At 39.2% G+C, this 72,089-nt stretch overlaps 3 protein-coding genes across 3 annotated transcripts; 2 read left to right on the top strand and 1 right to left on the bottom strand.

Annotated features, from left to right (window-relative positions):
* The first annotated feature begins 34,166 nt into the window (after nucleotides 1-34,166).
* On the top strand, nucleotides 34,167-36,602 carry fitm1 (fat storage inducing transmembrane protein 1). Its single transcript, XM_077244047.1, has 2 exons — nucleotides 34,167-34,743; nucleotides 35,762-36,602. Exons 1-2 carry the CDS (start codon nucleotides 34,478-34,480, stop codon nucleotides 36,438-36,440), a joined length of 945 nt encoding a protein of 314 aa, XP_077100162.1. The 5' UTR covers nucleotides 34,167-34,477; the 3' UTR covers nucleotides 36,441-36,602.
* A 1,075-nt stretch (nucleotides 36,603-37,677) lies between these two features.
* Nucleotides 37,678-43,846, bottom strand: psme1 (proteasome activator subunit 1). Its single transcript, XM_077244412.1, has 11 exons — nucleotides 43,584-43,846; nucleotides 43,385-43,417; nucleotides 43,078-43,140; nucleotides 42,645-42,746; nucleotides 42,169-42,223; nucleotides 41,496-41,593; nucleotides 41,116-41,184; nucleotides 38,348-38,415; nucleotides 38,182-38,236; nucleotides 38,011-38,097; nucleotides 37,678-37,921 (listed from the first exon to the last, which is right to left on the bottom strand). The coding sequence occupies exons 1-11, from the start codon at nucleotides 43,620-43,622 to the stop codon at nucleotides 37,835-37,837; spliced, it is 756 nt and encodes a 251-aa protein (XP_077100527.1). The 5' UTR covers nucleotides 43,623-43,846; the 3' UTR covers nucleotides 37,678-37,834.
* Nucleotides 43,847-47,752: 3,906 nt separating this feature from the next.
* Nucleotides 47,753-59,444, top strand: pck2 (phosphoenolpyruvate carboxykinase 2 (mitochondrial)). Its single transcript, XM_077244411.1, has 10 exons — nucleotides 47,753-48,533; nucleotides 51,897-52,112; nucleotides 54,426-54,610; nucleotides 55,286-55,492; nucleotides 55,989-56,176; nucleotides 56,316-56,478; nucleotides 56,792-57,007; nucleotides 57,886-58,023; nucleotides 58,165-58,260; nucleotides 58,405-59,444. Exons 1-10 carry the CDS (start codon nucleotides 48,502-48,504, stop codon nucleotides 58,872-58,874), a joined length of 1,911 nt encoding a protein of 636 aa, XP_077100526.1. The 5' UTR covers nucleotides 47,753-48,501; the 3' UTR covers nucleotides 58,875-59,444.
* The last annotated feature ends 12,645 nt before the right edge of the window (nucleotides 59,445-72,089 follow it).

The raw sequence follows: 72,089 nt of genomic DNA, 5'->3' as shown, positions 1-72,089 counted from the left end.
TATTATACAATTATATTATCCGTTTTTCAATCAATACATTATAATAAAATAAATAATCATAGTTTAAAAAGCTCAAGCAGGTTTTTGGACAATATACATCGTTATGTTTCGGCTCCTCTGTCTTCGCTTCAGAGATCTCAAGCCGCTAAACTGCTGGAAAAATTTCAGGTCAAGGACACAGGAGATGTGCAACGATTTATTTTTGATATAGGCTATTTGCTGGCGATATCAGCCTTAACGTAGGCTATTTTTTTTTTTTTTAATTGTATAAAATCAGTATCGTGCTGCTGTTCGGGAAAGCACTTTATGCATCAGTTGGAAAGGCTAAAAATAATATAAATAATAAACAGCGCTAATTTTTGTATCCAATCATAAATTAATAATGCTTAGTCACTCTTTGTATTTGTATTGCAAGTTTTAATCCAACTAAACAGCGTAGGTCTCCCATCACTCAGACTCGTTTGGTCGATTAACGTCATAATGATCGCCGCATTCCTTAGAACGTTCGGTGAGTTTATTGAGTGCAGCGGCTTTGTGCAATTTTGTAGCGAGTCGGCGAGTGTGTGTGAGTACGCTTTTTACACAGGGTTTGGGGATTTGAATTTTAATATTTTCCTAACTCGTATAAGAATCTGTATTGTCTCGATTTACTGTACATTTAGGCTAGTCAAATAAATAGGCATCCTACACAGTGGCGAATTGAGTGGAAATGGGAGGCTGGGCTGACATGTAAATCAAGAATGATCAAACCATTTTTTTCTATATAATTGTTGATAATTTATATTTCACTGACCAACCAATAGCAGATTACACATTGAAGTGATCCTGAAAGCTGGTTGACCTTAAGCTGATTTGTGAAGTCGAAAATTTGCCTGTGGGACATAGGAAATTATAATATGCTTTTACATTATGTGCATCTGAGTTATGCACATTGGTAAAGAAATTGATTTAAAAAAAAAAACCAACCTTTTTCAGCTTCATTGATTTTTGGATACATTTTAATTACTCTCGTAGCCATCCTTGGCTCATCTGATGGACCGCCAATGGGCATACATTGTATAGGCAAATTTTTTTAATTAATTTTTTTAGAAAACTAAAGGCCCAGGTAAACTTTATTTTCTGCTTTCCGCTTCATCTCGCACCAAGCCGTGTCTCCACAGAAATTTAGCGATGGACAAGTTCGACAAATGTACAGCACAATTGCTTATTTATCTACAAGCAGCACTGAGTTGTGTCTGCATTCTTCATTCTTCGTATGCATTATTGTACATGCACTTCAGTGTGAACACAAAAATTGGGCTGCACACAGGTGTTCGTGGACCCTCAGATAACAAAAATTGCAGTGCAGACAACATTAGTATACGTTGGGCTTAAGAAAACAAGCTTTCAGGTTCTTTACTGTATGTTTACTCAACTCATCTCTTCCTTTTCTCTTTGTTTCATAGTGTTTCACAGATATAGATTGCAAAAAGTATTGTTCACTTCTAGATCATCTTTCATCAGCAAATTTATGTCTACCATGTCCACCATTTTTGAGAGTGCAGAGCAGTCCTCATCTGCTGAATACTCAGATGAGCTCAGTACGGCCCTTGCTGCGGGGCGGTGGTGGGCAATCATGGAAGTTTCAGACCCCATATCTGATGAGCCTGTGTGTGGGGACCTCATCTCTAGCGTGTGTTGGGGAACTGTGGAGGCAGGAGATACTTCATGCCCCACATCCCTGGTCTTCAGTGACGCATCTAAGAAGGCTCAGTCCCAGCAATCAGGCTTCTCAGATGTTACACTGAAGACCACACCACAGTGGAGGCAGAAGAGAGTGCAGGGAGCACCTTTTTCTGCCAGATCAAGTGAGGGAGCACCTGTGCCCTCCAGATCCACACAGGACGCACGTTTGCCCTCCAGATCCACACGGGGAGCACCTGTGCCCTCCAGATCCACACAGGACGCACGTGTGCTCTCCAGATCCACACAGGACGCACGTGTGCTCTCCAGATCCACACAGGACGCACGTGTGCTCTCCAGATCCACACAGGATGCAGGTGTGCTCTCCAGATCCACACAGGACGCACGTTTGATCTCCAGATCCACACAGGACACACGTTTGATCTCCAGATCCACACAGGACGCACGTGTGCTCTCCAGATCCACACAGGACGCACGTGTGCTCTCCAGATCCACACAGGATGCAGGTGTGCTCTCCAGATCCACACAGGACGCACGTTTGCTCTCAAGATCCACACAGGACGCACGTTTGCTCTCCGGATCCACACAGGACGCACGTGTGCTCTCCGGATCCACACAAGACACATGTTTGCTCTCCAGATCCACACAGGACGCACGTGTGCTCTCCAGATCCACACAGGACGCACGTGTGCTCTCCAGATCCACACAGGACGCACGTGTGCTCTCCAGATCCACACAGGACGCACGTTTGCTCTCCGGATCCACACAGGACGCACGTTTGCTCTCCGGATCCACACAGGACGCACGTTTGCTCTCCAGATCCACACAGGGAGCACCTGTGCCCTCCAGATCCACACAGGACGCACGTTTGCTCTCCAGATCCACACAGGACGCATGTTTGCTCTCGAGATCCACACAGGATGCACATGTGCTCTCTAGATCCACACAGGACGCACGTGTGCTCTCCAGATCCACACAGGGAGCACCTGTGCCCTCCAGATCCACACAGGACGCACGTTTGCTCTCCAGATCCACACAGGGAGCACCTGTGCCCCCCAGATCCACACAGGACGCACGTTTGCTCTCCAGATCCACACAGGGAGCACCTGTGCCCTCCAGATCCACACAGGACGCATGTTTGCTCTCCAGATCCACACAGGATGCACGTGTGCTCGCTAGATCCACACAGGACGCACGTGTGCTCTCCAGATCCACACAGGGAGCACCTGTGCCCTCCAGATCCACACAGGACGCACGTGTGCTCTCCAGATCCACACAGAACGCACGTGTGCCCTCCAGATCCACACATGATGCATCTCTGCCCTCCAGATCCACACAGGATGCACCTTTGTCCAACAGATCCACACAGGATGCATCTCTGCCCTCCAGATCCACACAGGACGCACATGTGCCCTCCACATCCACACAGGACATTTGCAAACATTTGCAAAAAGCCTCTTTTGAAATGACCAAGCCTGTCAAGTCTCTACAGAGGACACCTGTGGCTGCCTCAAAGGTGCTCGAATGTAAGGGAGCACCCATGCCCAGTCGGAGTAAGAGTGTGTGTCCATGGAGCATTGAAGCTTCTGTAAGTCCCTTCTATCTCTTGTTTTTACTTATTTTAAGATATATTCAAAAAAGAAAACATTGCCTTTAACTATGCTACTATGTTTTCTATGTCACAAAACGCTAAAAAGATTTAGACATCTTTAGATTTAGTCTAAGAAGCACTCATTAAACCTGCCCAGCATTGCACGATTATACATGTATCTGTTCCCTCAACAGGAAAATTTAGGTCTGTGTCAGTCACCTCCACAAAAACTATGTGTGGAAATTGACAAGGTGAAGAAGAATCTTAAACTGAAGAGGTACAACCGTCAAGCCCATCAGATGACCACTTCTCAACTGGACCAGAGAACTCAGAGGAGCCTTCAGCCCAAGTCTCAGCTGACCCGGAAAAGAGTATTGGTTAGACCCTCCGATCTCTCAGTTTTACTTACATTTAGAAATTATTAAACACTTTAGTAATTTAATCTTGGACAATATTCTTATCGTTTTCAATTCGGACCCCTCATATTGAAATGGCAGAAGCAGTTTGACTTTAGATTTTTTTTAAGAATCACTTATTAAGTCTGGTCAGCATTACATGATTATGTCTGTTCTTTCAACAGGACAATGCAGGTGTGGACCAGTCACCCCCACAAAAGAAGCAGCGTATGTCAATCAAAGTCAAGGACCAACAGCCGGATCCAGGCAGTTTAGAGCAAATTGACAATTTATGTAGCATATTCACTAGAATTTGTGTAATTTCAAATATTTAATATTTATATTGTGTTTGTACATGTGTTATATGAATGCATGTATAATAATAAAAAAACAAGTTAAAAATAAAAATATAACTGTGTATCTATTTATTTGTCAATGACAACACAAATTAATTAGCACTGGTGTTATATAAACAGATCATTTTCATCTGCTGTCACTGGACTGATTAAATTCACACACTAAGCCAAAGGTTAGCATAGTAACAACATATGTAATTCCTATTTTCCACAATATATGGGTATATAACTCAAATGATACACTGTTTCAGTATACATTGCCTTGCAACAATACCCTGCATCCAAAACATCATCAGATAAAGGTTTGTTTTAATTTTTTTAATGACAGATTAAAGTCCAAAGACTTTTCTTGTACTTTGCTTTTATCAGTGGACCTTATGAATGCAAAAACAAAAACAAAAACACCTGTACTTCTAGGCAGCTTCTTTGGTGCATTTATTTAGTGCATGTTTCACTGGATTTGTACAAAATGTGCTCAATGTACAGAATAACTTTGAATCTCTAAATATCAATTCATAAATATTTATTTCTATAACTTATGCCATATTATTTTGCCGTTTGTTATTAGTAGGTTTAAAGGTTAATATAAGTTATTATCACTGTTATCTGAAAATTTTTTGTGCTGTATGCAAATAGGTTTTTTTCAATGGTTTTTATTGTACAGACAAAAAAAGTTTACATTAAATCATTAAAGAGACAAGCATAGGACTTCCGGTAGCGCGCGAACACTGATGGCAGTGTGAGTGAATTGCTCTCCCGACAGATACTTGTAAAAGCCACCGAAATATTTAAATATTCAGTTAATTTTTATATAAAACAACAATGGAGTGTGGGGCAGGGATGGAAACAAGGGCGAAACAAAAGAAAGTTCCAGGACGCGAAGAAAAGACTGGAGAAGAAAAGGGAGAAAAAGAGCCGACAGCTCGCAGTAATGCTAACGCTGAGGGGGAAATTAACCTGGAAAAGATACTCGTTGAGTTAAGAGAATTCAGAAAGGAAAATAATGAAAAACTAGAGGATATCAAGGAGGATTTGAACACTACAAACAAGAGAATCGAAGACGCTGAGAATCGTATTGTGGAAGCCGAGGAACAAATTCAACACACGGGTGAGGTGCTGTCTGAACTGCTGAAACTCCAGGCTCAGCTCGAAGCGAAGTTAACTGACCAAGAAGGCAGGTCGAGGCGAGAAAACATTCGAATATACGGAATTCCAGACGGCAGCGAAAATGGCACATCGACGATCAAGTTTATTGAAGACTTGCTGAAGGATGGGTTGGGGCTTGACCCAACGACGGATCTCCATATTCAGAGGGCTCATAGAGCTTTAGCGCCAAAGCCAACTGACAATACGAGACCACGCTCCGTTATAGCTAAATTCCTGAGCTCCAAGACGAAAGAAGAGATCTTGGGACAGGTGTGGAAAAAAGGAGGGCTGAAATGGAACAATGCAAGAATTACATGTGACCACGATTACCCCCCTGATATCCTAAAGAAACGAAAAGAATATGCACAAGCAAAATCAGTGTTGAAGGAAAAAAAGATCAGGTTCCAAACTCCATATCCAGCGAAACTTCGGGTGTTCTACGAAGGCGAGACAGTGCTCTATAATTCTGCGGAAGAGGCAACAAAGGACATGAAGGACAGAGGCCTTCAGGTGGACATCATCCGACCACAACAGACGCCACTGGAACGCCTTCAGCGCCGAGCTTGGTCGACGAAAAGGGGGCGAGGAGGTAGTCAAGTGGAAACCTCTACAACACCGGACTACGTGGAGCGACTGAAAACTTTCAGACGAAAATAATTAGAAAGTGAGCTCGCACACTGACCTGTACCACGGATGTAACTTAAATGACAGGAAAATGACGGGACGGCATTAATGCAGGTCAGGGGATGTGTTTATTTGGAACTTTTTGGAATAAACCTTTGCAGAATAAGCTAACTATACGAGAAGATCAGTAGCCCTTTCCAAGTGCTAGTTATAGTTTAATGTTGGGAGACCTAAAATTGTATCACAAGGTGCCATTATATGACAATGTGCCATCGAGGGCCCTCACTTCAGCTCGCAGGTGTGAGGCTTTTCCCTCAGAGCCAAATTTTCATTCAGGCTCGAATAGGATCCATAGATTGGGGATCTCTTCTATGGAAGTCACTTTATATGATACATGTTCTTGTTCATGTTTTTGTGTCTTGTTTTACATTGTTCAAAGCCCTGAGGTTCTATTACAGGGTAAATGGAAGTACAGTTGCGTTTATGTGTATGAAGGTGCTAATAATAATTATACATAATACATGGTTGGCATAGAGCAAGTGTTTAAATTAGTAACATATAATATAAATGGAGTCCACAATCCTATTAAGAGAACTGGAATTTTATCAAAATTAAAAAAAGAAAAGGTTCAGGTAGCGTTTTTGCAAGAGACCCATTTAGATCAGGCAGAACACTCTAAATTGGCCAGAAATGGATTTAAATATGTATTTTCATCATCACATCCTTCTGGTAGAAGGAGGGGAGTGGCTATTTTAATATCAAACAAGCTTGGGTATGACCATCGGACTGAAGTTAAGGATAAAGAAGGACGCTATATTTTAATTAAAGGACAAATTGAATGGGCTCCAGTTACATTTATCAATGTTTATGTCCCCCCAGGTAGCAAATTTAAGTTCTATCAAAAAATCTTTGAGATGATCACAACTGAGTCACAAGGAACCTTAATTTGCGGTGGAGACTTTAATATAATTTTCAATTCGAAAATGGATACCTCTACAAAAGAGAAACCGATTACTTCTACAGCAAGGAAATTTAAAGCTCTATTAAGAGATGTAGGATTGATAGACCTTTGGAGGGATTTTTTTCCTAAAGGACGAGATTATACTCACTACTCGTTTGCAAACTCCAAATACTCGAGAATAGACTATCTATTTCTGTTCAGAAAAGATAGACATAAGATAAACAAATGTAGCATAGGAACAATGGACCTGTCTGACCATGCACCAGTATATGCCTCAGTGAGTCTAAATAAAATTAGTAGAAATACATTATGGAGACTAAACTCTAGTATTCTAAATAACGAGCAGTTCATAGAACGGATGAAAACTGAAATTAAATACTATCTAGAGGACAATGACAATGGAGAAGTTTCCCCAGCAGTACTGTGGGATGCCTGCAAAGCAGTCTTGAGAGGGAAAATAATTGTAGAAACAGCATTAGGTAAGAAATTAAGACAGGAGAAGCTCATTAAACTACAAGTACAACTAAAAGAGCTAGAAAGGGAACATAAAAGTACACAAGCGCATAGACCAGGCTTAATGCAAGAGATTGGAAAAGTAAAAGAAGAAATCACTGAGGTACATAATGCAGAAATAGAAAAGAATCTCACATTTCTGAAACAACGCTATTACGAGGCTGGAAGTAAATCATTAAAACTTCTAGCTAGTAAACTCCGAAAAAAACAAGCTGACAACACAATTTACAAAATTAGAGATCCTAAAATGAAAAAGGCTAAATTTAGATTAACAGAAATTCATGAACAATTTGAAAAGTTTTATAAAAAATTATATACAGAAAATATATCTAGCCAAGAAACGGGTATTAATGCATTTCTGAGTTCATTAAAATTACCCAAATTAACTGAAGAACAAAATGAAAGTTTAATAAAGGACATAACTTCACAAGAACTGTCAGCAGAGATCACTAAATTAAAACTAAATAAATCACCAGGCACAGATGGGTTTACGGCTGAATGGTACAAGAAATTCAGGGAACAACTTGTCCCTATCCTCCTTCCAGCCTGCAATGCTGCATTTCATGGAAGCGAGATTCCCATTTCATGGAATGAAGCGATTATCTCCCCTATTCCTAAGGAAGGAAAAGATAAATTAGAATGCGCTTCCTATAGGCCCATCTCAGTCTTGAATGTTGATTATAAGCTATATGCAGCAATATTGACGAGGAGGATAGAAAAATTACTTCCAGAACTGATCCACAATGATCAGACAGGATTCATTCAACAAAGACAAACACAGGACAATGTTAGACGCACCCTAAACATAATGAAACACATTCAAGAGAGTAACATCCCAGCAATGATAGTGAGTCTAGATGCCGAGAAAGCCTTTGATTATGTCAGATGGTTATACCTATATAGAACATTAGAAATATTTGGTTTTCATGAAAATATTATTAAAGCCATTCAATTAATATATTCGAGACCACGAGCCAGAATAAAAGTAAACGGGAGTCTATCTAATTTATTTAATCTGGAGAGAGGCACAAGACAGGGGTGCCCTCTCTCCCCCCTTCTTTTTGCCCTCTACATTGAACCCCTTAGTCAATGGATACGGCAAAATCATCATATTAGCGGGATAAAGATGGGTGAAGATGAACATAAAATATCGCTATTTGCAGACGATGTTATGATATACTTGAGAGACCCGGCAATATCATTTACAACCCTTATGTCAACACTAGATAAATTTAGCACTCAATCAGGATACAGACTAAATGTTAAAAAAACACAAGTCATTTGCTATAATTTTATTCCATCTGAAGAAATAAGGACCAAATTTACGATCAATTATAATGTAGATGTAATTAAATATTTGGGAATTTACCTGCCAAAAGATACTAACCTGCTAGATGTAAATTATAGACATTTAAATAGTAAGCTTCATGCAGATATCCAGAGGTGGAGTGTTATCCCTTTTTTTGAATTTGGTGGAGAGAGTGGATATTATTAAAATGAATATGCTCCTGAGCTTTTATATCTTTTTCAGACACTTCCAGTAAAGGTCTCAGAAGAGTAATTTAAACATTGGGATAAATGGATTATAAGGTTTATTTGGGAAGGAAAAAAATCTAGAATTCGTTATAAAACACTCCAGATACCTAAAGAAAGAGGTGGCTTAGCCCTCCCCTCCTTAAAAGACTATTACATAGCTGCCCAGTTAAGAGCCTTAGTTTGCTGGTGCAATCCAAGCTATAAAGCTAGATGGAAACAAATTGAACTTTCCTCTTTCTCTGAAGTACCAATCCAAGCAGTAATCGCAGATGACAAACTAATAAGAGCCCATATAAGTAAAGAATATCCATGGATTACTATCACACTAGAAATATGGGTCACAATAATAAAAAAATGTGAATTGAAAGACACTTTGAAAATAATTAGATGGTGTGCGTACGATACAGAATTTACCCCTAATACTTTAGATGAAGTTTTTAAGAAGTGGATTAAGAAAGGAGTTACGTCATATTATTCTATCACAAACAACAATATTTTCTTAACCTTTCAAGAATTTAAGAATAGGTTTGAAGTGAGTAATCCACTTCAGTGTACAAAAATTTGTACAGATACTTTCAAATAAGACACCACTTCAACATAACAGTAAATAAAACCGGGAATTGGAAAACAAAATGATTTTGTGAAGATACTCTTGTCTACATTTAAGGCTACTACAATTAGTAAGGTTATTTCTAAACTCTCCAACACCATAGACCAGAATCCACCTCATATATCAAAATTAAATGGGAGAAAGAAGTAAACATCACTATATCAGAAGAGGCTTGGTTAGAAACATGTAAATACCAATGGAAAACGTCTCGGTTACGTATGTAACCCTCGTTCCCTGAGTAGGGAACGGAGACGTTACGTCGGATGACGACGAATGGGGTTTCGCTTAGAACACCTATCGACTTCGGGTATTACAAAACGAGCCAATGGCAAAGAAATGCCATGGGTCTGCGGAATTTGCATAGCGTATCTCCGCCTTACCTCGTGGGTATAAAAGGAGGACGCCGGCAACAGGCAGATATGTTTCTTCGCTGAGGAGCCAAGACTGAGCTCAGGCGATCCCCGCGGTACAGCGGAAAGTGGCAGGAAGACGTAACGTCTCCGTTCCCTACTCAGGGAACGAGGGTTACATACGTAACCGAGACGTTCCCTTTCGTTGTCACTCCGAGTTACGTCGGATGACGACGAATGGGGTTACCAGTCTAATCACGCCACCTTCTCAGCTGTCTTCCAGTGCCCTGCGTAAATCTGAGATCCCTGTCGTGAGACTGGCACGGACGAAGGACTCCTATTTAGCACAGGAATACCAAGGTACACTGGGGAGCATATCCCAAAGTTTAGGGGAAATATGCAATTACTGCCAACCCAGAGGGGGGGACTTAGAGAATACACATATGACCCGAAGGAGACATATGGAGAACACTGGGGTGTCCAGCCGCAGGTGGAATATTTCAACCCCAGGGGTGGCAAGGTGGCTTGCCAAGGGAAAGACACATGCTCAAAGAGGCTTACAGTGGAAATACACATGTGGGGGTCGCTCAGAAGAGGGACCATGCACACGGGAGGCACCTAGCCGACACGCAGGCAATAGACACTGGCGCCGGCGTCAGGAGTGCTGGAGGAGCTCAGGGCTTTCGGGGAAGCTCACCTGAGGAGAATATCGCACGTATCCAGTCCGTGGAGTGGAATGGCGAGCAAGCGAAGACACCTGAGCGGGTCCGGTACTAGCTGGTTGAAGCGAGTACACGAGAGGACACTGGCTCCACTCGGAGATTATAGAATCTGGCGAATGTGTTAGGTGTCGCCCAGCCTGCAGCTCTGCAGATGTCTGTTAGCGAGGCGCCATGCGCTAGAGCCCAAGAGGATGCCACACTCCGGGTGGAGTGGGCAGTCACACCAAGGGGGCACGGTCGACCTTGCTGCTGGTATGCCAAAGCAATGGCGTCCACTATCCAGTGAGACAACCTTTGCTTTGAGAGAGCCTTTCCCTTCAGCTTCCCACCATAACAGACAAAGAGCTGGTCTGAGGTCCTGAAACACTGCGTCCTGTCTACATAGGCGCGGAGAGCGCGTACTGGACAGAGCAGTGCAAGGCTGGGTCTGCCTCCTCCAGGGGCAGCGCTTGCAGGTTCACCACCTGGTCCCGGAAGGGAGTGGTAGGAACCTTGGGCACGTATCCAGGCCGGGGTCTCAGGATCACGTGAGAGTAAGCCGGCCCGGACTCCAGGCACGCTTCGTCAACGGAGAATGCGTGCAGGTCCCCTACCCTCTTGATGGAGGCCAGTGCAACCAGGAGCGCTGTCTTCATAGACAGGAATTTAAGCCCGACTGATTGCAGGGGCTCAAATGGAGCACTCTTCAGGGCAGTTAGAACCACTGAGAGGTCCGAAGAGGGAACGAGAGGAGGGGGGCGGATTTAGTCTCCTCGCTCCTCTCAGGAACCTGATAACCAGGTCGTGCTTCACCACCGCTGGTGGTAGGGTACTCAAACCTGCCTCGTCCCATCGAGGAGCCACACGTGGAGGTTCCAGAGATCGGGACGAGGGTGCCATAGGTGGCCCCATCCCTGAGGAAGAAGGTTCTTCCTCAGAGGGATCGGCCAGGGAGGTGCTGTCGCGAGGAGTACTAGTTCGGAGAACCAGGTCTGGGCGGGCCAGTACGGCGCGACCAGAATGACCTGCTCCGCGTCCTCCCTGACCTTGCGCAAGGTCTGCGCAAGAAGGCTCACTGGGGGAAACGCATACTTGCGGCCCTGCGGCCAGCTGTGCGCCAGAGCATCCGTGCCGAGCGTGCCCTCGGTCAGGGAATAAACCTGGGCGCAATGGGTCGAGTCGTGGGAGGCAAACAGATCTATCTGTGCGTCCCCGAACTGGTCCCAAATCAGCTGAACCGACTGGGGATGGAGTCGCCAATCTCCCGGGAGGGGCTGAAGCCGTGAGAGCTCGTCGGCTGCACAGTTCAGGGCTCCGGGGATATAAATGGCATGAAGCGACCTCAGATGCTTCTGACTCCATATGAGGAGGTGGCGGGCGAGTTGCGACATACGGCGGGAGCGTAGACCACCTTGATGGTTGATGTACGCTACAGAGGCGGTATAGTCTGAACGGACTAGTACGTGTTGGTTCTTGAGCACGGCCCGGAAGCGGCGTAAAGCAAGGCGTACGGCCAGCAACTCGAGGCAATTGACGTCCCAGAGGCGTCGGGGTCCTGTACAGGAGCCCGCGGCAGCACGTCCATTGCACATGGCACTGATGGCAGGTCTGACGGCAGGTCGGAGTAACTGGTACTCGGAGGGTGCCGTGTTGCCATGCCCACCTCGGTCGCGGAGCCACAGCTGAAGCGGTCTCATATGAAGCAATCTGAGCGGCGAACCGCGGCTGCAGATGCCATATGCCCCAGGAGCCTCTGAAGAAACTTCAGTGGAACCGCACTCTTGCGCTTGATAGTCTCAGGCAAGTCAGCAATGGCTGAGTGGAGAAGGCGACCAAGTCCATACCGAGAAAAGAGCTCCTCTGCACGGGGCAAAGTTTACTCCTTCCCCGGTTGACCCGAAGGCCCAGACGAGCTAGGTGCCGGAGCACTGGGTCCCTGTATTCGCAAACCTGGTCTCAGGAGTGAGCTTAAGACAGCCAGTCACCGAGATAGTTCAGGATGCGAACCCCGTGTTCCCATGGAGGAACAAAGGCAGCCTCAACAACCTTGTGAAGGCGCGAAAAGACAGGGCTAGCCCGAATGGGAAAACAGCGTACTGATATGCGCGCCCTGACAGCAAACTGTAGGTATGGTCTGAGTCGAGGGAGAACGGAGACATAAAAGTAGGCGTCCTTCAGGTCGATCGCTGCAAACCAATCCTGTGGCCGCACACATCAAGAAATGCGTTTGGCCAGGAGCATCTTGAACGGCAGCCTGTGAAGGGAGCGGTTCGGACCAGGATTGGCCGATCGTCCAAGCGAACGGACAGAGAAGCCAGGGCTGGATCTGCCTCCTCCAGGGCAGCGCTTGCAGGCTGACCACCTGCTCCTATTACGGGAGAGGTAGGAACCTTGGGCACAATCCGAGCTGGGGTCTCAGCTTGTGAGAGTTAGCCGGCCCAGACTCCAGGCACAATACGTTGACCGAAAGCGAGCAAGTCCCTACCCTCTAGTAGAGACCACGCGAGCAGGAGAACTGATATAACAGATTTTTTAACTCACTGCCTGCAGTGGCTCAGGGTCGGTCTCTGCAGTGCAGTCGCACCAGGGACAAGGCCCAAGAGAGATAAAGAGGGACACAAGGATTTACAAGACCTTGCTCCCCAGGAACCTGACGATCAGAACGTGCTTCTGCACACTTCTGCAACACGATGAGCGTCGTTTCAACACCGAGGCAACATCATTTTGAGGGTGAAGGAAAACAGCCTACTGCAACCCTTATTTTGCAGGAAAGAGAGCACTGAAGTGATCGAAAGCTTTCAGGATCTCCTCTGGAGAGAAGACACACTCAACGACTAGGTTCCACTTCTAAAGGCGTAAGCACGCTACCCAATTCTAGGGGGTGCTCGCAGAAGTGATGGTAACTATCACATGTTCTTGTGATAGCCACCTGAACCTCCGCGTTCAGATGTAAGACCACCCGGAATCTCCGGGAGAAGAACGCGTGTGCCATCGTGCCCCGTCCCCGAAAGAGTTTTCAGGGGAAGTCAGGAAGGCTGTTGATGGGAACCAGGTCTAGTTGGGCCAATAAGGGGCAACTATGAAGATCTGTTCCTCTCCTGACTTGGCACGTAGGTGCAAGTGACGGGCGCAAAAGACAGGAGCATTGCTCAACACAACATGTGAAGATCACTGGGCTTCAGGAGCATTTTCTGCTCAGCACTTGGGTGTGATAAGTTCACTGAGCTTCAGGAGCATTCCTGCTCAACACCTGAGTTTGACAAACTCACCAAGCTTCAGGAGCATTTCTGCTCAACACTTGAGTGCGAAGAACTTCACTGAGCGACAGGAGCATTTCTGCTCAGCACTTGAGTGTGACAAGTTCACTGAGCTTCAGGAGCATTCCTGCTCAACACCTGAGTGTGATAAACTCACTGAGCTTCAGGAGCATTTCTGCTCAACACTTGAGTGCGAAGCACTTCACTGAGCCCCAGGAGCATTTCTGCTCAGCACTGCGTGTGACGAATTCACTGAGCTACATGTGATGAACTCACTGAGCTACAGGAGCATTGCTGCTCAACACCTGAGTGCGATGAACTTCACTGAGTTTCAGGAGCAATTCTGCTCAACATGAAGAGTGATGATTTCACTGACTTGAGCAGGCGCAAGGCGACCATGAGTCGCAGTCACTTTTAGAAGGCTCACTGGGGTTAAACGCATTTCTGCGGGCCCCTGGGGCAGCTGAGACCCAGTGATTGCCCAAGGGTAGTCCGCTCGGTTTACGCAAACACTGGCGGAAAAATGAAAACGGGGGCGACTGAGCGGCCCCGGAATGGTCATGACCCAGCCGGACCCAGGGGATGGAGTCTCCACTTGCCCTGGCTATAACTGTCGTGAGGCTCGATGGCGGCACGATTGAGTAAGCGGGAGGAGTGGAACAAGGCGCCCTCAGAAGCATCTGACTCCAAGGAGGAGGTGACGGGTGAGTTGTGACATGCAGGGGAAGCTTGCGCAACGGTCGCAATGTCTAACAACTCGAGGCACGAATGCCCGTGTAGTCGGGGGTCGCCCAGGCCCCCGTAAAAAAAACGCCCTTTGTACATGGCCCCTCTGTTGAAGAGGGTTTGGCAGCAGACCGGGATGAACTACAGTCACACAGGGTGAGCTGCTCTGCCACGGTCACCTCGGGACTCGATCGTGAAGCTAGCGCTGAAGCGGTCACATATGGAGGAAGCCAAAGGCTGCGACTACCATATACCCCAGGAGCCTCTGAAAGTTCTTTCAGTGGGACCCTTTCTCACTTCAACACCAGCTGAACACATTCTCATTGGAGAGACGTGTTCGACCGAGTACCTCTCCAAAACTGAAAAAGAGATACTCAGCCCGTGGGCGAGATTACTCTCTTCCAGTTGACCTGAAGACCCAACGGGCTCTGGAGCACTCGAGGGGAAGGACACTGTACTGATACTCCACCCTTAGACGCAACACACAGGATGGCCTGCGGAGCGGAAGGTAGAGATCTGAAGCACATGTCTTTCAGGTCAAAGCTGCAGACCAATCTTGGGCCAAGATGGTCAGACTCACCACCTAGTAGCACGAAGAGCGAGTTTGCGACTGGCCTTCGTACCGGCTGGAGGAGCGGCTATATCAAATCCTTCGCCAGCAGGATAAGATAAACACGCACAAGTCAGGAGCACTTTTGCTCCACACTCGGTGTGATGAATATCACTGAATTTTCAGGAGCACGTCTGCTCAACACCTAATGTGATGATTAACACTGACTTGAGCGGGGTAGCCGAGCCTGAGGTGGGGCAGCAAAGTAGAGATAGTGGTGTTAGTGTGCAGTGCAACACTTACCTGTCTCCACTAGCGGCAGGGGACGTGAGAAGGCGGATGACCGGGTCCTCGAACGCCCCAAGCTGCCTGCTGGCGACCAAGGGGAGCTGGGGGAAGTAAGGCTAATACAGGGTCACACCCGCCAGACTGGTCCATTTGGGACTCAGGAATAGAAAATTTGCTCTTTTTCTGAATATGTGGCTACCGCTGACCCCGTCTTTATAGGGGCCAGCGGCGGAACAGACACACACATAACAAAAAACTCTAGCCGGCCCTCCAACCAGCCAGAGGGAGTGGATCGGCGACCACTCCAGGAGCAACTCCTCCATCCCTGAGAGCCCGTCCAGGTTCAGCGTTTTCTTTTGCGCTGATGCTTACCACCTGGCTTGGCAGCGCCTGGAGCAGGCTGGGCGCCCCTTCCGCGGCCGGCTCCACGGCGGAACCTGGGTGAAGGCTGCTGCGATGGTCCGGCGGGAGCTGAGGCGGCTGCGGGCGGACGCCCTCGGCGACGAGCAGGCGGAGGATCTGACCTCGGAGGGCGGGTGTAGGCAGCAGCGTCCCTCCGAGGCAGGATGTGCCGGATGGGCTCCGTCTGCTTCTGAGCTGTAGAGAACTGTTGGGGAAAGTTCTCCACAGCGTCGCCGAATAACCCAACCTGGGAAATGGGAGAGTCCAGGAACCGAACCTTGTCCGCTTCTCTCATATCGGCCAGGTTGAGCCAGAGATGGCGCTCCTGGACCACCAGTGTGGACATCGCCGAACCAACCGCGCGAGCTGCAACCTTCGCCGCCCGGAGGGCGAGGTCAGTTGCAGTGCGGAGCTCACCCATGAGCTCACGGTCCGAACTACCCTCGTGCATGTTCATGAGTGCCTGGGCCTGGTGGACCTGGAGCAACGCCATGGCATGCAAGGAGGAAGCGGCTTGCCCACAAGCTTTGTAAGCCTTGCCCGTAAGAGCGGACGAGAGCTTACAGGCTTTAGAGGGGTGATGAGGATCACCTCTCCATGAAGCGGCCGCCGTTGGGCATAACTGCATCGCAACGGCCCGCTCCACCGGAGGGATAGCCTCGTAACCCTTCACCGCTCCCCCATCAAGGGTAGTGAGGGGGGAGGAGCTACTCAGGCGGTTTCTGGCAGAGAAAGGTGCCATCCATGCCCTCGTAAGCTCCTCATGCACTTCAGGAAAGAAAGGAACCGGGGCGGCGGACTGAGAACCAGTACGGCCCGCCCCGATATACCAATCATCCAACCGAGACGGCTCGGGACACGGTGGAGGGTTCCACACGAGCCCTACCGCCTCGGCGGCCTTTTTCAGCATAGCTGACATCTCTGGATCTGGCTCGGGCAACACTGGTCTCCCGGAGGGAGGCAGTGCAGCCGAGTCATCATCTCCAGAGTTCAGCTCCCCCTCCGATGCTGCGATTGACATCGTATCCCCTGGAGGGGCCCCAAATGACACGGCTGGCCTGTCCATTACAGAGGGACCAGCGGGATCAATGGGGAGCTCCACCGGTTGCGGTGTGAGAGAGGAGTGAGGGACCCACGGGGCCTGGCCGGGCGGATTACCCTTCACTGTGATCCTCAGATCACCCAGCTTGGACGGCACCCCAGTCCTCCTCTGGGAAGGTAACCCAGAGGAAGAACAAGGGCGGGGCCCAGAGGTGGGGACTGCACCAACGCTTTTGACGAAGGCGAGTCTAGATCTCAACACCGAGATGGTCATATTCCCGCAGTGAGAACATGACTCATCCACGAAAGCTGCCTCAGCATGCTGTAAGCCCAAACATGCGACACAACTTTCGTGACCGTCAGAGGGGGATAGTGCCAGACCGCACCCAGAAACGCACGGATGGAATGGCATCTTGAAAAAGACGCACTCACACCCGTGTTGCTCTTTTAGGAAATGGGACCGTCACCAGTGCCGGAGCACACAGGGAATGACCGTGGCAAACACTGAATAGTCTTTCAACTAACAGTGAAGCACTCACTTCTCGTCCTCTAACCAACCGTCAACACACAAACAAACAATAGAAATTTGATGCTGTTAAAACAGCAGTTGAGAGCTGAGAAGCTCGCGATCACCACTGCACCACGCTGTAGAACACCAACACTGGAGAGGTCTTCCCGTAAGAACACCGACACACTCGCTCGTTGAGTACAACAGCACTCTTCAGAGACATCAAAGACGAACGGCTCCGAAGCGAAAGGCAACTAGTGCGTGCATCCACTTCCGTATTTATACCCGCGCCGCGGGGGCCGAGTGTGTGATGCAAATCATGCACGCCAAATTCCATTGGCTCGTTCAATAGTAATCGATGATGATAGGCTCCCTAGCGTGATCCCATTCAGTCGACGCCGACTACGTCCGACGTTATCGACTGAAAGGGAACTAGAGGTTTCTCGCATTTCATGGAAGGAGAGCTCGATTGCAGAGAGGCCTTAAAAACTGCTAGATTTGCTTATTGTTCAACCCTATTAGAAGAAAATATACAAAACCCAAGGTACTTATTCGAAACAGTCGCTAAACTGATGAAAAATAAAGTTTCAAGCCCAGAAGTTTGCAGGCAGCACAACAGTAATGACTTTATGACCGTCTTCACTTAAAAGATTGATAATATCAGGGAGAAAATTATAACTGTGCAACCGTCTACTACAGCATCGCATCAGACAGTGCAGTGTAGTTTCACTGACAAAAAATTCGATTCATTTATTGCTATTGGAGAGGAAGAATTTTCTAAACTCGTTAAATCATCTAAATCGACAACATCTATGTTAGACCCTATACCAACTAAACTATTGAAAGAGATGCTTCCAGAGGTCATAGACCCTCTTCTTAATATCGTTAATTTATCTTTGTCATTAGGATACATACCAAAAACCTTTAAGCTGGCTATGATTAAACCGCTTGTTAAAAAAACGCAACTTGATCCTACAGAATTAGTCAATTACAGGCCAATCTCGAATCTACCTTTTCTGTCAAAGATACTAGAAAAGGCAGTATCTTCAAAACTAAGTTCCTTTTTAGAAAGAAATGGTATCTGCGAGAATTTTCAATCAGGATTTAGACCGTATCATAGTACTGAGACAGCTCTCATTAGAGTCACAAATGATTTGCTCTTATCATCCGATCGTGGTTGTATCTCTCTATTAGTGCTATTCGATCTTAGTGCTGCATTTGACACTATCGACCACAACATTCTTTTAAATAGACTCGAAAATTACGTTGGCATTAGTGGAATTGCACTAGCATGGTTTAAATCATACTTATCTGACCGTTACCAGTTTGTAGTAGTAAATGGAGGGATGTCTTATCGGTCAAAAGTTCAGTATGGTGTACCACAAGGCTCAGTACTAGGACCGTTGCTGTTCACTCTGTACATGCTACCCTTAGGACATTTCATTAGGAAGCATGGCATTAGGTTTCACTGTTATGCTGATGATACTCAGCTCTATATTTCTTCACGGTCTGACGAAACTTACCAATCCTCAAAATTAACGGAATGCATAGCTGATATAAAAAACTGGATTACTAGTAATTTCCTACTACTTAATTCTGAAAAAACAGAGATTCTAATTATTGGACAAAAAACTTCCTCACATAATAACCTAGAATACTGTCTAACACTTGATGGCTGCTCTGTCAAGTCTTCGTCGTCGGTTAGGAACCTGGGTGTGCTCTTTGATACCAATCTTTCATTTGAAAGTCACATGTCTAGTAAAACTGCATTTTTTCATCTTAAAAATAAATCTAAATTACGGCATTTGCTCTCAATGAAAAATGCAGAACAATTGGTTCATGCGTTCATGACATCAAGGCTAGATTATTGTAATGCTCTACTGGGTGGTTGCCCTGCACGTTTAATACATAAACTACAGTTCCAAAATGCAACCGCTAGAGTTCTTACCAGAACCAGGAAGTATGACCATATTAGCCCGGTTTTGTCAACATTGCATTGGCTCTCTATTAAACATTGTATACATTTTAAAATATTGCTGATTACTTACAAAGCAATAAATGGTTTAGCTCCCCTGTACTTGAGCGAGCTCTTAACGCATTATAGTCCTTCACGTCTATTGCGATCTCAAAATTCTGGCTAGTTGATAATACCTAGAATATCTAAATCGATTGCTGGCGGTAGATCCTTTTCCTATTTAGCACCAAAACTTTGGAAAAATCTTCCTAACATGGTCCGGGAAGCAGACACAGTCTGTCAGTTCAACTCTAGACTAAAAACACATCTCTTTGGCTTAGCATACACATAACACATTATGGACTTCTATAATTCAATGTTAGGCTGCATAGTTTAGATCAGCCGGAACCGGGAACACTTCCCGTAAATCCTGATGTACTTTGTACATCATAAGAAGGATGGCGTCTACGCTAATATTAGTCTCTCTGTTTATCCCGAGGTTTACCGCAAACCGCCTGATCCAGGCCATATCCAGATCTGATGAAGGACCATTGCATGGACACGACAACAACACATCCCTGAAGTGCCAGCCTCATCAACCCTGTGAAGGCCTCAAGGACACCTCAACAAACTTGTCTCCATACCGGCGTGATGACTCCGACCCCAACCACATGGAACTGGATAAATATTGTGAAGGTTCTGATCCCATCTGACTTCTGACCTATAATGCTGCCTGAATCATAATCATACACTGTTCGTTCATTGGCAAAAGGAGGACAGGCCCCCGACTTAGCCTGGGTTCTCCCAAGGTTTTTTTCTCCATTCTGTCACCCGATGGAGTTTTGGTTACTTGCCACTGTTGCCTTTTCGCCTTTCTTCGCCTTTGTTGCCATTGGCTTTTGGCTTGCTTAGTTGGGGACATTTCATTTTGTATTTAACAAAACTATTACAACATTATTTTCCTGTTATCTGTGTAAAGCTGCTTTGAAACAATCTATATTGTAAAAAGCGCTATAACACAGGAGTGGGAGGCATTCTATCACAACATCAAGGTGACCCAGAAAAGATGTTTCCATGTGCCTACTTCTCCAGAAATCTAACTCCAGGAGAGCAAAACTACGATGTAGGAAACCACGAATTGTTGGCAATGAAACTCACTCTCGAGGAGTGGCGACACTGCCTGGAGGGAGCAACACAACCATTCATTATACTTACCGACCACAAGAATCTCGAATACCTTTCAGATTGATCAGCTAAACGTTTGAATCCCCGTCAGGCCAGGTGGGCCTGGTTCTTCACCAGATTTCAGTTTACTGTCTCCTATCATCCAGATTTCAAGAACGTTAAAACTCATGCTCTCTCTCCCCAGAAGGAATAACCCGCTCAACTCCCTGTCACTGACACCATTATCCCAGAGAAACACCTAGTGGCTCCTGTACAATGGGATATTGTTATGGAAATCGAGCAGTTCAACAGTCAAGTAGAACCTCCAATCGAATGTCCCGAGGGTCTCTTATTCATTTCAGAACCCTTACGCTCACGACTTACCGAACAGGTACACTCCACACCCAGTTCAGGACATCCCGGCATCACAGCGACCACCCATCTACTCCGGAACCTCTTTTGGTGGCCAACTTTACAGTCAGACACAACCCGAAACATCCAGAACTGCATAACTTGTAACATTTCCAAATCCTCCCGACAACTACCAGCAGGACTCTTAAATCCGCTCCCAATACTTCAACATAACTTCTGAAATTCTTAATAGACTTTTCACTAATTTCTAACACTTCTGCAGTCATCGTTCTTCATAAATTCATGTTGACTTCCTAAAATCAACCTAAAATGTCTCACCATTATTGTGATTCCCTTTGGTTGGCCACTTGGAACTTCATTTATATCATCCTGATTCTCTTCCAATTGATGCAGTGATGCAACATGAAATCACAGTTATTTGATTTCAGAGGAAATGAAGTAATAATATATTATATAATAATAATAATAATAATAATAATATATATATATATATATATATATATATATATATATATACATAAATTATTTCCATGTTCTTAATGAATGCAATTATGGTTTATAACATAACTATCATGTTTAATAATGATCTTTTTACATTTTAATTGCAAACACTTATGGCATAAACCTTTAATTGGGTTGTTATAATCCCTCTATATTTGTGACAATATCTTGCAATTATGCTTGAGTCACACACAGACTTCAACATTCAGCATGCAAACCACAACAATGGTAACAAGTTTATTTAAATTAATTTAATTAATTAGACCATTGCAATTTTATTTGCTGTCTCTTGTCAGTATTACCCCAATAACGATAGCAAATACAATTTTAATGGTAAAATAATGCCAAAAATGGTAAAAACAAAGCAATTTATTTATTCATTCCGCAATGAACTCTTGGAGTACACTTCCTTAGATCACAAATAGAATTAAGTTGACAAAATTTAAATAGATTAAATGAGAAGAACTTGATGTAATTAAGTTATGCTTACTTACTTAAATTAAGGCAACGAGTTTGCACAATTTAATTAAGTAAACTGAACTAATTAGTTTTTACAGTGTGTGTTTGACCTTGGACTGTTTATCGTTGCTGACGCTTCTCTGCCTGCCCTGATGCTGGACTGTTTACTGGACTCTGATTCTCGCTGCCTGCCTTGACCCTTTGCCTGTCTACCTGGTTTGTCTCAGCCTTGCCTGCTCTGTTCTGTTTGCCACTGTTTTACCCTGCCTGCCTTGACCATTCTAATAAATGCTGAAAATGTATCCTCCTGACTCCGCCTCTTCACAACAGGTAGCTTTGATACGTAAGCTTTAAAGTATATAAAGGTCTCCAATCAGTACAAATCACAATTCTTACAATGCTGGACTCAATTTGTGAAAAATAAATAAATTAACAAGTAACGTCTTGGTCACTATTGTAAAAATTTGTCACTATTTGTTCAAGCCAATTCCTTATGTCCTAAATGCAATCAAAATAATGTTTCAAACTATTTATGGGAAGGTCAGATTTTATGTACTCACATTGTCACTGTGTCTCACATAGACTGTACAAGATTTTGCTATATTGTAATGATTGTAGGTAAAGCTAAAGAGAACATGCTCTTTTCTAAACTTGATCTGTGAACTGTCATGTTTCTATGTGTTGAGTTCTGTTTTGTGTTCTAGGTTTCCCCTGTCTTTGTGATTTTGGTTTAGTCCTGTTATTAGTTCAGTTTTGAGATCTTGTTTCCCCCCGTCTTTGTGATTTTGGTTCAGTCCTGTTAGTTTTCCCGCTCATCGTTTGTGTTCAGTTTCTTCAACTGTGTTCTGTTAATTATCCCATTAGTCCCAGTTCTTTTAAGCCTTCTGTTTTCTCTCAGTGTTTGTTGGTCGTCGTCAATGTATGGTTGTGTTTACCCTGAAGTCCTGGAGTTTATTTTGTTCTTGTATGTTCCTGAAGTTAATTTTGTAAATAAATCAACTACTTTGAAGTTCCTGGATCCTCGTCTTCAGCTACCTGCACACACCCTGACAGAACGACCAACCTTAAAGAAAAGAAAAAAAGGAAGATGGAGATCTGGAAGCAAGCCTTTGTGGGAACCCGCCAAGCTGTGTTCCGTGGGAACCGTGGAGGTCACGGGAGGATATGGGCGATATAGTCCAGTTCTGAGTCCAGTTAAACCAGGACCAGTCATCTGCACAGTCAAGTCTATTTACGAGTTTGATGACTTCACCGATCTCCCTCCTCTCATCGGTCCAGAAAAGCCCTCGTCGCCGCTGGTTCCGTCCAGCACCAAGCCCTCTTCGTCGCTGGTTCCGTCCAGCACCAAGCCCTCTTCGCCGCTGGTTCCGTCCAGCACCAAGCCCTCTTCGCCGCTGGTTCCGTCCAGCACCAAGCCCTCTTCGCCGCTGGTTCTGTCCAGCACCGAGCCCTCATCGCCGCTGGTCCCGTCCAGTTCCGAGTCCCATGATGTGCTGGCCCCGTCCAGTTCCGAGTCCCATGATGTGCTGGCCCCGTCCAGTTCCGAGTCCCATGATGTGCTGGCCCCGTCCAGTTCCGAGTCCCATGATGTGCTGGCCCCGTCCAGTTCCGAGTCCCATGATGTGCTGGCCCCGTCCAGTTCCGAGTCCCATGATGTGCTGGCAACGTCCAGTTACGAGTCCCATGATGTGCTGGCCCCGTCCAGTTCCGAGTCCCATGATGTGCTGGCCCCGTCCACTTCCGAGTCCCATGATGTGCTGGCCCCGTCCAGTTCCGAGTCCCATGATGTGCTGGCCCCGTCCAGTTCCGAGTCCCATGATGTGCTGGCCCCGTCCAGTTCCGAGTCCCATGATGTGCTGGCCCCGTCCAGTTCCGAGTCCCATGAAGTGCTGGCCCCGTCCAGTTCCGAGTCCCATGAAGTGCTGGCCCCGTCCAGTTCCGAGTCCCATGATGTGCTGGCCCCGTCCAGTTCCGAGTCCCATGATGTGCTGGCCCCGTCCAGTTCCGAGTCCCATGATGTGCTGGTCCCGTCCAGTCCTGCGCCAGAGCCCGTTGATCCTGCGCCAGAGCCCGTTGATCCTGCGCCAGAGCCCGTTGATCCTGCGCTAGAACCCCCCTTTCCTGTCAATTACCCCATTAAAATTTTGGGGGGGCGCCCACCCGAAGGGTCTTTTGGTTCAGTCCTGTTAGTTTTCCCGCTCCTCGTTTGTATTCAGTTTATTCACCTGTGTTCTGTTAATTATCCCATTAGTCCCAGTCCTTTTAAGCCTTGTGTTTTCCCTCAGTGTTTGTTGGTCGTCGTCAATCTATGGTTATGTTTACCCTGAAGTCCTGGAGTTTATTTTGTTCTTGTATGTTCCTGAAGTTAATTTTGTAAATAAATCAACTACTTTGAAGTTCCTGCATCGTCTTCAGCTACCTGCACACACCCTGACATGAACATATACAATACCGTTCAAATATTTCGAGTCCGTAAAATGTATCAAAAGTTACAGAAAATACATTTATATTTTAAAATATATTAATATAGAAATTAGTAATAACATTTCACATTATTACTGTTTCAAATAAATGCAGCATTGGTGAGCATAAGAGACTTCTTTTAAAAACACTAAAGGGGTCATGACATAAGAAATCAAATTTGCCTTGGTCTTTTGACATACAGTATAAGAGGTTGGTTACACTTTAGATAAGGATACAATTCTAACTATTAACTACGACTTTAGCCTCAATAAACTCCGAAATACTGCGTATAAATAGTTAGTGATAAATTAGGTATTGGATAGGAATAGGATTAAGGGATGTAAATGGTCATGCAGAATAAGGCATTAATATGTGCTTTGTAAGTACTAATAAACAACCAATTTCCTAGTAGTATGCATGCTTATAAGCTATTAAACTAGTTAATAGTGAGAATTGGACCCTAAACTAAAGTGTTACCAAGAGGTCTTTGTACCATTAAAACCTGCAAGTTTCATAATTTAAAACATCCTCCTCATAAACAAAGTATTTATTTAATCAAGCTCCAAAAACAGGTTGTATGGATATTGCAGAATCTGTGACATCACACAGGCACATACATTTGCATATGACTGCCTCCAGAGCAAGATGTCCACGAATAGTTACACATCATCGCACTATAGGCCCCGCCCATTGCCATTTAGTTGCAGAAAGACTGAACTGACTGTATCCTACACTGGATACAAGCGTCACATCACGTCAAAAGCAAATAGATATGGCAAGCCGTTTTAACTTTTATTCATTTTCAGGATATGAATTGTTGATATTCCAATTTCACATATCAAAAATACAATTCTTACTAGTAAAAACCTTTATTTTTGATATCAAGAATTCAATTGTCACTAGTTGAAATGTCTATTCTTGATATCAAGAATTGAATTGCTACTAGTAACAATGCTAATTTCTGATATCATGAATGTAATTGTTACTAGTAAGAAAGCCATTTTCGATATCTGAAATTATATTGATATCAGAAATACATTTTCAGATATCAAAAATTAACATTTTTACTAGTAGCAATTCAATTGTTGATATCAAGAATAGACATTTCAACTAACTGTTTTAATTGGCATCCTGGCTCGCGTCAGAGGATATGTTTGTTCAAAACATTTTGTTTTGTAAGCGAGGCAGTGTAATTGAGATTTCGCAAAGAAATTCTTGTTGAAAGATTATAAGCAGTCAGCTGTATTATTGGATCTGACAGCAGGTTCAAGTTTTATACGGATAATGTTTTCAAAACACTTACTAGCGTGCAATAGCGAGTTGAGTTGAGATTGATAGAGTTTCTTATGTAATAACCTTAGCCAATTATAACAGAGGCCGTTTACTGGCAAGCCTTAAAGGAGCCTTTATATCTTAGCATTGTATAGCAACTACCTCCCCCCCACACCCCACACGCCTGTCCCACCCACTTACATTTACATTTATTCATTTAGCTGATGCTTTTATCCAAAGCGACTTACAATTGCTATATTTCAGAGGTCGTTTATTGGCATCTCTACTATTGATTCCAATGTATCATCAGCGCTCAGATTCGCTTGCATTGTGCTGTCAAGTACGAATTGCAGTCTGTGAGGTAAACTAATTGCTATTGGCTATTTGAAAAGCCATTCAATATGTCCCGCCTTAGCTTCCTGTTTCAGTGGAAATTAAGTCAATGCATCATATAAAGCTGCCAAGGCACTTCAGCTATATGGGGACCTTTAAAAACTGACCATTTCAGACAGAATGAGGGTTAAAATAATCACTTTTTTGCAGCATATATAACCTATAAATGTATACTTTGTATGTTTGTGTGTGTGTGTGTGTGTGTGTGTGTGTGTGTGTGTGTGTGTGTGTGTGTGTGTGTGTGTGTGTGTGTGTGTGTGTGTGTGTGTGTGTGTGTGTGTGTGTGTGTGTGTGTGTGTGTGTGTGTGTGTGTGTGTGTGTGTGTGTGTGTGTGTGTGGCCTGGTAAACCCTACATTATGGATGGCAATAAGGATGGCAATATCTGAAATACTTGTTCGTGTGGGGAAATTTTTTGGTCCCCATGAGGAAAGCAGCTTATAAATCATACTAAGTGATGTTTTTTGATAGGGATGCACCGATACCGATACCAGTATCGGTATCGGGCCCGATACCAAGCTCATGTACTTGTACTCGTACTCGTAAAAATACCCCGATACCAAAGACCGATACCTCACGTAGATCCTTAGCTTAAATATTTCTTAATTCTTATGAGCACTCTTCCTGCAGTTATAGTGTTGCTAGATTTAATAGTACACTCTAATATTTCACTTTACACTTTCGGCTGTGATTACATTGTTACTCAGTGTTATGTTAAACATTTGTTCTGTGATTTCTTTGGCACTTTATGACAAATTTGATTGTCTTGTTGTCTGTGATTTCTTTAGAACTTTGACAACTTTGTGACAGGCAGGTAAAAATTACATTCATTATGTCCTTGGTTTTGCCCTTTGGAGGTTATTGGACACTGTGAAATTTGGGCTTTGAAAATTTGTGATAAGCACAATAAGAATGATTTATTTTTTTAAGTTTATTTAAGTTGTTGAAAATAAAGATGCTGATTTGTTCATTAGTCTCATTGTGTTGTTCTTAGAAAATTGCCACATAAAACGAGAAAACCCCCCAGTACAACAGGCATCGGTATCGGTATCGGCGAGTACCAGGAAAAAAATATCGGTACTCGTACTCGACCCTTAAAAAGTGGTATCGGTGCATCCCTATTTTTTGAAATTTAAAAATGCAGAAAGTTTTCTGTGATGGGTAGGTTTAGGGGTAGGGTTAGTGTAAGGGAATAGAATATACAGTTTGTACAGTATAAAAATCATTATGTCTATGGAAAGTCCCCATAAAACATGGAAACACTAAATGTGTGTGTGTGTGTGTGTGTGTGTGTGTGTGTGTGTGTGTGTGTGTGTGTGTGTGTGTGTGTGTGTGTGTGTGTGTGTGTGTGTGTGTGTGTGTGTGTGTGTGTGATAAATATTATGCCTTAATATTAGTGCCCTTTTGGCGTTGAAAGCACTACTGTCAGTTAGCGCTGAAAAGGCATGGACAGGTTTATTTTTGCGGCTGACCTAATTGAATATGCATTTATAGGAGTTTCCCTTTCAGACGCAAAATTTATGGGATGAGACAATCTAGCTTTAACTGAATTTTGCGTATGCCCACCACCTGCATAGAGATCATATACCCTCATTATTGTTAGCTTTTTTTCACAGAAACACAAAATGACAAATGTAGTGTCACCACCAGCAGCCCATAATAATTCATATTCATCTGCAAACGACATGTTATGTTAACCTGCACTGCTTTTCTATGGACAGCTGAATTTTAATATTTAACATCCGTTTTTATATTAATATTATAAAATTATATTATCCGTTTTTCAATCAATACATTATAATAAAATAAACAATTATAGTTTAAAAAGCTCAAGCAGGTTTTTGGACAAGATACATCGTTATGTTTCGGCTCCTCTGTCTTCGCTTCAGAGATCTCAAGCCGCTAAACTGCTGGAAAATTTTCAGGTCAAGGACACAGGAGATGTGCAACGATTTATTTTTGAACTAGGCTATTTGCTGGCGATATCAGCCTTAACGTAGGCTATTTTTTTTATTTTTTTTATTGTATAAAATCAGTATCGTGCTGCTGTTCGGGAAAGCACTTAATGCATCAGTTGGAAAGGCTAAAAATAATATAAATAATAAACAGCGCTAATTTTTGTATCCATTCATAAATTAATAATGCTTAGTCACTCTTTGTATTTGTATTGCAAGTTTTAATCCAACTAAACAGCGTAGGTCTCCCATCACTCAGACTCGTTTGGTCGATTAACGTCATAATGATCGCCGCATTCCTTAGAACGTTCGGTGAGTTTATTGAGTGCAGCGGCTTTGTGCAATTTTGTAGCGAGTCGGCGAGTGTGTGTGAGTACGCTTTTTACACAGGGTTTGGGGATTTGAATTTTAATATTTTCCTAACTCGTATAAGAATCTGTATTGTCTCGATTTACTGTACATTTAGGCTAGTCAAATAAATAGGCATGCTACACAGTGGCGAATTGAGTGGAAATGGGAGGCTGGGCTGACATGTAAATCAAGAATGATCAAACCATTTTTTTCTATATAATTGTTGATAATTTATATTTCACTGACCAACCAATAGCAGATTACACATTGAAGTGATCCTGAAAGCTGGTTGACCTTAAGCTGATTTGTGAAGTCGAAAATTTGGCTGTGGGACATAAGAAATTATAATATGCTTTTACATTATGTGCATCTGAGTTATGCACATTGGTAAAGAAATCGATTTAAAAAAAAAAACTTTTCAGCTTCATTGATTTTTGAAAACATGTTAATTACTCTCTTAGCCATCCTTGGCTCATCTGATGGACCGCCAATGGGCATACATTGTATAGGCAAATTTTTTTAATAAATTTTTTTTAGAAAACTAAAGGCCCAGGTAAACTTTATTTTCTGCTTTCCGCTTCATCTCGCACCAAGCCGTGTCTGCACAGAAATTTAGGGATGGACAAGTTCGACAAATGTATAGCACAATTGCTTATTTATCTACAAGCAGCACTGAGTTGTGTCTGCATTCTTCATTCTTCGTATGCATTATTGTACATGCACCGTCAGTGTGAACACAAAAATTGGGCTGCACACAGGTGTTCGTGGACCCGCAGATAACAAAAATTGCAGTGCAGACAACATTAGTATACGTTGGGCTTAAGAAAACAAGCTTTCAGGTTCTTTACTGTATGTTTACTCAACTCATCTCTTCCTTTTCTCTTTGTTTCATAGTGTTTCACAGATATAGATTGCAAAAAGTATTGTTCACTTCTAGATCATCTTTCATCATCAAATTTATGTCTACCATGTCCACCATTTTTGAGAGTGCGGAGCAGTCCTCATCTGCTGAATACTCAGATGAGCTCAGTACGGCCCTTGCTGCGGGGCGGTGGTGGGCAATCATGGAAGTTTCAGACCCCATATCTGATGAGCCTGTGTGTGGGGACCTCATCTCTAGCGTGTGTTGGGGAACTGTGGAGGCAGGAGATACTTCATGCCCCACATCCTTGGTCTTCAGTGACGCATCTAAGAAGGCTCAGTCCCAGCAATCAGGCTTCTCAGATGTTACACTGAAGACCACACCACAGTGGAGGCAGAAGAGAGTGCAGGGAGAACCTGTGCCCTCCAGATCCACACAGGACGCACGTGTGCTCTCCAGATCCACACAGGACGCACGTGTGCTCTCCAGATCCACACAGGACGCACGTGTGCTCTCCAGATCCACACAGGACGCACGTGTGCTCTCCAGATCCACACAGGACGCACGTGTGCCCTCCAGATCCACACAGGACACACGTGTGCCCTCCAGATCCACACAGGATGCACCTTTGCCCTCCAGATCCACACAGGACGAACGTGTGCTCGCCAGATCCACACAGGACGCACGTTTTCTCTCCGGATCCACACAGGACGCACGTTTTCTCTCCGGATCCACACAGGACGCACGTGTGCTCTCCAGATCCACACAGGATGCACGTGTGCTCTCCAGATCCACACAGGATGCAGGTGTGCTCTCCAGATCCACACAGGATGCACGTGTGCTCTCCAGATCCACACAGGACGCACGTGTGCTCTCCAGATCCACACAGGGAGCACCTGTGCTCTCCAGATCCACACAGGATGCACGTGTGCTCTCCAGATCCACACAGGATGCACGTGTGCTCTCCAGATCCACACAGGATGCACGTGTGCTCTCCAGATCCACACAGGATGCAGGTGTGCCCTCCAGATCCACACAGGGAGCACCTGTGCTCTCCAGATCCACAGAGGATGCACGTGTGCTCTCCAGATCCACACAGGATGCACGTGTGCTCTCCAGGTCCACACAGGACGCACGTGTGCTCTCCAGATCCACACAGGATGCACGTGTGCTCTCCAGATCCACACAGGATGCACGTGTGCTCTCCAGATCCACACAGGATGCACGTGTGCTCTCCAGATCCACACAGGACGCAGGTGCGCCCTCCAGATCCACACATGATGCATCTCTGCCCTCCAGAACCACACAGGATGCACCTTTGCCTTCCAGATCCACACAGGACGCACGTGTGCTCTCCAGATCCACACAGGACACACGTGTGGTCTCCAGATCCACACAGGACGCTTTTTTGCCCTCCAGTTCCACACAGGACATTTGCAAACATTTGCAAAAAGCCTCTTTTGAAATGGCCAAGCCTGTCAAGTCTCTACAGAGAACACCTGTGGCTGCCTCAAAGGTGCTCGAATGCTCCCCACATGGAGCACCCATGCCAGAGACGATCGCAGATAGGCGAAAACTAAAGATCCCTGAGCCACTGAGGCAGGAGCTGCTGCAACAGAAGCCTCAAGCTTTTCTGCAGGGAACATGCATGTCAGACAAGATTTCACAGAGGCACAATCTAAACATCTCTGAGCTCTTGAGACGGGAGCAACTGCAGCCGAAGCCTCTAGCCCCTTCTCTGAAGATAGCGCCTGTCTGTTCCGCACAGGGAGCACCCGATATTAACAAGATCTCCGACTGGAGAAATCTTAAAAACCCTGAGCTGCTGAGAAAGGAGCTGCTCAGGCAGCATTTGCAAAATGCACCAGCAATTGTGCCACTTGCAAGCCTCAGGATTCCTAGACAGCAGAGGGAAAAGTGGGAGCAGCAGCAGAAAATCCTAAAGGGAGTGTCTGTGCCTGCCAATACCCCACAGAGAACACTTGTTTCACCATGTTCCCCACAGCAAGCTCCCGGGTCTCCCCAGGGAGCACCCATGCCCAGTCGGAGTAAGAGTGTGTGTCCATGGAGCATTGAAGCTTCTGTAAGTCCCTTCTATCTCTTGTTTTTACTTATTTTAAGATATATTCAAAAAAAGAAAACATTGCCTTTAACTATGCTACTATGTTTTCTATGTCTCAAAACGCTAAAAAGATTTAGACATCTTTAGATTTAGTCTAAGAAGCACTCATTAAACCTGCCCAGCATTGCACGATTATACATGTATCTGTTCCCTCAACAGGAAAATGTAGGTCTGTGTCAGTCACCTCCACAAAAAATATGTGTGGAAATTGACAACAAGGTGAAGAAGAATCTTAAACTGAGGAGGTACAACCGTCAAGCCCATCAGATGACCACTTCTCAACTGGACCAGAGAACTCAGAGGAGCCTTCAGCCCAAGTCTCAGCTGACCCGGAAAAGAGTATTGGTTAGACCCTCCAATCTCTCATTTTTACTTACATTTAGAAATTATTAAACACTTTAGTAATTTAATCTTGGACAATATTCTTATCGTTTTCAATTTCGGACCCCTCATATTGAAATGGCAGAAGCAGTTTGACTTTAGATTTTTTTTAAGAATCACTTATTAAATCTGGTCAGCATTACATGATTATGTCTGTTCTTTCAACAGGACAATGCAGGTGTGGACCAGTCACCCCCACAAAAGAAGCAGCGTATGTCAATCAAAGTCAAGGACCAACAGCCGGATCCAGGCAGTTTAGAGCAAATTGACAATTTATGTAACATATTCACTAGATTTTGTGTAATTTCAAATATTTAATATTTATATTGTGTTTGTACATGTGTTATATGAATGCATGTATAATAATAATAAAAAGTTTAAAAAATATATATAACTCTGTATCTATTTATTTGTCAGTGACAACATTAATTAGCACTGGTGTTATATAAACAGATAATTTTCATCTGCTGTCACTGGACTGATTAAATTCACACACTAAGCCAAAGGATAGCATTGTAACAACATATGTAATTCCTATTTTCCACAATATATGGGTATATAACTCAAATGATTCACTATTTCAGTATACATTTTCTTGCAACAATACCCTGCATCCAAAATATCATCAGATAAAGGTTTGTTTAATTTTTTTAATGACAGATTAAAGTCCAAAGACTTTTCTTGTACTTTGCTTTTATCAGTGGACCTTATGAATACAAACAAAAAAACAAAAACACCTGTACTTCTAGGCAGCTTCTTTGGTGCATTTATTTAGTGCATGTTTCACTGGATTTGTACAAAATGTGCTCAATGTACAGAAAACTTTGAATCTCTAAATATCTATTCATAAATATTTATTTCTATAACTTATGCCATATTATTTTGCCGTTTGTTATTAGTAGGTTTAAAGGTTAATATAGGTTATTATCACTGTTATCTGATTTTTTTTGTGTGCTGTATGCAAATAGTTTTTTAACTATTGAATAATCCTACATACCAAATCCCTCCAACAGTAATTCATCCTCCTGTCTATGGAGATAGAGAAGACTGTGTACTTGAGTTAAGAATGGATCAATGAGAGCAAAGGAATGAACATCACATTTAATAGTTTATTAAACTGTTAGGTCAACAATATAACAATTATTTTTACCTTTCTTTTGTTTCTAAATACATAATGATTTATATATTTAAATTATTATTATTAGTAGTAACATACTTTTTTTTATTATTGTGTTAACAGGTAACTATTTGTAATTTTTAAATTGTTCACAATAATATTATTAATACACCTATTTATTAAACACTGGTGTCTTATATCATATTATTGCCTAATAACACCCTTAATGTGGCATTGATGTGGCTTATTGTTTTAATAACTAATAACAGTCATCTTTACAGTGGTTACGACTACACCTTTATGGAAGGAGACAAACCAATTGAAACATTTGTTGTGTTGAGCTATTTTAATTACTTTTGTTTGATTTGTTCATTGCAAACAGCTGAAAGTCTGTAAATTTTGCCAATAAATCTGATTTGCAATGGGGGTTAAATCATTTTGATTACTGTATAAAGTTAGCTTGTGGGGTTTCCGTAGTGAATGTCAATCACATTATCTTCAACAGTCAATACAAAATGTGAACATGCAAAGTAGATGATTGTCACATTTCCAACGGAAAGTCAACCATTTATTTGCTTTTCTTTACCATGCGCTTTTGTTCTTACATTTTTGATGCAAAGCACCATGCATGCCTAAAAGTGGATCAAATTCTTAACGTAAAGCATGCATACATCATTTAAATATGTGTTGTAACCTAAATGTTGAATTCCATTCAGCTTCCATCTTTGTATTATTTACAGAACACTTTATTTTAAATATAGGTATTTGTAGAGTTTATGCTCCAATTTTTAGTTAAACATTGATATAATTTTTTTTAATTCATTTGGTAAATAAATGCAAAGTACATAACTTTTTCATGTTTCCATGAAGAATCAACAACATCTCCCTCCACGTTAATATTTTTTAGTTAATGCCAAAATGACCTTGTATTTGCTAAAATTAACAAACATGAATTTTATGTAGATAGCTTTAATACGTAAGCTTTAAAGGCCTCTAATCAGCACAAATCACAATTCTTACAATGCTGGACTCAATTTGTAAAAATAAATGAATCAACAAGTAATGTCTTGGTCACTATTGTAACGCCCCTTCCATGAAGGAGTTAATGCCAGACGTCACGTCAGGTGACTGAGGAATTGGGAATTTGTACGAGCCTGGTAACATGTGGAGTTACACAAATGAGAAGAAACCTGAGTTGCTTCTGATCACCTTGACGGTTGATGTACGGGACATTCAATGTGTTGTCTGTGCGACCAGTACATGTTGTCCCGCAGCACTGGTACAAACCAGTGCAGGGCCAGGTCAGGTGTACTGCACCAACTCGAGGCAATTTACAGGCCAATGCAAGCAAGGTCCTGTTCAGGATCCCGCAGCTGCACGTCCGTCACAGCGCCCCAGCCTGAGGGTTGAGACAACAACATGCCTGGACACTTGTTCTAGGGGAACGCCTGCCTGTAGAAAAGTAAGGTCCGACCACGGGCTGAAACTGAGGTGACAGATCGGTGGGATTACTAAATATTAAAGAAAATGAGGTTTTCATTTTTAAAGATAACCTGTTATTGAATCACAGACACATAATTGTAGTATGCATAAGAAAGAGTCCCCTTACAGATGCTAAATACAGTTGAAAGCACAAAGGGAATGCTGCTGTACTGCTTTATATCACTCACAAGCTGATAAGATGGGAATGTTCGGAGCTGTTAGGGATGTTGTCAGGACAGTGAGTGGGGGTAAATGATGAGAAGTGTGACATAAACCAGCAGGTTGAACTCAGCTGTGAAAACAAAAGGGAAGCTAATAACACTGCTGACAGATGGTAGAACAATCTCATTTCTGTCTTTCTCTCAATTTGTGCTGTTATGGGATTTGTTGGACATGCACTGGAAGCACTGCCCTGAGCAAACCAAGATGGATCATTGTGGACTAAAGGAGATACTTTATAAGATCCATAACTCTGCCAACAAGCTTCTGCACTCAGCTCTGGTGCTGTTTACTGATCTCACAGCTGGAATACTTGGTCATTTGTTATTCAGACGGCATTTTCACTGCCTCCTCTCTGTGCTGGTGCTGTTTGGACCTGTTCTGAGTCTCTGGGTATCCAAATACAGCATATTTGGCAACAAGAACCACTATCTGTACAGGCAAGATCTCAATTAACTGAAAACTTTATGAGACCTTATTGCAGATTTTGTTAAGTGTGAAATGTATCTGTTAATTTCAATCAACTCTTTATCTTATAAAAAAATATATTGGTTCTTCTATAATAAAAGAAATACATATTTTTGTTGTAAATATTATTAGTAACACTTAACAATAAGATTAAATTATGATTGTGCGAGGACCCTATGGAATTGATTTATTAACATTAATTATGCATCAGCAGTAAAGAAGATTTTTTAGCATTCATTTTGGTTAATGTTAATTTTATAAATGTATTGTTCATTGTTTATTCATAATACATCACATAATATTCACTTATATAACTTGAAATGAATGAATATGTAGAAATGAAAAAGTTTTCATATTTTTCTATGTTAGTTAATGCATAATGTAAATAAATTTAACCTATAATTGTTGTCGTATTTTTTAATTTAAATGATATGTATTATATTTAATATTATGAATCTATTAATTATTTAAAATGGTAAAATATCAAAGCCGCAATGCCAACGTTTATTTTCTTAATCAGTATTTTCAAAATCGGTAAATCACAAATTTCATTTGTGAAATTTATTTAAGAATCATTAACCCTTCTTCCTCCTGTTCTGACAATGTTCATCAACTATTTTTATTTGAAATTTGGAAGAAATGTTGTCAGTAGTTTATAGTTCATAATGCTTATTTTACTCAAACACATAAATAGTAGCTACAGAGAAACCGAAAATTTTGTAGTGGTCTCTTAAATTTACAGTACATATTGTATTAACACACACACACAAATTGTTGATCAAATATTTAATTCAGCTAATTATTTCTGGGGAAATTTGGGAATTTCTTTTTATACTTTCCATACCCTTTTATACAGTGCAAATTTGACTATTTATCACAAGTTTACTATTTATTTATTAATATTTTATAGTTTATGAACCATTTTTTATTTCCTTTGTAATGTTTGTGCTCTGAGATGTCTCATTGATTCTGGTTGTTGTGATCTCATAGGGTATTCCTGCATTCATGCTGGGGCTGGACCTGCATATTATGTGGCTCTTTCATCTTTCTTCTGTCATACTGCATCAGTAACTCTCTCATTCACTCAGTCCGTCACCTCTCTCGGCTCGCTGTGACCGGGACGCTGTGGACACTGTTACGTCGTCTTCTCTCCTTCCTAGTGGACGCCTCAGGAAGCTGTTTCGAGCCACTACAAAGCACCACAGAAGTTTGCAGGAACGAGCTCCTGGACTCTGATACGGGCCCCTTATTACTATTGAGAGAGGAGAAGGGTAAAGCAGCCTGCCTTAAGGCCGGGCTACAATGGCAGGGATGTGAGGTGTCTGATGAAATCCTGATTCTAAGTTTATGTTGTTTGATTCTTGTTGAGGAAATGGCCGTTTTTGGGCCCTGCATGGCTCTAGGAAAGCCTCCGGGAGCGCCACTGAGGATTCTCTTCATGCTGTGTGTGTTGTTGATGAGTCTCTGGATCTTCCTGATTCTCTGCTTGCTAGCACACTTCCCACAGTTCCCTTCCCAGCTGGTCGGAGGAGCTCTGGGGTATCTGGGATGGAAGGGACTTTATAAGAGCTGGTATGTTTTAAAGCCTGGCTGGTGCTGTCTTGGAAGACCAAGAGCTTTGCATTCGGACATCACGAGTAAAACTGCAGTAAATGGAAATAAGAAATAATATATATATATATATATATATATATATATATATATATATATAGTCAAACCAAAATGTATTCAGACACCTTCAACATTTCTCAAATTATCACAGTTTCTTCACTATAGTTTTAACTCAGTTATCAAATCGGTTGATATTTCACTGGTTTTGGCCATCCTTCTGTTAGACTTAAATTTAAGTACACAATTAGATAGTACCAATTTAGGTCAACCAATAACCAAGCAATGCTTAATTTTGTTCAGTCTGTGCTGTAAAAAGGTAACATTAGAAATTAAAGAAAAAACACTTCAGCAAAACATGTCATGTCGAAGTGTCTGAATAATGTTTGGTCCCAAATTTTTATATATTTTACTGGTAGTCTACTGTATGAAGAATTTTTGGATATAATATGTCATAGTTAACTTTATTTTACCATCTTCACTTACAAAAACGAACTATAGTGTCCTGCACCCACTATCTGGTGTCTGAATAATTTTTGGTTTGACTATGTGTTTGTGTGTGTGATCATTTCAAAACTAACTAATACATTTTTAAAATCAAAAGTTGTCTCTGTTATTTAATTTAGTGGTCCAGCAAACATGAAAAAACAATAAACAGTTGTATTTTGATTAACTAATGTTAACTGACTAATAAATACTGTAACAAATGTATTGCTCATTGTTAGTTAATTTTGGTTATTGCATTAACTAACATTAATTAATAATACCTTATTGTAAATTGTTACCAAAGTTTTTAAAGTAAAAGTTTTTAAAAACTCTGTCCAAAAAAGTCTGCATTTTTTTAAAATCAAAAATACAGTAAAAAGAGTAATACTGTGAAATATTATTAAAATGGAAAATTAAATTGCTTTCTATTTGAATATATTTTAAAATGTACTTTATTCCTGTGACGCAAAGCTGAATTTTCAGCATTTCGGAAATCCAAAACATTTATTATTATTAATGTGTTCTGCTTAATATTTTTGTGTAATACGTGATACACTTCTTTCAGGATCTTTGCTGAATAGAAAGTTAAAAAGAACAGTATTTATTTGAAACAGAAATCTTTAAAAACTTTATAAATGTCTTTTCTGTCAATTTTAATTAATCTATTGCAACCTTGCTGAATACAAATATTAATTTCTTTAACTTAAAACGATTATTTAGAGTTATTGTCCTGTTTTGTCAAACTGTAAAGATAATACATTTAAATAATGTTTTATTTGACATTTAGAAATGAAAACATGAATGATGCCACATTTAGCAGAACTCTTTATTGATTAAAAACTACTACAGTTGCTTCTGTTGATGTAATTGAAGATCAAGCCAATGCACTGTGACTGTTGATGTGAAACTCAATACAACATGTTTTACTTTTCAGCAAACGTGTGTGTGTTTGTGTGTCGGCTGCAGTTCTCAGTAGATAAGGGCTTTTGAAGATAAGTCTCCTCTGGGTTTCTTAATCTTGTCAAAGTTCTTGATGATGACATCATACAGCATGGCCTAGATTTGAACAGAATGGATCAGTCACACGAAAGCACCAATTTACATTAAAACTGAGATGTTTCAGGGCAAGCTGAGACTGAACTTACATAAGTGTTGCGAATCTCCAGTGCTACGATGCGTAACTCACAGTACTGGTGCTGATCCAGTTCATGGACAAGCTGCCTGAAATCTCCCTGTTTTCATGCAACAAAACAACCAAATTATTAGAGGCTCAAAGATTTTTGAAAACATGTCTAAATAACACCAAATAAACTGACCACATGTGGCTGTTTGGAAGCCTTGGCTACAGCGTCTCCCCTCTCGCTGTAGTACCTGAGGAAACACAAACACAGTGAGAAATGTGACACATTAAAAATGCATTTATAATAGAGACATCATGAGGTTAGTGTTTGACTGTGGTTGTGATGCTGTCTGGTCTCTTACTTTGAAATCTGTGTCTGGAATCCCTCAATCTTGGTGCGGGTGTTGGTAAGCAGTTCAAAAACTTTTTCCTGTGGGAACATTTTTGCATTTTTTCACATTTCACACAACATGCTATTATTAAATGAGTACAACCTTTCTATCTTATGTACCACAGCCTCATCAATATGTTCAAGTACAATATGTTTAAGTTCCTGTGATGCAAAGCTGAATTTTCAGCATCATTACTCCAGTCTTCAGTGTCACATGATTCTTCTGTACTTTTGAAGAGTACTCTGTACTGCCTTATTTGATCAATGTAGTGCGTCCTTGCTTAAAAAAAAATCTTACTGACCCCAAACGTTTGATTGGTAATGTAATTTTTAACACTATAATTCATATTTAAAATGGGATATAAAATAATTCATATTTCAAATTAATATTAAAAAATAAAATAAAAACGGCATGGGTGAAAAATTCATAACGTGCATGAGTCATATATATTCGGTTAGTGTCATCCACACAAATGTATAAAACTTGCACGCATTACACTTTATTTTGGTATATAAAATAATTTACATTAAATATATATTATTCATTTGTCAATTGATATTATTTCTGAAGTACCACTCTTAAATGACATATTTTATGATTGCAAACATACATGCATATTGTAATAGTGATAACTTGTGATAATAAAAGTTTTAGGATGACACAGAGAATCAGAGAATAGACTGGACACGTGACATTACATTTTCTGAAGAGACACGGACACTTTATATGATGAACAGATTGAATTTAGGCTTTTATTCACATTTAAACATTCATCAACTCACTCATCAGTCGTGGTAAATGGAAGCTCAAGCATGTTTGCTTGTCGTATGAGAACCAATGAGGTTCATTATTGTGTTACGCAGCACGTTTGAGCTTCCGCAAGAACCAATGAGGTTCATTCTTGTGTTACGCAGCACGTTTGAGCTTCTGCAAGAACAAATGAGGTTCATTCTCATGTTACGCAGCACGTTTGAGCTTCAGCAAGAACCAATGATGTTCATTCTTGTTACACAGCACGTTTGAGCTTCAGCAAGAACCAATGATGTTCATTCTTGTTACACAGCACGTTTGAGCTTCAGCAAGAACCAATGACGTTCATTCTCGTGTTACGCAGCACTTTGAGCTTCAGCAAGAGGATTGTTCTCATGCGTCAATAAGGTTCGGTTGAGCTTCTGTTTATGTTCTCTGATCAATGTTTATATGTGAATAAAAGCCTAAATTCAAACTGTTCATCGTATAAAGCGATCGAGTCTCTTCAGAAAATTTGGACTAAACGCTCAACAATTTGCTGTATCGCTGCCATAGTTTGACCAAACTCCACACCACAATCATTCCTTTTAAATAGACTCCTGAGCCTTTACTGGATGGCTAATGATTTGCCAGCTGATGTACCTTTGGATAATATAATTAAAAACCTAACAACAATCAGCGTAATGACAATTTTATTCTTTGCATGAAAATATTTGAATTAGCCTAATTGAACACTGAGTGTATTACAACTTCAGAATTATATTCATATGAGTTGTAGGCTAAAGAAGCTTTTTGCAGTGGTGGCCACTAGCGGAGTGAACTGTCAACAGTGATAAGGTAAAGCTAAGAGCGGTCCAGACCAACCTTCCGAAAGTATGACTTACAGAAGGTATACTTAAATAAGAACGTTTCGGGAAACACGTATTAGCGATGAGGAACAGCTTAAGGTATAACTTAAGAACGACGTAGAGTTAAGACTTTTTCGGGAAATCCAGCCATGATCTCTTTATGAACTTTTTGATGCGTCAAAGTGTCAGTTGCATAGACTGTCAATGGAGGGACAGAAAGTTCTCAGATTTCATCCAAAAGATCTTCATTTGTGTTCCGAAGATGAACGAAAGTCTTACGGGTTTGGATCGACATGAGGGTGAGTTTATGACAGAATTTTCATTTTTTGGATGAACTAACCCTTTAAAATAATAAGTTATTAAAACCAATAGACTCTTGAACACTTCTTCTTGAATGAAAATAACTCAACGCTGTACTTGCGCGCACAAAAAGCCGGCTCTCTGACAGCAGCCTAATAAACCTGCTGCTGTCTGTGATAATATTAATGATAATCAAACAACAAACAACAAAGAGAAAATCACTCACTGCTCAACAATCAGTGTGTATTTAATCAATGCAGCATTTGTTTATTCAATTTCTCTTTTATTTCTTGCTTGAATGTTACTGTTAAATAAACCTCTTAGTCCGACCTGAAAAATTTAAAGCACTGTGTATGTCATTTGTATCTTTGTTTTATTGTGTTTGTCCTATTGTCTGTAATTTACATCTTTGTTCTTATTCTTAACAAAGTATAATTAGAAAAATAATTGTCCACCCTAGCTCGAGGTGTTTACCTGGATGTTCTTGATGTTAAGTTTTCAGGTTGCCATAACTATATATTATAAAAAAGATGGTGGTATTTTAATTGTATTTTTGTTTGCTTGGTTGTTTGTTTGCATTGACGTTAAAATGACGTATGTAATGTGTAATGTTACAGTAAAACACTGCTGTTCGCTTTCAGAACTTTTCAGTTTGTAATTGTATTTAAATATAATTTAAATAGATTTTACACACTTAAAGCATTATCCTATCGCATATAGCATTATTTAACGAGTTATCACATTTTTCTTCAATATCGTACAGCCCTTAGACATTTGGAGACATTAAAATCTATACTTACAAATGTTGTTTCAATTTGTCACAATATAGGGTTAACTGACCTGTACAGAAACTCCAAAATTGTTCCCATCTTCAATTCTGGGGACCTGTAGCTGTATCCACATTGACACCTGCACAAAGGTGTAACAATGTTACAAAATGTACAAAAATTTACCAAAATGCTTTATTAAATGTCTCGACGCCAGCAGAGTCTACATGCAGTATAAAATGAACTATAAATTAAAGTATTACAGTAGAATTATTAGAACAAGTAAATTATATAACCAGTTGAGCAATTACATATGTCAAAAAAGTCAAATCATCAAAAAAAGGTGAAAATTGAATATCAACTTTACTTTCTTTTTTTTTTGGATGGGTTTAACTTTTTGACAAATGTAACTCTTCAGATCTGCATAGCTACCACATGATATCAGTTCCTCACCGTGTTAAGACACTCCTTTAGAATTTGAATCTCAGGCTTGATGAGCTTGAAGAGTTTCTCTACTGTCTCATTGCAGGCGATGGGACCACAGGGAGGACCTTTCAGTTCACAAATAATATCATTAGTTAAAATTGTGCTCTCCAAATCACCACTTCAGTTTGTAAGGATAGAGATGCATCCGAAATCGCATACTTCCCTACCATCTAGCAGGTGAAAAAACAGTATGTGACAAAAGGAGTATGTCCAAATACACAGTACTCATTAAACAGAAGGCGAAAAGTATCCGGGTGACCTACTTCTGACAAGATTCTGAAGTATGCATACGATAGACATCTTGCTATCCCACAAGGCCACAGGAGAGGATTTATGAATGGCGGTGAAGCGGCGCAACTGACGTTGTAGGTCACATGATAATGACATCATGGCGAATGGAGCGGTTGTGAAGTAATTACTTATTCAAAATATATAATTACTCAAGAGAGTTTGCATATCTCAAAATCTTTAGGTTCTGCACAATTTCTATGACATTAACAGTCCAACAGTGCCAGCCTGTGTTCATGCTGTGAATTACACATTGTCATTTTGCATTTGGGGGGAATTCAGATCCAGGGAAAATAGAACCGAACAATTAACAGTTTCAGTTTCGTTTACGAAATTCTATCAATACATTTACCTTCATCCTCTTCTTCTCCTTTCTCTCCACCCTTCTTTCCCTCTTTGGCCTCTTTCTGTGTGAATAAAATGTTATTAAAGTCTAATAGGTTACTTTAACTAAACCACAAACTGGCTTGAAGGTGCAATACATTGATTTAAAAAGTCATTAATGTGGATAATCAGTGTCATTTTTTGGTAAAACTGAACTGAACAATAGTGTCACTGAGGCTGAATTATAGAAAGTGAATGTCATTAATTTGTATGATGCTTTTCATCATGTATGATATTTTTCGTGTATATTATTTACAGTTTGTAAATATATAAAATGTCTAAAATATGACCTAATATATATTTGAATAAGGCAAAAAATTTATGTAAAAATCAAATGTATCTGGGATGCATTTCAGTTATTTATTTGTCCAGGTATATTTTTTTCCATATTGAAATAATGTAAACAATTAGTCTTGTTAATAAGAAATAATGTGTTTTAATGACCTCCTCTTTCTTCTTCTTCTTAAGCTCCTCTTTGGCCGGGTCTGGGATTGGGATGTCCAGAGGAGCCCTGACGACAGACAGATCCTTCAGACTACAGGAACCCTAAAAAAATAAAAAAATATTCTCAAAATATTCTTGCACTCAAAAAGTATTCTCGTCGCTTGATAAACTTAAGATTGAGCCACTGTAGTCACTTGGACTATTTTGACGATGTATTTAATAACTTTTTGGGGCCGGCAAGTTTCAATCCTTTAGAAGCCTATAAAGGAGTGGTCCAGCTCTCAGATTTCATCAGAAATATCTTAATTTGTGTTCCAAAGATGAACGAAGGTCTTACGGGGTTGGAACGACATGAGGGTGAGTAAATACTGACAGAATTTTCATTTTTTGGGTTAACTATCCCATAAGATGCACCTGCTGGATGAAATCATACCTGTAATATTTTATCCATCTCTGCAATTTTCTCAGGGAAGACGTTTGAGATCAACTGTTCAGCCTGTTGAAAAGAAACACTGACATGTAACAAACTTCCACTAAATTTCTAGTGTAAAATCATAATATATTGGTTCTCCTTCAAACTGCTTATCCCTGATCTTTCTATCATGTTGGTTCATTTCTTTTCACAATTATAATAGTGTATACAATTTTCTATGATAGCTGGTATTGTAGCATAGACTAAAATTACTGTGGTACATTTGTTAAGGCGACGAAAGAGATTTACTAAATGTATTTATAATTACCTCCTTGGTGATTTTTTGGGAGAATCCATCCACCTGCAAAGTAGATAGGAATTGTTTGTCAAACTTACATCTTCACGCGTTCATTATATATGCTGATGTTTATACAGGTACAGGTTAAACTAAAATTTCCTATTTTTTTCGCTCAATAAAGTCATAAATGACTTTTAATTAGGTTTTGGGCCTATAATAGGCGGCTTACCTGTTTCTTAGATGCGGGGCTCATGTCTAAGGAAGTCATTTTTGCAGATAGTCGTTCGATTTGTCCTATTGCAAAAACTTTATTGAACCTGTTTGCACACAAACGCTTTTAATTTCTTATCCCACTGGGTAACGTGGGGTTTAGTTTGAAAAGAGAAGATCAAATGCACTTGTTCTCGACGAAACGACGAGAAGTCGCAGTTAGTCAGCACAAAGAATGAAAATGAAAGTGAATTTAGGATTACATGAATAATTCCTAATGTCACCGAAAGGGGGCAACAACAATCAAAAAACTTTCGGAGTTACGGAAACAGGGTTTGCTTTGCCAAATAGAATAAAAGTCCTGTTGTTTTGTACTCCTGCAGCTTTTGTTCTTCTGTCACTTATAATATTTATATTTATAATATAAACACTGGACTGTAAATGAGGAATGCAAATTTATTTATTTTCACGATGCCTCCATCTGACTGTATGCCATTTTTCATGTGATGTCATGTATTTTAAAAATCTAGAAAACGTCCAGAACATTAACAATATATATTTATTTTTAAATAAATGAGAACAAAAAAATGAAATTAATAAATAAATAAAATACATTGTATACATTTTTAAAGTATAGAAAAAGTTTAAAAATACTGCTAAGATATTTAAAATCAATGAGGAAAAAACGAAATATATGTAAATAAATAAATAAACACATACATACATACATACATACATACATACATACATACATACTTAGCTGTAAAGGACAAAGATAAATGTATTTGCCATATATTTCAATTTATTAATTTCAGTTATTTATCCTGATATATTTTTCAATTTTTTAAAATAAAAATATAGAAATATAATTGAAAATATATTGAAAAATACATTGTATACTATTTGTATGTATTCAAGGTATAGAAAAAAATATTAAAAATATTGCTAATATATTTAAAATAAATGAGAAAAAGTATAATGTAAAATATATGTATAATGTATGTAATATATTGTAAAATGTAAAATGTTTTTTTTACTGTATATGTATTTTACAAACATATGTAAGATAAATGACAACAAATGTAATTAAAAAAATATGATAAGAATATATCAGTTATTTGTGCTGATATGGTTTGAATGTAAATCTATAAATATTATTCAACTTATTTACATTTCACTTATTCGTTTTGCAGACTCTAATTCAACCTACGTACACCCAAGTTTGTGAGTTCCTTGGGAATTGAACCCATGACTTTAACGTTGCTTATTTCATGGCCCATGAATTACATTTGGTAATATATTTTAAAAATTAAAGTTTAAACAATACTTGGAAAATATATTTTATAGTTAAACTATATGAGTAAAAAAAAAATGCCATAGGAACCCAACAGCATTATTATTCCTGATCCTAAGCCACAACTCACATTGAACACTGTTAATGTTAAATCACTTTCTGATCAGGAAAAGTCGTTCAAAGGTAAAGGAGACATCAACACCATTGCATTTGTAACTGACAAGACTGTGCAAGACTTTTTTACACTCTTTAAAAATCCGTTTCCAAAAAGGTGTTTTCGCAGTAATGCCATAGTCAGAAGAACCATTCAGAGTTCCCCAAAGAACCTTTCAGTGAGCAGTTTTCAAAAGAACCATTGTTTTTATAGTGTGAAGAACATTTTAATAATCTAATAATCTGCACTAATTAAAGTTTTTTGCACTTGAAAGGCCAACAAAGAATCGTGTATGTAAGAGACTCCCTAATTTATTCCTAAAAGTAGCTTTTGATATGAACAAAGGACAGAAACAACACTGAAAGGAAAGAGATAGAGGACACTGCATGCTGTTTCTCATAAGTACAAACAAAAGTAGAGTGCGGTTATGTGCAGATGTGTCATCAAAACACTGTTTATTCCTTGACTTTCCGCTCATCCACTGAAAAACACTCTCTTCCATAACAGATATCCATTGATTAAAAAGAAAACCACTGTTTACGGGTTGTTTGCATATCAAAGGACTGAACACATCTCCTTAATCTTGTCAAACTGAATTGAGTAATATATATTCAATGTTACTTTTGTTTGGGGTGAAACAATTTGCATAGTAGTTCACATGATCACTATTGCTTAAAATGACCCATGCAATGCATGTTTTTGTTTTTGCACAGTCCAAAGGGCAAAGTTCTCTTTTCTCATAGTGTGTGTGTGTGTGTGTGTGTGTGTGTGTGTGTGTGTGTGTGTGTGTGTGTGTGTGTGTGTGTGTGTGTGTGTGTGTGTGTGTGTGTGTGTGTGTGTGTGTGTGTGTGGGGGGGGGGGTTTGTGAATGAGTGTAAGAATGGTTCTTGCTATCACAAGCACAGCCATTTAACAAATTCATTACAATAATGTTTTTTTTTATGTAATATTGTACCCATATAGTCTAATAAAAGTGTGTTACAATGATTCACCACCATTTGAACCCAAACTGTACAAGATCTATGGACATGTGAGCCGCTTTTGCAAGAAATGTGTTGCCAGAATGCATTTAACAGAATTATTTGAATGAATTTATCTTCACGGATGTGTTTCATGATAGGTATTGGGCTTCAGTGGATCTGTTACTTCACACAGAGTAAAGTCTAACCACAATGGCTTTTCAGCTTATCTTTATCCACTATCCTCTAATCTATCTCTCTTTCACACACACACAAACTGTGATCTTTAGCCTGTTCATATGTTCCCGTCCCCTCTCACGTTCTCATTCTGTCTCAATGATCAAAGTCATTGAACTGAAGACTTCGCAAGCAATTAACCATGCAGTACAAGCTTCGAGCGTGTGCACTAAGTGACAACTCTTCATGGCTTAAAAACTTATTTGGACACTTATTTAAAATGTCAAAATTGCATTGTCGTATACATAATGAAATTTAAAACCAAAAGGCAGTCTGTAAACAAATAATTATTTTCTCTGAACAACGTTACTTTTCGGAACTATTTTTGCTATTGCTGTCTCAAGGTGTCAGTTTTTACATTTAATGTTCATTTGATTTGTGCACTAAAAAATGTCAAGAAGTCATGAACATTTCCACCACAAATGTATTGTGTCTGCCAGCAGTCTGTGGTGGTACTGACATTTAAAAAAATATGTCATACCATAGCTAGCATTTTATGTATTCTAAATAGACATAATTAAAATTGTAAAAAATATTTTACTGTTGTTTTATTATATTATTATTGTTTTTTTATAATTTCAAAAATAGCATTGAACAATGAAATATTTAATATTCTATATTGAAATGAAATGATATTGAATATTGAAATGATTTTTAAGTGAGCTATAATGAGTCCATAACCAAATTAAAAGTTTAAATCTTCTGATGTGAATAAAAACCAAGAGTTAGTAATAGCGCGGTCAAATTGATTAATCGCGAAAACACTGACCTGAATCACTACATACACACACACGTGCGCGCGCGCACGAACGCACACACGCACGCACGCACGCATGTACGCACACACACACGCACACACACACACACACACACACACACGCACGCACACACACACACACACACACGCACACACACACGCACGCACGCACGCACGCACACACACACATACATAGGCCTATTAAAACAATTATTTTATAACAAAAACTTTTATGTTAGATTAATCGATTTGACAGTTAGTAAACAGAATGCAAAAAAATAAATAAACAGAAACACAGATAGTCTATAGGCTAAGACACATTTTTATATCCATATTATTTAAAGTAGCCTAATTACCAGATAATTTCTCTAAATGATCATTTAAGTGTTTTTAATAGAATCACATTAGTTATTGTATTTAAAGATTTAGGGGATAGCTAAATTAGGATAAACAGAAAAGATAAATAAATAAAATCAAAATATAGAAATAATCAATTAAATTTAAAAACAATTTAAATGTTTATAGCTTCCTTGTTTTATTGGAATGTAATATTTTCTTTAAATGTAATGTTTTGGGGTATTATTAAAGAAAAACAAATGTTTTCCCCCATTACATTTACATCTTACATATTCGCTCTTTTTATATTGCTAAGAACATTAAAAAACGATGCCTGGGGTAAATACAGTTGAGAATTCAATTACAGGTTACAAAATCAGGAAAATATCATAAAAATGTAATAGTGAGACAGTTTTAATGCATTTAAATGTGTCTCGAGACCCACATAAACACAGATGTGATGATGAATGAAGCGACGTCACAATGAGCCAATAGGCTTCCGCCTTACAATGTTCACTGGACGTGAACAACACTCAACTTATATCAACATCTGCTGACGTGACAAGAAGCAAATACCGACGACGCTCACTTGACTTCAGAACTCGATAAAGAAGCTTTAAAAATAAGATTCACTTCTAAACAACCGTTTTTTGATTGAGCCGGGACGCCGGGCGGAGCACACAGAGTCTTCGATTCGATAACGTTACAGGAACCAGCGCGCTTGCGTCAGTCTCTTGATTCACTGTTTTTGAATGACTTAAACCTCTTCAATGACTCACAAGCATCAATCTAGAGTTTTTTGACCGAAATGCAGCAGCTAGTTTTTCCACTTTGCCGTGTTTTATTGGAAGTGCACGCTTTTTATAGTAACATAGTAAACTTATAAAATATTTTAATCGACTAGGACGTTTGTCAGCACAAAGCTTGATTTATTATTGAAACATTCCAGCCTGGTTCGTAGGGAGAAGAGCGTCATTAATAGTTCAGGATTCGAGCTGAGGGTGGGATCAGCTGATGATAAGTTACACGTGTTACAGTGCAAGGGTCTTACTTTACTCTCCTCTACCTCAAGAGCTGGATTATCACTATCTCCAGTCTGATATGAGAGGTGCACAGGACTGAAGAGGAACAAGCCACCCCTCTCATATCGTTTTATTTTTATTTTATGGTTTACTCCACCAATTTCACTTACACGAAATTATGTCCTGCCTGTTCCTTGGAGTACTAAGGAGGTGAGTCTCTTTTAGTCATTAATAATCTCTTTAAAACAAGGTAATAATATTGTTATAATTATATATAATTATATATAATAGTATTACTGTATATAGGGGTGATATTGCCTATTACCTTGTTTATATAGTAGTTACTCAGAAAGCTACAAAATAATTAAAGGTATGGGTATACTTTTTATGACTTTCTGCAGTCTCAAAATATTCAGTATACTGTATCACACCCTTCTCTTTCCTGGGTAAACATCCTTGTTTTATAGTTTCTTTTGAGGGTAGATACCTGAACTGAACCTGAACATTTGTTAACACCCTGTACAATCCCAGTGTCAACTCCCGTTTAACTGAGTGTACTAAACTTCAACAGCCTGTTATAGCCTAATGCAGAATGATCTTTGATAGAGATATGTAGAAGTAAGTTATAATAATCCAAAGTCTGGAGTCTGTTATTGCCAAATACTGACATTTGCCACATATTACATCTCACTATGAAATAGCATACTATGCACATCTCAAACTAGAGTTATTTAGTGTGTCACATACAGGAATGCTGAAACATAGCTTAAGTCACGTATAACTGGCTTTTTTCTTTTGTGTTCAGAGACTCAATGTGTATAAGTCTGAAAAACAAGTTATGAATAAGCAAGTAACCATCACCTTTGTTCAAAGTCACAGCAAGTATTTGTGAGTCATATGTACCACTGTAATATGAAATATTTAGAGATCAATCATACCTCTTTTAAAGCCAACATAATGATGTTGAACAAAAGTTTTATAAATCCCATTTTATTGCATCTGTATCAACTCTGCCAATCTCTCAACAGAATGAGTGATTACATCAGCACAGGACTTCAAGTAAATATGCTCAGTGTGAAAGTCTATATAGCCAAACTTTACCCTGCAGATGCATGATACCGGGAACTGATTGCTAATGACGTATATGTGTGTGCTTTGAGGGAAAGATTCTCCTAACTTGTTTAACAGGTTATTTTGCATTGAAACGCCCTTGAGGTATAGCCGTGATGCATGCGTGTGATTTAGAAATAAAGCATAATTTTGGCCCAATCACACATCTGATATTGGTACGTGTATTATGTGTTCTTGCATGAACATGGTGTGCTTGTATAGTGGCCTTACCCTGTTTAACCAGACTCTTAGGGGAGGGGAAGGGAGTGAATGCCAAGGACGCTGTCTGATTGGTCGGTTCACATGGGGGGGGGGGGGGGTGTAACTGCCTATGATAATTGATGGTGTGAAGCTGAGTGGTTATTGATGAAAGTGAGGAAACACGGGGGTCAAAACTGTGATAGACTTAGAGACTTTGTTCTTGTGAAGTTTGTCTGCATTTTACGGCTTTGGAAAACAATAGAAGAGAATTATAGGGTAGAAAGTGTTGCAATTGGGGTTGGGTGTTGGGCCGTTGGGCATCCCATTGTGCTCATTTTGTACTGCAACAGACTATTGAGGTTTGATACAACTAAGGTTATTTGTGGTATGAGTAGGTTTAAGGGTGGGTTAATGGGTAAGAGAATGGTCAACTGTAATTATAATGTTATTACAGAAATGAATTACATATGTAATTACATGCAGGCATTTTTTAAATATAGCCTTAAGTACTATGCAAGGTATGTATGTGTACACAATAAGTGCATTGTATCAAATGGTTAGTTTAAATGTTAGTAGTACATAGTAGTTAAAGACACTTCATATAAAGTGGGTCCAGAAATATCAGAATTGCAAGTTATAAAGTCTGAATTGTGAATTATAAACACAAAGATTGAAAGAGAATATGATCCTCTTGTCTGTTTCGTTTCATTTTATCCAATTTACATTTATGCATTTGGTAGTTGCATTAATTCAAGGTATGCTTTTTATCAGTTTGCATGTTTCTTGGGAACCAAAGCTATTAACTTAATATTGTAAATTACAAGCATAGTAAATTATTTGCTGTAAATGTTTGTTTTTTAAGTTATTTTAGACACTGATAAAGCATATTTTTCCCAAAAAGGACAAATTAAAATCTGAACTAGACTGGGTCAGCAAAAATAGTAATAATAAATAAATATATTAATGGTTTAGCCTTGCAAACTTTTGACTAGTTGTGCACATGTTGTGCATTTCATTCCAAAGGACACCACTAATTAGTCTTGCAGCTTCTAAATCACTTATCCTTCAGTTTCGGTCAAAGATCTGTGTTAAAGTACATCCAGTGATGCAATATTCATATTGCTGACATACTGTCAGCTCAAATGTATGTCCAGTCATTAATTTAACATGTCATGGATCACATATATCCATCTCTTTTATACATTATCTACAGTCTTTAACTTAAGACTTTAAATTGAGTTGGTTTTAGAAATGTTCCACCTGAATCTGAAGTATAGGCTTTTTAAAATTAGCCAAGTTATTTTTAGAATAAGTCCACTCACCTTTTTGTCTTGAAAATGCAAGTCTTCCAGTGTCATTAGCCTCCAGTTATTTTTGCTGTACTAAAATAGTCCATTATACTTCTTCAAATGGCAAAGTAATCATAAACACACAGGTTTGTCGCACAAATAGTTTTCACGTTTACTGCATTTGTTATTATTGAAAAGGCTCTTCTTGCGTTTGAATGGACAAATTCACAAAAAATTATATAAAAATGTCCATCTTGGTGAGTATTCTATACTTGGTTATGTCTTAAGTGAATGTAAACAGCCAAGAAAGATAATGCATTGTACAGTTTCATTATAATGGATCTGTGCATTTGTCTCAAAGTGACAACAGCTTAATATTCCTGCTGTTGCCTGTGTTTGTTATGTTAATCAATTTACCAAAGACAAAGAAAAAAAAATCACTGCGTTTGACTGAATAACTTTTTAACTTTAAGTATTTATCTATACTTCATTGATACAGCGAAGCCTATGCAGTGTGATTTTACATTTGATATATTGTAAAATTAGTGCAGTAATTTTGGGAAAAGTGAATGGACAATTTTAGATACAGCCTGTCATCAATGTTTTGAACAAAACAGTTGAATGAATAATTCAAATGACTCACAAAAGACCGTCACTTGTCGCCAACCACTGGCATATTGATATAACTTACAGAAATTGCTTAATAATTCCCCCCACTAATGTACAAACTGACAGTCCTTCTGGTACATGCAAACACAGACCAGCGGTGTGATACAAACGGTGATAAGTCATTGTTGTAGGATTGTATATCAACACTTTTAACTGGTCATGATATAATTATAATTTTCAGTTTTGTATGGTGTGTGTGTGCTACTGTGCTTGTAAAATGTGTAAAACTAACCAAGAATTAAGTGTTTTGTAGGTACGCAATTATACTTTCATTTGATGTACTAATGTTTGCATGTCCATGTAGGCGAAATGTCATCAGCACAGCTTCAGTGGGAGCGCGGTCTCTCGCCTCCATCCCCTCTCTGCCCTCGTCTGTGGCTGAGTTTGTGTCTGGAGCAGTGGCTGAGTGTAAACCTGCTAAAGTGCACGTGGTCACAGGCACACCAGATGAGACAGCAGACATCCTGGCCAACCTGGAGAAAGAGGGCATTGTAAAGAAACTCAGCAAATATGAAAACTGGTAAGTTGTTTTTTGCCGATCATATTGTAAGTATTTTAAAGTGCACCTGTTATGCTTTTTCAGATATTACATATGTGGTTTCAATAACCAGATTCATTTACATTGGTCCAGTTTCGTCTCAGACCACCTCCTGATATGGTTTGAGCGATCGGATTTAAATCCATCTCGAAAGCGTTTCGGAGGGCATTTACACCTCAGAGAAAATGCATAAAGTGACCGGGTGTAAACAGGCTTGCATTGATTCTGTAAATCCGATGTAATAAAAGTGCTTAGGAAGCCTCCCGAGCTGAAATTCAGATATGATAATGACGGTTTTGTTTATGACACGCGCTGTAAACAGTTGACCAATCACAACAGACTGGGCTGTCTGTCCAATCAGAGGAGAGTAGGCTCTCAGAAAGGAGAGGTTTAGAGAGACCTAATCATTTATTTATCAGTTTCAGGCACTGTGACAAAAGAGATAATAATGCAATGTATATTATGAGAACATTAAAAAGTGTTTTTTTTTTAACCTTGAATGCATGTAAGCCTATTAACAAATGTCTATAGAGAAGTGCTTCCTGGACTCAAGTGAATAAGTTTGAGGTGCTCTTTGGATAGAAAAAACGTGTAGAAATCATCAGGAACATCCAAGGCACTCTCTTTAGAAAAGTTAAAAAGCCTTTATTTCTATGGCTTGGTCATAATCAACACTATTAAAACACTCCGACGCGTTTCGGCATACAAGCCTTCGTCCGGGAGTCACTACATATCAACAAACAGGAAGAGCCTTATAAGGTCTCAAACCACCAATCAGAAACCTCCATTTGGCAAATGACAACAGTATGTTCAGAATTGTAAGATAATAACAAATACCACTAGATGGCCTCCTTGACGCTTAGTAGAATATTTGTGAAAAAACACTTCAAAGTTACAAGAAATGCATATATCACTACAAAAGTAGAAAGAAAAAATCAAATAGAAAAATAGAACAAAGTTTTGAGAAAAACACTCAGGTCAAGTTCTTCGTTCTGGCCTGGATATTTTATAGCATGCAGTCGATCAATCCAGAAACTTTCTCTCTGGTTTAGTAGTTTTTGCCTGTCCCCTTTTCTTAATGATAGTGGGATATGGTCAATTCCACAAATCTGTACAGTAGAATGATCACTCTTATGGAATTCCATGTAATGTCTCGCCATAGGATAGTTCATATTGCCTATGCGGATTGCATACTTGTGTTCAGCCAATCTGTCCTGCAAACGTCTCTTTGTCCTTCCTATATAAAACACTTTGCATTCAGGGCATTCCAGTCTATATATAACTAACACAGTTTTGCAGCTTATGAAATGGTTAATATTGAACTGTTTTCAGGATAAAATATCATCAAAGGTTTTAGTCTGTATAACATTTGTGCAGTGATTACAATGGTGACATTTATAAGACCCTTTGGGTTTAGATCCCAGCCATGTTTGTTGGCCTTTGGTTTCAAATGGCTCCGAACCAGTTTATCACGAATTGTAGGACACCTTCTAAAAGTAACCAAAGGTGGCTCAGGGAACAACTGGCCAAGTACATCATCACTCTCGATAATACCCCAGTTACTTCTTATTATTCTCTTGATTTTTTCTGCCTCTGTACTATATGTAGTAACAAAAATGGGTCTATCTTTTACAGGCTCTGGGGGGTTTCTTTCTAAAAGGGATTCCCTATTAGCAGATTTGGCCCTGCTGTATGCTTTTTGGAGAGTTGTGTTTTTATAACCCCGTTCCTTAAAACGTGACATCATCTCTTTTGCTTTGTGCTCAAAAGAATTGTCTCGGTCACAAATTCTCCTCACTCTCTGGAATTGCCCATAAGGAACATTTTCCTTCAACCACTTAGGGTGGAAGCTCTTAGCATGTAGGATAGTGTTCCTGTCGGTAGGTTTTCTAAAAACTGAAGTGTGTAGGGCACCATGATCGTCTTTGGATATGTTAAGATCAAGGAAATGAATACTATCTTTACTGTATTCCAAAGACAGTTTAATGTAGGGGTTAATGTTATTCAAAAAAACATGGAACTCTTTCAAAATCTGTCTCTGAACCAGACCAAAACAAGCAAACATCATCAATGTAACGTCCCCACCAGATAATGTGTTTGAAAAAGGCATTCTTTTCCTGGTTAAGGACAAATGGCAGTTGCATGTAAACCTATTGTTGGAGACCTCCAAAACAAAATGAAGAACCTTTATAATAGCGTAATAGGGGCACTTTAAGATATACTGATGATAATAAGAATGGTCTGACATTATCCTGATTTAAATTTCCACTGATTCATAATCATTTCTGTGTGCAGCTGGCTGGCTCGTACTGACCCTAAAGATGTGGCTCGCGTGGAGAGTAAGACAGTGATCGTCACGAAGGTCCAAAGGGACACTATCCCCATCCCCACCGGAGGTGCCAAGTCCCAACTGGGCAGCTGGATGAGTGAGGGAGACTTCCAGAAGGCCAGAGAGGACCGCTTTCCTGGCTGCATGGCAGGTGTGTGTTACTCAAATCACTGATCAATTGCTGAAACCTGTCAAATAGTTCATCTAGCCAACAGAACAAATACAAGTTGTGGAAAATATGTCTTAAAAAATAACAGAATTATTTTATTGACTTTGAATATATTATTATTAATAAATAATATTATAAAATGTATTGATAAGTTGAATATGACAAAGACAAGAATCAATAAAAACATGCAAAAAAAATGACACGACTGTGATCCAGGCATCTGAATCAGGTCTTTACATTACTAAAAGTGCACTTGTCTATATTGTGTGCCTGGATATATGCCCGGGTTATAATGCTCTTCTCCATTATTTGATCATCATATGATGAATTACTGCTGCCATGATCAATGGTAAATGTACACAAACCAGAGCTCTCTTAAATCAAACTGTGTTTTTGTTGCAGCACCTGCCTTTCATGGACAGCAATAGTGCAGTGTAAATTGCGTCATGAAAAAATAAATATTATATATAGTAATCTTGACTAGTATAGAAAGGAGGCAATTTTATAGACAGAATCCCATCAGTAGAGCTTCATTCGTATTTAACCTGGAATGTTCCTTTAAAATCCAAATAATACACATGATCATGTAGGATAGGCTGGGTGGAAACTGTAATGCCTAAAAAGTCTGAATATTTCTTACTTTCTATCCCTCTGTAGGACGCACTATGTATGTGATCCCCTTCAGTATGGGTCCTGTGAACTCTTCTCTTGCTAAGTTTGGTGTTCAGGTGACAGATTCTCCATATGTGGTGGCTAGCATGGGCATCATGACACGCATGGGGATGCCTGTGCTGGAGAAACTAGCAGAGGGGGCAGAGTTTGTGCGCTGTCAGCACTCTGTGGGCCGACCTTTACCACTCAAAGGTACCTTAACTGCTTTCATTTAATGTCAGATTAAATGTAAATGTGATTCAATCTGTCAAATGAAACTCTAAAGTTCCCCCTTTTTTTCAAATGACACATTTTGTCTTTTTTTGTTGCATTTTCTGAACAAAACCAATATTATTATCAATTTAATGTGTCCTTGTGGATTAAAAGTTTTTGGCCTGGTTTCACAGACAGGGTTTAGATTAAGCCAGGATTGGGACTTAGGTCAATTAGGACATTTAAGTAGCTTTTAGAATTGTTCTTTAGAAAAAAGCATTACTGTTATTGAGACAATACAATGACATATTTTAAGGTATGTCAGTGCAAGTTGCTTTCAGTTAAAACAGCTCAAATGTGCATTTTAGTCTGGGACTAGTTTAAGCCTTGTCTGTGAAACCGCGGGTAAAAAAAAGCGTACTTCCCCCAAACCTTTGAATGGTAATGTATATATATTTTTCTTATCTATATCTCTTTCTCTGTTCTTCCCGCACAGCTCCTTTAGTAAACAGCTGGCCTTGTAACCCAGAGAAGGTGTTGATCTCACATCTCCCAGACACCAGGCAGATCTTATCCTTCGGCAGCGGTTACGGTGGAAACTCGCTGCTTGGAAAGAAGTGCTTTGCTCTTCGTATCGCCTCACGCATTGCCAAAGACGAAGGCTGGTTGGCTGAACACATGTTGGTATGGGACATCAGAGAAAATCCTGGCTCTTGCTTGCGAGTTTACAACAATGCATCTTACTGTTGTACTACTCTCTTAGCAGGAGAATTCATTTATAAAACATGATGCTGATACTCGTCCTTGTTTCTCTTCCCTCCAGATTCTGGGTATCACAAATCCTCAGGGTGTAAAACGGTACATTGCAGCTGCGTTCCCGAGCGCTTGTGGGAAAACTAACCTGGCCATGATGAAACCATCATTACCAGGCTGGAAGGTGGAGTGTGTGGGCGATGACATCGCCTGGATGAAATTTGACAGTCAGGGTGAGAAATATGACTTGTCCGAGACAGCATATGCAACTATTGACAAAAGTGTGGGTTTGTGGACAGCCAAAAAATTATACCATATCTCTTATTTTAGCAGGTTTATTGGGCAGCAAAGAGTGAACTAATTAAAATATAAATAATTGCATGGCTCTGCTAACACTGATATAAATAACAGTTGCTCAGGAACAGGTTTGCAGTATAGTGTATTAATGTATGATGTGAGGAATCTGTTGAGGGGAATACTGTTGTTTATGATTATAAATAGATGTTTTCAATACAAACGGTGGTGCATTTTGACTCTCTTCACCAGGTAAACTCAGAGCTATTAATCCAGAGAATGGTTTCTTTGGAGTTGCCCCCGGGACGTCCCTAAAGACCAACCCTCATGCCATGTCCACCATCTCCAGTAACACGGTGTTCACTAACGTAGGAGAGACCAGCGATGGGGGGGTTTGGTGGGAGGGTCTGGATCCGCCTGCACCTGGAGTCAAACTCACCGACTGGCATGGAAAATCTTGGAAATATGGTAAAATCATTGATTAGTAAAGTCATTTTGACAAAATGCGCTATCAAAACTTAATTTGTTTAATGCTTTGAATGCTTTAAAATGCCTTGGAATAGACCTAAGGTTGGTCTCTTTTTAAAGAAGACTCATCAGATTATATAGCACTTCAAAAAATGAAAAAAGTAAAAAGGTTATAGAAGTTTAAATTTAATATAAAACAAATGTGCTTGTACTAAACATTTTTTATTTTATACAAAATTTTACTAAACAAATTATACTATGAAATCAAAGCCACGTATCTAACCAAGTTGTGTTTCAAATTTGAAGTTGATATCATAAAAATTGAAGTTACCATGAGATTTTGTTTAGGCTCTGTACCAAAAATAATCACTGTGTGTCACCTACATTTAATTTAGTTATGCACAAATATTTCTGTTACAATATCACTTCTATCTCAAAACAGTCACCAAATAAGGAAAGTCTTAGACCTTTCAAGCGATATGAGTTTTGTCAAGATTAGAAAAAGTTGGGTTATAAAATAGTGCAGTAAAATTTGTAATATGACACATGACATCGCCCACTACTGTAGGTAGGAGGAGCCTGCTAAAATAAATTTAAGTACTGTTTCCAAAAAGAATGCAATGTCTGATTTCAAAATGTTTTTCACAGGATGAGGGTGTACGCTTTCGAAAGATACCTGATTATGATGATTAATAAAATATGTGATAGGGAAAAAAGGCAATAAAAAAAGTGCGCCAATCATCCTACTGACAGTTAAAGGAAACATTCATTAATATATAAAATTAATTGAAAAATAAAATTATTGATTTAATTTTTTTTTTAAATATATGATTATTATATAAATACAACTTTTAATTAACTCTATTTCTGTTTCTCAGGTGATTCTACACTGTGTGCTCACCCGAACTCCAGGTTTTGTGCCCCTGCTGGCCAGTGCCCTATCATAGACCCACGCTGGGAGAGTGATGAGGGCGTCCCTATTGATGCCATTGTATTTGGTGGCAGAAGACCAGAAGGTGGATGTCACTGAATCAAAACTTTTATACCAAGATATTGGTATACTACATACAACTATGTATATATATATATATATATATATATATATATATATATATGATACACATTATATCGCAAAATGTACCTGTCTATTTTCCCAGGTGTGCCTTTGGTGTACGAGTCGTTTAACTGGCGTCATGGTGTGTTTGTGGGTGCAGCCATGAGATCTGAATCTACAGCTGCTGCTGAACATAAAGGTACAAACTTTAATTTCTCCATATGATAAATAGTTGGTAACACAAACATGTACACTACAGTCTAAGCACTTTGTGACAAACTGAACAAAAACCTAATACTGTTATTTTTCATAAATGACAATATATATGGCTAATTTTCCTCAGGTAAAGTAATCATGCATGACCCCTTCGCAATGCGTCCTTTCTTCGGCTACAACTTCGGTGACTATCTGACCCACTGGTTGAGTATGGAGACGCGCAAGGGCCCGACCCAGCTCCCTAAGATCTTCCACGTCAACTGGTTCCGGAAAGATCAGAAGACCGGCTCTTTCCTGTGGCCAGGGTTTGGAGAGAACGCCCGTGTCCTCGAGTGGATCTTCAAACGTTGCAGCCGTACCAGTGAAGACGAGGCTGCCACCAAGAGCATTGTGGGATGGATTCCACAAAACGGTGCCATAAACACAGAAGGCCTGGGTGGGAATATTGATATGGGTGCCCTCTTTGACCTGCCCAAACCCTTCTGGCAGAAGGAAACTCAGGAGCTTCGGACCTACTTCACCCAGCAGGTTGGCGCTGATCTACCGGCACAAGTGGAAGGAGAGCTGAAGGCGCTGGAAGAGAGAGTGAGGGATTGAACAGACACTTCACTACATTAATGTTGAGTAGATGTGAGGAACAGGGTTGAGGTGAAGGTAACTGTTTTAATGTGACTGACTGTTGCACTGCTGTGGACACTGCATCTGAGAAACACAAAACCAAAAAGTTCACTAGATGCCCAAAAGTTCACTAGATGGCATCAATAACTAGGTGCCTTATTTTATCTTACAGTAGAAGCTAAAAACTCGATTTACTGTTTACACATCGCTATCTACCAAAATGCCATTTTAGATTATCTTCGGTTCAAACAAGGTGACATGATGAATTTAAACCACATCTTACAAGTTTATGAGTACACTACCTACTCATTTTAAGCAGAAATATTATACATGTCTTCAAGGAAAGCAGCAATATCATCATTGGTTACCTAATGAAAACCGAATTTTTATTTCCAAAGATTTTTACTTTTATTCGTGTAATATGATTGATGTGATTAGGGATGAGCTGGGGTTGAAGGATCTGGACCAAAGAGTACCAGCAAGTCTCAGTCATTGAATATGTGTATGTTTTTACCTGAGCTGACTGAATAAATACAACTCTAAAACAAACTTTATGTGCATCAGTCGTTTTCTTATATCATAACAGTTGCAATAAATTAACTATAAACAAAGATGGAAGATATCGTGTGTTAAGCATAAGTGTTTTATACTTCACACAATGTGCCATAAATCTCACTTATAGAGTGTGCGTTCTGTTTTGAACAGGACATTGTCACAAGATTAATTGGGAACGTGAATTTTACAAAATGAACAAATACTCTTTAGAGATAAAACACTGAATCTGGTTCTTAGTTAACCCTGTAAAGTCTTACATGAGAAATAAGTAATAAAAAACAAATATATATATATATATATATATATTTTTTTTTTTTTTTTTTTAAATGGGACAGTCAAACATTGATAAAAGTTTGCTTATGTGTTTTATGTTTCATATATTTGATACATCAGGCTTTTATAGTCCATAAATTATGATGTAGTGAGAATATGGAACTCAAGGTTATGTATAGGGCCAAAAAGTAAGATGAAATTCTGATAGCTGGTTGTGTAAATCAATGAGATTTTATAACAGTATTACTACTTAAGATTACAACAGACTAAAATGCATATAAATACATAAATAATCTCCCAATAATATGTCTGAGAAAGGAGATATTTAAATGCTTACATTTATGATCATAGATCTGTAGTTTTTCTTGTATTCATCTGTAGTTTTTAATATCACATTTGATACTCAGAATAGATTTTTCTAAAAAAATGATGTATAGATGATCAAGTAAACCTAAGCTTCAGTACAGTTTATAAACATCATTAAAGATTTCACAGCAAAAAAACTTGTTCCACGACTTGAAGGGGACATTTTTACAGTTATAGGCTACTTAAAGGCGTTGTTCTTGGTAAAAAAGGGTAAATTATCAAGGGTGGAAGGCATGTAAAAAACTACAACTGTTTTTTCAACAAAATTTTGATCATATTGGAAAAATGGGTCACACTTTAGATTAGGGTCCAATTTTCACTAATTACTTACTATAAACTATAAACTCCTAACTGATGCTTAGTTAGTTAGCAAGGTAGTTTTTAAGTTTAAGTATTGTAAGATTAAGGGATGTAGAATATGGTCATGCAGAATTAGGCATTAATATATGCTTTATACTAATAAACCGCCAATATCCTATGAATATGCATACTAATAAGCTAATAAACTAGTTTATAGTGAGAATTTATTTTACTGTAGAAAGTGCGCTGCAAACCCCCCAGACCTACACTAAGAATGATGCACTTAAAGCAAGGCTAAATTTACCTAATAGCCTACTAAAGCAGAAGCATAAACTCCTCCAACACAGCCATCATGGGTCATCTCTGCCCTGCTCTGGATATAAATAAATACAACAAGAGTGAAATTGAATTTAAATGTGAAAGTGGTATTTCACATCGTCAGATCATTTACTGATTGTTAGTTGGCCAAGAAGAGACTTGCAGCACAAAATATGACAATACATTAGGTCTGAATCAGCGACCATCATAAGAAACATTTATAAAACGGTTACCACATACGAATATTAAAAGGCAAAAATATGTATTATGTTACTTTTTACAATAGCAATAGGCTAATTAAATACAACCCTTCCCGTAGAAATAATATAGTCCTTGACTGTAAACGGCAAAATAAATGTTCCTATAACATACTGAAAAGATGCGACATATAGGCCTAAGCATAATTGTTTAAAGTATAAATCGATTAAAAAACTTAAAAGTTCGGTAACTGCGGGCTTCCACACACATCTATGTCTTAGCCACCTGTTTGAAAGACACATGACAACCAGCAGAGGTCACTCATACTTCATTAAATTATCAGGTAATTTTGCCGACCGAAATACATCTGTCTACAGGTTTTTGACAAAATAATACAATATTCGAATAAAAATATTTATGTATAAAATAATATAAATATTTATAAAAGTGTTGCTGGAGGGATGCTGGAAAACTGTCAAGGAACAGAAGTGCCTGCTGAGTATGTATCTCTTATCTTGTTAATTGAGTTGATTACTGAATGTGCTCCTCTTGTGTTAATTAGGTTAATTATCTGAATGTGCTCCTCCTGAAATTTGTTAATAAAACCTCATATAGTAAACAAAACACTGTTATTGGCCGTTTTGTTTTGCTGTTAAAGGAACACGCCACCGTTTTTTGAAATAGGGGTTATTCACTGTCTCCCCTACATTGAGATAGGTGGGCAAATGCATTTTTGTCTCAGTGCATGCATTGTCTTAGACTGGCAGTGCTGCCGCTAGCTTAGCTTAGCATAATGAATGGAATCCTTTGTTGCCGGATAGCATGTAGTATATAAGAGATCCAAAAAAATAATAATTACTTCTTGTGGCCTGCGTATTTACAACGAGTACAAATAGCAATGCAGATTACGACCATTTCCTAGGCAGATATTGACTTGGGACTATATTGGGGGGAAGCACAGGCGAAGCCTGCTACTTTGTAAACCGTGCCCCTCGTCAAAGACCAGCACCCTGCTTCCCCAAAGGTACACGACGAGCTGAGTAAGTCAGGGCGCGCCCCTTTCTCGACTCGCCTAAAGACATAAACTTCCGCAACGCTCTCCACTATTGACGGCGCTGAGGAGAAGGGCTACAACACGTTGCCCCCCCTATAGGAAGCTATGGCCATTCATCTCTGCATCTAATTGGGCTCTTGGCCCTTAATGGCGCTTTTCCACTGCATGGTATGGTACGGTTCGGTACGGCACGCTTTGGCGCTTTTCCACTGCATGATACGGTACAGTTCGGCTCGGTACGGCTCACTTGTGGCGCTTTTCCACTGCATGGTATGATACGGTTCGGTTCGGTACGGCACGCTTTGGCGCTTTTCCACTGCATGGTACGGTATGGCTCGGCTCGGCACGGCTCACTTGTGGCGCTTTTCTACTGCATGGTACGGTACGGTACGGCTCGCTTCGGCTCGCTTTAAATGGTACCACCTCTGTTGAGGTTCCAAGCGTACCGTACCGATACTAAAATGTGACGTGGAAGCACTGTAGATCACTGATTGGTCAGACAGACAGAATCGTCACTACCAGTGTCATTGTATTTGCGAGACATCAAACCTGCTAGATTTAAATAGCCAGTAACAGCCACCGTTGTAGCACCTGTTTTAAAACTACTTGCTTGACTTGCTTGAAGAAAAAAAAACTTCCAAAAAAGAAATGGCTGAATCGTGGTCAATGGACGAGAAGCGCAGACGTTCCTCTTGTTGGTTGCCGAGGAGTGGATAAACTATAACGATCAGTCATAATCCCACCCACTTTGAAGCGGCACTAACTGCAGTGGAAAAGCAACCGAGCTAAAGCGAGCCGAGCCGCGCCGCTGAGCCGAGTTGTACCACGCAGTGGAATAGCGAAGCGAGCCGAACCGTGCCGCGCCGAGCCAAACCGTACTGAGCCGTATCGATCGAGCCGTACTATCCAGTGGAAAAGCGCCAATAGTTTTTAACAGTACTTTTTCTCTGGCTGCTTTAACTATGTGTCTCTAATACATATATGTTATTGTAGGAATCCAAGAGAAACTCAGATCAGAATATTTTGGTCACTTATTAGTGATAATAGTCATTTTGTTGTTGACTGCTTTATTGATTTCCCCTGAAGTGTAATATCTGATTAAATCGTCAAATATAAGTTGTTGATTTTGCATGCCAATACTGTTATAGAACATCCTGCAATGCTGTAATACTCAATGATTTTATGAAGTCATTATACCGAAAATGTTGTGACAGGATCATACAGACATCAAGAATTGGCGTATGAATCGCAACAATAGTGACAATGAAAAAAAAAATTCTGATCAACTCTGAACTACTATAAAGTCACAAAAAGGCTTTGTTGATTGTCACCATTGTTGAAATTCATATGTTAATTCTTGATGTCTTTATACAAAAAAAATCAACCAGCTCAAAACCTTTTTTTATAATAAATATTTTTTTACATTTCAGATTGTTATAATACTAATGCCACAATATTTCAAAGGTGATGTGAAAAATTATGACATTAATCATAGACTTTGTGTAAAACAAAAGTCTGTCTATATATATTGTTATCTCAACTAATGTATTCAGAGATTTGACTGGCATATCAATGAATCAGGTCAACATATGATGATTATAACATCATCAATAAATGACCAACATCATCTGATATTTTATCCTGCATTTATTGCCATAACACATGTGTATCAAAAACACAGTTGAAGCAGCCAGAGAAAAAGTAATGTTAAAAACTCAAACAAAAATAAAGCGAACACTGATCTCAATCATGGTGACATCAAATTTCTGTTAAAGTTTTTTGCACTTTATTTAAATTAGAATGTTTTACTTTAATTTTATGGTTTTTGTTTGGCAGCCGTAGCTGCCAGTCATTTAACCATTTTTTACGATTTTTTTTACAATGAAGGTATTCAATCATAATAATGCAGGAAATACCTGTAAAATAACAGTGTTTTTCAGTTTATTTAATTTAGGATGTTTTACTTTAATGTTACAGTTTTTGGGGGGCTGCCAGTCATTTAACCGTTTTATCATTTAATTGTTTTGTTAGTGTTTAATTAGGTGTTCAAGCACGAAGTGCTGAAAACCTATTGTAATTGCTATTTGAAAAAAAAAAAAACTAAAACGCATCGTGCAGCCCAAACCGTAAGGTCTAGAGACTCAATTGGGTGGCTTTTTGCAATTGGGTGGCTGTAACAGGGTCATTTAGAAAAGGGGCGTGGCAAAATACAGTCAAAAGCCTATAAATCATAAATAAAAAATCAGGACTTCACAAAAATTGACGAGCATATGTGTCATAACATGGTGAAGAAGCATTCACAGTTTCATGGAGATCGGACCATAGGTGGCGCTATAACTGTTAAAAAGCTTTAAAACCATATATTTCCTATGGTAAATTGCCTGTTTAAAACCAGTGCAGTATAATTCCCTGGACTCTCTAGAATAGATCAATAATTGTCAGAAAAGGTATAACTTCTTCATTTGGATGGCTATAATAGGGTGAAAGACCAGCTTTGATGACTATATTAAACAGCTTTGATGACTATAACAGCAAATAGGTGGTATTTTACAATAAGTGGACCTGCTGTGATTTCATCATACTACTCCCTAATATTGTTATATATAATTCATATTTAGACTTTATAAAATCATTATTTTAACATTTACAATCACATTTTGTCAAAATTCATGTATTATTCACAATAGGCTTTATGCACAGCTTCACTACTTCCTGAACTTCAGCCAGTCCTTTGTTTCCTGTTTGTCATTATTGGACAAACTGATTAGTCCAGGTGTGCCTGATTATTGTTACTGAGGCCAGGCACACCTGAATTAATCAGTTTGTCCAATAATGACAGACAGGAAACAAAGGGCTGGCTGAAGTTCAGGAAGTAGTGAAGCTGTGCATAAAGCCAATTGTGTCACAGGAAGGCTCAGGCTGAAAACGAAAGTATAACGTTAGGCCACGCCCTCCCAGTACAAATTCACTCATAACTCGAAAACGCGAACTCCCTGCGCGCTCAAATTTGGATGGTAAAGTCCTCTATTGGGCCTTGATCGAAATCTATCGTCGCGGGCCTCGGGAGCATTTTTTGGCTAACAAACAAATGCTTAAAGCTATATTTTTAAATTAGTTGTATATTATTACATCACAAAGAAATATGTGAAAGGCTTATAGACCATTAAAAGAGATTTCAAAAATAACATATCGCACACGTGTGTGTGTGTGTGTGTGTGTGTGTGTAAATTAAAAAAAAACTAAATTAGATTTTCACAATAACATCCCAAAAGTGTGTGTCTGTAAGCATGCATTATTGAGTAAACATGAAAATTTGAGACATTTTTTTCAATAAAATTATATGATTAAAATGAAAACTAAAAATTGCGTTTTAAATGGGAAATCTGTAATAAGCATTTTTTTACCTACCATTTATTTCAAATATCTATAGCTATAACAAAATGTGTTTAAGCATTTTTATTAGAGTTACAGTAATATGAAAAACGTGCCATTAAAAAATACATGGAATCAAACCAAGTCATAGAAAACAAAACTGCATTTTATTGCCAGAATAATACAATGTTGTTGTTTTTAAACAATGCATATGAAAATAAGTAACATTAACAATCAATTAATTTAGTCAAGTTCAATCGTTTGCATATTGAAGAATGTCTCTGTGGTATCATTTCAATTTTTTGCACATATGAAAGAAGAAAAGTAGTTGCATTAATATATGTTCAAAACTATATTGCATATATATATATATATATATATATATATATAATCCGTGAGACCTCCGGCTTGGAACAGCTGTAACTACCTAGACCACCTACATTATTGTGGGATAGCTTGTTTGAAAGGTCCCGTCCACATCTTTCTTCACAAAGAAATATGTGAAATGCTTATAGACCATTAAAGTATATTTTCATGATGACACATCCCAATAGCATTGAAAACAACAACAACAACATGTGTGTATGTGTGTGTGTGTGTGTCTATGATCTCAGTGGTTAAATGCTTGCTACATAAAACTTAATGTCTTTTGATGCTTATGAGCTAAGTGTCTTAACTGCCTTAACTGCTTGAACACCGCTAAATGCTGCTCGCAGCTTTAATTACATATTTTATTTGTAATTTTACATACATTTTTATGTAATTTAAGAAAACAGAAAAATACTGTATGAAAAATACAATCAATTTTCTGTATAAAAAATGTGAATTACTAATGTCACAATACCTAAAATAACAGCTGAATTTTTATTTTACAGATATTATTTGTAATTTTACAGTGTTTTTAACAGTACAATTTTTATTTTACAGTACAATTTAAAATTACAGAAAATGATTGTCAAAAATCAGTTATTTTCTGTAAAATTAGGATTTTTTTACATTTCTGAATTTAGTTTCAAACAAAAAGAATAAATCATTTAACAGAAGTAAACTCGTTATATTCTTATTAATCAGACATATTTGTATTTTGCAAATCCAGCAAGTGGCTAGTTGACTTTTTTGAGTGTGTAGTTCCTTTGTAGAATCTAAATTTAGAATCTGAGAAGAGTTTTAACTTGAACTTAAAGCAGAAGTGTCCAAATATTTCCTCATTCTGCGACTACTTTTAAAGTTTGTAAAGGCTAATATGATCTAGCACCACCATCTCAATGACAATTGCTTGGATAAGATTTTTTTTACATTGCATCAGGAGGATATTTATTATTTTGTTCTGATTTGAATGCAATTTAAATAAATTGAAACTAAATGTGTGTAATCTGAAAAGAGTGTAGCCTTCCTAAATATGATTGATAAAACTTAATTTCTCAAACATTCTCAACCATTTATTAACTCAAATGGCCACAAAAAGGACACACCATACACACGTTCATATAGACCATTCTTGTCCTATATATGTAAGTATGTATCTATGTATGTATGTATGTGTGTACATGTGAATGTATGTATATACAACATTTCAATCAACCAATCAGATTTGAGGAACAAGTTTAAATGTCAAGTTTAGGATTACAACTATTAGCTTTAAGTTTAGGGGTAGGGTACACTGTAAAAAAATTGCTGTAGTTATGCAGCTGTTTGCCAGTAACTTACTGTAGATTTAAATTGATGTATATTTACTGGCAACAGTTTGTTCAAAGTTAAATGAACATTAAATATTAACAAGTCTTTGTCTTTACAGAATAAAAAAAATAACAATCTAATGCAAAGCATTCTGGGAACCAGAAATTTTCATCAACCTTTTTCTGTTTTTTTTTTCCTTCAGATTTTGGTTCCCAGAATGCTTTGCATGAGGCTGTTATTTTAGTCTTATTCTGTAAAGACAAAGACTTGTTAATGTTTAAGTTCATTTAACTTTGAACAAACTGTTGCCAGTAAATAACATCAATTTAAATCTACAGTAAGTTACTGGCAAGCAGCTGCCAGTAATACTGTAATTTCTACAGATTTTTTTTACAGTGTAGGGTTAGTTTTAAGGGTAGGGATAAGGTTAAGACTCAATTTTCAGACAGGAATGTTGTTCCAGGGTCAACAAAATATGATGATCCAGGAACATAGCAAAAAAACACGGTGACTTATAGTTTAACAAGATAAATTTAGATAAGTTTAAATTATTTTATATTTTATTTATATTTTATATAATAGAAGTAACCAGCATACATATTCTCATTGGTGGCCAATAAGAGCATTTAATATTATACAAATTATATTCCTTTTAAATCCTGGGGCCTATAGTATTATTTCACTACATAAACAATGTTACATTTGTTTGTCCATTTGCTCAAAACTTTTGATTCCTGTTGTTTCTCCCTGTCACTTGAATCTCAGCATACTCTGTCTGTGGGGCATTGTTTGAGTGTTCCCTTGTCATGTCGCCAGTCTGGAGTTTGGAGAAGTCAATCTCTCCATAGTGGAGATCATCAGTTTCTTTCTTTTCACTTGTCTTGCTGATCGCAGTGGAACTGTTAGCATAGGTAGCCTGAGGAAAATAAGTAATTTTAAAATGATTATTTTTGAAATCACTTTCATTCTGCTGCAAATCAAGTGTTGTTTGAGGAGATCCTATAAAGAGTGAGTCTTTAGAAGATTAGAAGAAAAACTACTTTTAACAACATTCAGTGACTCTTTCTGCAGATTACATTGGTACAACAATAGGTGGCAACAAGGGACTGTCTTAATGAGTGAATCATTGATTCATTCACTCAACTTAATCATTCATATTGGCTGCATCCGAAAACTTAGGCAGCTGACATGTTGCCTCGCTACCTTAATAGGCAATGACTCTGCAGACAGCGTTTGCGCACAGATGTACCTTCTGAAACTGATTTTGAACAGACGTCTAAGACAGTGTAGCAGTTTAATGATCTACAGCAAAATAGAGCGAGTGAGAACTAAACAAATAATTAATTACTACAGTAGTAATTTCTCGCTAGAAATTACATCAGAAGTGGAAAACATTGGTCAAGAATGTACATTCACACATTATAACCAGCAACCGCAACTTTCAGACGCCATCTTTCTTTTTCTAGCTCAACTGTCACTAAATGGAACGCACAGGATATCAAAGGCAGCAAAGGATACATCTACGCTGCCTTCAAAAATCGATCAGATGAAGGAATCTCAGGAGACAGGAAGTGAAGCTAACATTGAATTTGGACGTGCATTGATGCCTTGCTTTCTTGGAATGCGTCCTCCGAAGGCAGCATTTTTAAGTTTTGCGGATGCCGCCATAACTTGACAGCATCTGAAATCGCATACTTCTCTACTATATAGTGGGCGAAAAACAGACTATGTGACAAAAGAAGTATGTCCGACTCACAAAAGAGTAGACAAAAAGTACCCGGATGACCATACTTCTTCCAGCGAGATTCTGAAGTGTGCATTAGATGGATACTTTACTATCCATGAGGCCATGGGAGAGGATTTATGAATGGCAGTGAAGTTGTTGTTGATACTTTATTGATCCTTTGCAGGAAATTATATTGTCACGGCAGCTTTAACACTCAATAAGAATACATAATACATAACAATAATACCTATATAGAATATTCAGTAACAGATGCATATTCAAAACAGGATATTCAATAACATAATTAATATAGAATATTCAGTAACATGTGAATATTCATAACTCATTAAACATTCTGATGTGAAGCGGCACAACTGATACTGGTAGGTCACATGATAATGACAACATAGCGAATGTAGTACGTCCGGATAACATTCACACTAAACACATTTTTTATGCGATTGTGGAGGAATGACTCATTCAAAAAAAAAAATTAAATTGCGAATTGCAATTGCAAAGGTTAATTCTGTGGTGATTCGTTTGGAACATTTTTGTTGTGGACAAAACAACTGACAATATTTTGTTTAAAATGTAAGTTACTTGATGCTAATGTCTTGTTTATTGAAGTGTTTCATGTCACATTAGTGTTAACAGAGACTGAAGCAGATTGATCAATGCTGATGTGAATTTTTTTTTGGTGGAACTTTGATGGAAACACAAACAGAGTAAATATACTTAAAGCTAATAGTATCCTTATCAATATTATATAATAACATTGACCTATTCATTTAATCACATTGGGATTATGAGACACAATACTATTCCAAATCTCTTACACAGGACTCGTAGCATCACGGTGGTCTCCACAGTTGAGTCATTAGATGTTTTTCTTGGATATGTAGCAGTGCAGGAGATGTTCTTTCTGTGATCCATGTATGAAGCTTTGAAGGTCATGTGTGAAAACACTGACTGGGTTTTATCAGGTTTCTCCTGTAACTGTGCTGTAATGTGTGCAGATTCAGGGATGTAAGACCAGGATATTGTAGGAGGTTGTTTGGGGCAGGGGGCTTCAGCAGAGCAGCTCAGATTGACTGTTGTGTTCTCCATCACGGGATAGCTGATTTAAGTTCAGGAGGTTGTGGTAAATCTAAGGTAAATGATTGTAGACATCATTAAGGAATACATGCAATGCATAGTCATGTTAGAGAGTGGTATGTCTGAATACAAAGTATTTGAAAAAGAGTAGGCAAAAAGTCCATGAATGACCTACTACTTCCTTAGAGATTCTGAAGTGTGCATTTGATGGGCACTTTACTATCCCGTGAGGCCACAGGAGAGGATTTATGAATGGACTGTCATTTGACAGTAACAACATGGCGGATATACAGTGATTACAGTGTCTGAATTTAATTCATACTACCCATATTCATACTATATAGAATATACTTTTTTAACGGTCACAAAGTAAATTCAAATTCAAGTGTAGTACCTAGTCAGACAGTATGCAATTTCGTATGCAGTGATTATCTTCTATCTTTAATTCTATGTGTGGGCTAGTTTATAAATACTACATCCATAATACACTGAAGATATAGTTTCACAATATGTCAGTTTTTTGTACATATCGTAAAGTGTAAAAATGTATTTATTACCATTATATAGCAGCTACCAATTATGTAATTAACTACATATACAGAGTAGATATTATCATCAGCTGAAACATAAAAACACATTAGTCAAGCTAGAGATTTGAGCATTTGTGTTTAAATTTCTATCAATGCACATTATAATAATACTCATCCTTATTCATAATGACAACAAAGATCTACCAACCTGAGCAAGTATGTATCTATATAGAGCTGGTGAAAATGAAGGAAGCGATCAGGATTCCTGCCATGAGGGTTTGTGGCGAGGATCCCATTGGACTCAACAATAGTGATAAATTAGTCCACAACACCATCACAGTTCATCACACATACAACATACAACATAAAATACACCATGAACATTTAACAACTTCACTGCTCTACTATATTTGTTAGATTGATGATATAGAACAATGAGTTGCTATCTTTTCATTGCTAGACTCACAGAGATACATGTATTCTGTTGTATTGATTGTTTACTTATTGTATTCATCCACTCTAAATATTCATGTTGAATAAGCTAAAAAAATACTTTTTCATAACATCAAAATTATAATTTATTACCATTTATATTTGAATTTATTACAATTTATATTTGATCTGACTCCGCAGCCTGACTGCATTTGGTGATACATTTGAAAAGTGATACATTTCAGCTACAGACAAACATAAATGATTTTCATTCTCTTAACTTCATATATACATAAGATTATACCAAATGATTTCCTCATTGTCAAATTTTTTTTTTTTTTAAAGATTAATTCCTGGAGCAGTTACTTGATTCAGTAAAACTCACAGGAACTCACAGTCAGCTACTGCAAACTCTCACCCCTATATAGCAACTCATCTCTCACTGTTTCTGTTATTTACAGATAAATAACTGTGAAATAATGAACATGTTGGTGATCAAGTTATACAGTTATATGGTGATATAGTTATATTCTATTCTAAGATATAGAAATGTATTGTGTGCGAAAGAAAGGTAAAAGATTCAAATTTGTAAAAATTCTTACCTCAGAAAAGTTTTAAATATAAGAAGCAGAAGTGCCTAAAACTGTCCTCTTTATGGCAACAGCCTTTCAACATGTTTCATGATGTGTATTGCAAAACACCCCAATGTAATGTCATCAAACAGGAAGTTTTTTGGGGAAATACAGGGGGCTAAGCCTTTGTAAAAGATTTTTGTAAAATGCACTTTTCATGCACTTTTAGAGTAACGACGTGCTACATGCTCACGGTGTTAGCTGTTACACTGTACAGGTCAGGCAGCCTCACATAAACGTACTGAATAACACATTTTTAATCATGACTAAAGTCTAAAGTTGTGAAAACATACTCTCTCTGTTCTAATTTACCACAATTCACATAGCTTACATCTGTATCATTAGCTCCGGTAAGAGGATTTTCCTCTCTGTTTATTTTTAGCTAGCAGCCACAGAAGTAGCCTATATGTTAACCAATTGTACAAGTAGGCCGTTATGCATTCTTTTTTTTATCTTCTTTGACTATGAATGAATTATGATTAACTGACTGATAACATTAAAAGTTAAAAATACAAAGCCCTCCTAAAATTGGCCTATATAACGTCATCTCTACTAGGAACCTACTAGGAAGTATAATATCTTTACAGAAATGCAACAACAGATCAACATATTAAATGTGACTATAAATGAATACTTCATAGCCCCCCAAACTTGACCTTGTAGCTA

The sequence above is a fragment of the Siphateles boraxobius genome, unplaced genomic scaffold, assembly GCF_051911475.1.
Source record: "Siphateles boraxobius isolate OS27281-9 unplaced genomic scaffold, OSU_SipBor_1 26, whole genome shotgun sequence".
In the NCBI taxonomy this organism is placed as follows: Eukaryota; Metazoa; Chordata; class Actinopteri; order Cypriniformes; family Leuciscidae; genus Siphateles; species Siphateles boraxobius.
The sequence above is the reverse complement of the archived record's forward strand: the minus strand, read 5'-3'. Positions and strand labels throughout refer to the sequence as shown.

Bases quoted from the DNA above. Each gene is read 5' to 3' on its own strand.
- fitm1 (XM_077244047.1), top strand. From the start codon at position 34,478: ATGCACTGGAAGCACTGCCCTGAGCAAACCAAGATGGATCATTGTGGA. The intron at 34,744-35,761 runs GCAAGATCTCAA...GTGATCTCATAG, and splicing joins AAGAACCACTATCTGTACAG to GGTATTCCTGCATTCATGCT.
- pck2 (XM_077244411.1), top strand. From the start codon at position 48,502: ATGTCCTGCCTGTTCCTTGGAGTACTAAGGAG. The intron at 54,611-55,285 runs GTGTGTGTTACT...ATCCCTCTGTAG, and splicing joins CTTTCCTGGCTGCATGGCAG to GACGCACTATGTATGTGATC. The intron at 55,493-55,988 runs GTACCTTAACTG...CTTCCCGCACAG, and splicing joins CCGACCTTTACCACTCAAAG to CTCCTTTAGTAAACAGCTGG.
- psme1 (XM_077244412.1), bottom strand. From the start codon at position 43,622: ATGACTTCCTTAGACATGAGCCCCGCATCTAAGAAACAG. The intron at 43,418-43,583 runs GTAAGCCGCCTA...TCTACTTTGCAG, and splicing joins GCCCCGCATCTAAGAAACAG to GTGGATGGATTCTCCCAAAA. The intron at 37,922-38,010 runs GTAAGTTCAGTC...GTTCAAATCTAG, and splicing joins TGGAGATTCGCAACACTTAT to GCCATGCTGTATGATGTCAT.